This window comes from Phoca vitulina, unplaced genomic scaffold (assembly GCF_004348235.1).
Source record: "Phoca vitulina isolate PV1807 unplaced genomic scaffold, GSC_HSeal_1.0 scaffold38, whole genome shotgun sequence".
Lineage (NCBI taxonomy): Eukaryota > Metazoa > Chordata > Mammalia > Carnivora > Phocidae > Phoca > Phoca vitulina.
Genome location: NW_022589741.1, coordinates 10,839,526 through 10,911,614, shown reverse-complemented (window position 1 = coordinate 10,911,614; position 72,089 = coordinate 10,839,526). Strand labels below are relative to the sequence as shown.

At 38.4% G+C, this 72,089-nt stretch overlaps 1 protein-coding gene across 3 annotated transcripts; it reads right to left on the bottom strand.

Moving 5' to 3' along the window:
• Positions 1–42,115: 42,115 nt before the first annotated feature.
• REXO2 (RNA exonuclease 2) lies at positions 42,116–56,626 on the bottom strand. Of its 3 annotated transcripts, XM_032427971.1 has the most exons (7): positions 56,403–56,626; positions 55,345–55,428; positions 52,444–52,521; positions 51,738–51,849; positions 50,271–50,379; positions 48,845–48,898; positions 42,116–46,968 (listed from the first exon to the last, which is right to left on the bottom strand). In XM_032427971.1, the coding sequence occupies exons 1-7, from the start codon at positions 56,547–56,549 to the stop codon at positions 46,839–46,841; spliced, it is 714 nt and encodes a 237-aa protein (XP_032283862.1). In that variant the 5' UTR covers positions 56,550–56,626; the 3' UTR covers positions 42,116–46,838. The 3 variants fall into 3 exon arrangements, with proteins under 3 accessions (XP_032283862.1, XP_032283863.1, XP_032283864.1); XM_032427972.1 differs by lacking the exon at positions 52,444–52,521; XM_032427973.1 differs by lacking the exon at positions 55,345–55,428.
• Positions 56,627–72,089: the final 15,463 nt, after the last annotated feature.

Sequence of the window (72,089 nt, the reverse complement as noted above, 5' to 3'; positions counted from 1 at the left end):
CGATACCATGATTTCACTTATATGTGGAATCTAAAAAGCAAAACAAACAAAAAACAGGCTCTTAAATACAGAGAACAAACTGGTGGTTGCCAGAGGGGAGGTGGGTGGAGGGATGAGCAAATAGATAAAGGGGATTAAGAGGTACAAATTTCCAATTATAAAATAAGTCAGGGAGATAAAATGTACAGGATAGGGAATATAATCAATAATATTTTAATAACATTGCGTGGTGACTACACCTATTATGGTGAGCACCCTGAGTAATGTATAGAATTGTTGAATCACTATGTTGTACACCTGAAACTTATATAACATGGTATGCCCATTTCAATAATAAAAAAATTAAAAATAAAAAGGTATTTGTCCTCTTAATGTGTTCTAATAAAAAGTTCTGTTGTTGCAGTTTTTAGACAACAATGATTTAATTTGATTACCTTAGCATGCGTTTTATTTTATTTACTTATTTTTTTAAAGATTTTATTTATTTGTTTGAGAGAGAGAGAATGAGAGAGACAGCACATGAGAGGGGGGAGGGTCAGAGGGAGAAGCAGACTCCCTGCCGAGCAGGGAGCCCGATGTGGGACTCGATCCAGGGACTCCAGGATCATGACCTGAGCCGAAGGCAGTCGCTTAACCGATTGAGCCACTCAGGCACCCTTAGCATGCGTTTTAAACCCTTACCAAAATTTGGGATGAGTTCCTTTTCTGTGAAATTTGTTAAGAAATAAGATGGAAATTTCAGGACACCAATCAAAGATCTCTGTCCTCTTCTCAAAGGCAACACTAAGCAATATTCAAATATTTCATCACAGTTTTCAACCTCCTGCCACAGTGTGATGCCTTCACCCCACCCCCACACTAAGCTAGAAACTCACTTGATACCAAGGGCTAGACACCCAAGTTCTGTGGACACAACAGAGCAAGGGCTCTGACTCCTTTTGCTCATCTGTGAGGAGAGAAATAAATAGTCTTTAGTGACTCGAATCATAACTCCAGAATATCATTTCAGGCAAGTTCAATGGGCAGAGTTTCTGTATGCTAATTAAACATCAAAACAGCAAGCAAGCATAACTTCTAGAGATAGATTTCTCAAAGGAATCTAGCAAATGTTATGTATTCTCTTCCCCTGTTGTAATAAATATCATCTATTTCCCTGAAAAAGAGCATACTGTTAAGTGACCTAAAATTAAAACGTCACAATTTGATGATCCCTTTTCTATTTCATCATGATAAGTACAGAGGGATACAGTAGTGGGACCTCAGGCCTATTAAGGATGTTTAATAAATATCTCCTAGAACATTAGAGTGAATACTTTGACCACTGGATAACTGGATTAATTAGAACTTTTCCAGTTGCTATTGACAAAAATCCACCTCCAGTCAGGTTTAGTGAGAAGGGGCATTATTACCTAACTGGTAAATACAGTTCAAATTCAAAATGACAGTGTCCCCAGAGCTCATCTCTCAACTTCTGGTCACGAGCCAGCTTTCTTTATCAAAGAAGCCCTCAGCATGTAGCATGAAAGGCAGCTGCCCACAGACCCACGTTCACATCCTTCCAGCTGAGCAACCACAATAGGGGAAAGAAATTTTCCTCCCGACATTCATGTATCTATCCCAGGAAGGGATCTCTGGGCCATGTGCCCATCCCTAAATCAATCACTTAGCCTGAGCACAGGGTCATGTGTCCACAATCCATACAGCAGAAAGGCAGGGCGCCAGGCCAGAAAGGTTTACAGCCCAACAGCTTGCTGGGTGGAATAAGGGGGGACTGATTGCCTGAGAGGGATAGCTTTGGCAGATAGATCGCTACTGCAGTCAAACATTTCAAAGTGACAAATATTTTTTTTCCAAACAAAAAAACCTCTATAAAAATGCTGTACAATCTTACTTATATGTGGAATCTTTAAAAAAAAAAACCCATGCCCATAAGTAAAGAGCACAAACCGGTGGCTGCCAGAGGTGGGTGGTAGAGAGTAGGCAAATGGGTGAAGGGGGTCGAAAGGTACCAACTTTCAGTTATAAAATAAGTCTTGGGGATGTAATGTACAGCATGGTGACTATAGTTAATACTTTGTTGCATATTTGAAAGTTGCTAAGAGCAGATCTTAAAAGTTCTCAGCATAAGAAAACAATTTATAGGGCGCCTGGGTGGCTCAGTTGGTTAAGCGACTGCCTTCGGCTCAGGTCATGATCCTGGAGTCCCTGGATCGAGTCCCACATCGGGCTCCCTGCTCTGCAGGGAGTCTGCTTCTCCCTCTGACCCTCCCCCCTCTCATGTGCTCTCTCTCTCCTCTCATCTCTCTCTCAAATAAATAAATAAAATCTTAAAAAAAAAAAAAAAAAGAAAACAATTTATAACTATGTATGCGGACGAGTGTTAACTAAACTTATTGCAAGACATCAGACAAGTGTTAACTAAACTTATTACAGACATCAAGTCACAATACACACAAATATCAAATCATTACATTGTCCACTGACACTAATATAATGTTGTATGTCAAATATAACAATTTTAAAAATGAATTCAAGAAAAAAAAGAAATGCCACTTCTCTGGTCCTACCCCAGACACCGGGGGTGGGGCCCAGCAATCCATAGGGAAACCCTGCAGGGGATTCTAACCCATGCCAGAGTTTGAGAACACTGGCCTAGCTGACACTCCCACTTGAGTGAACAGATTTCTTTTCAGCCTTAGTTAAAGAATAATATGCCAGGATTGCAAAGTGTTTCCATAAAAAGCTAAATAGTAAACACCTTAGGCTTTGTGGGCCAAGAGGCAAACTCAAGGTTGTATAAATATGTAATCCCTTAAAATGCAACCATTTAAAAATGTAAAAACCATTCCTGGCTGGTGGGCTGTACAAAAGCAGGTGGCAGGTTACATTTGCTGACCCCTGGTCAGTAGCTTAGGGTTAGGAAGACTTATTTTAAAAAGAAACAAAGAGAAAAGAACAGGAGAAAAAAAGAGAGAAGATGTACTTCTAGATGCAGAAAAAGACATTCACTTTCAGTGGAAAAGACATGGACTCCCATGTAACACTCTGAAGCATTTCTCAACGAAGGATAAATGTACCACCCGAATACTGCAAAGGCGGTCCTAAGGGCGAAACACATAGCCATCCAAGCCTCACTCAAAAAAAATAGAAAAATCCTGAATTCACCAACTCTACACCTTAAAGAACTAGAGAAAAAGCAACAAACGATGCTTAAGCCACGCATTAGAAGAGAAATAATTAAAATTAGAGCAGAAATCAATGAATTAGAAACCAGAAACACAGATCAGATCAACAAAACTAGAAGTTGGTTCTTTGAAAGAATTAATAAGATCGATAAACCACTGGCCAGACTTATCCAAAAGAAAAGAGAAAGGACCCAAATTAATAAAATTATGAATGAAAGGGGAGAGATCATGACTAACACCAAGGAAATAGAAACAATTATTAGAAATTATTATCAACAACTATATGCCAATAAACTGAGCAATCTGGATGAAATGGAGGCCTCCCTGGAAACCTATAAGCTGCCAAGACTGAAACTGGAAGAAACTGACAGCCTGAATAGGCCAATAACCAGTAACGAGAGTGAAGCAGTGATCAAAAACCTCCCAAAAAACAAGAGTCCAGGGCCTGATGGATTCCCTGGGGAATTCTACCAAACATTCAAAGACGACATAATACCTGTTCTACTGAAGCTGTTTCAAAAAATAGAAACAGAAGGAAAGCTTCCAAACTCATTCTTTTTTTAATGTTTTATTTATTTATTCATGAGAGTCAGAGGGAGAGAGAGAGAGAGAGGCAGAGGGAGAAGCAGGCTTCCCGCCTAGCAGGGAACCCCATGCAGGACTCGATCCCAGAACCCTGGGATCATGACCTGAGCCAAAGGCAGATGCTTAACCATCTGAGCCACCCAGGCGCCCCCCAAACTCATTCTATGAGGCCAGCATTACCTTAATCCCCAAACCAGGCAAAGACCCCATCAAAAAGGAGAATTTCAAACGGATATCCCTGATGAATATGGATTCCAAAATCCTCAACAAAATCCTAGCTACTAGGATCCAACAATACATTAAAAGGATCATCCACCACGACCAAGTGGGATTTATCCCCGGGATGCAAGGTGGTTCAACATTCGCAAATCAATCAATGTGATAGAACACATTAATAAGAGGAGGGAAAAGAACCATATGGTCCTCTCAATTGATGCAGAAAAAGCATTGATAAATACAACATCCTTTCCTGATTAAAACTCTTCAGAGTATAGGGATAGAGGGAACATTCCTCAAGCTCATAAAATCCATCTATGAAAAACCCACAGCGAATATCATCCTCAATGGGGAAAAGCTGAGAGCCTTTCGCTTAAGATTAAGAACACGTCAAGGATGCCCACTCTTGCCACTATTGTTCAACATAGTATTAGAAGTCCTAGCAACAGCAATCAGACAACAAAAAGAAATAAAAGGTATTCAAATTGGCAAAGAAGAAGTCAAACTCTTTCTTTTCGCAGGCGATATGATACTTTATGTGGAAAACCCAAAAGACTCCACCCCCAAATTACTAGAACTCATCCAGCAATTCAGTAATGTGGCAGGATACAAAATCAATGCACAGAAATCAGTTGCTTTCTTATACACTAACAACGCAACTGTAGAAAGAGAAATTAGAGAAACGACTCCATTTACAATAGCACCAAAAACCGTAAGATACCTCAGAATAAACCTAACCAAAGAGGTAAAGGATCTATACTCTAGGAACTACAGAACACTCGTGAAAGAAATTGAAGAAGACACAAAAAGATGGAAAAACATTCCATGCTCATGGATCAGAAGAATAAACATTGTTAAAATGTCTATGCTACCCAGAGCAATCTATACCTTCAATGCCATCCCGATCAAAATTCCAATGACATTTTTCAAAGTGCTGGAACACACAATCCTAAAATTTGTATGGAATCAGAAAAGACCCCGAATCACCAAGGAAATGTTGAAAAAGAAAAACAAAGCTGGGGGCATCACGTTGCCCGATTTCAAGCTATATTACAAAGCTGTGATCACCAAGACAGCATGGTACTGGCACAAAAACAGACATATAGACCAATGGAACAGAATAGAGAACCCAGATATGGACCCTCAACTCTATGGTCAAATAATCTTTGACAAAGCAGGAAAAAACATGCAATGGAAAAAAGACAGTCTCTTCAATAAATGGTGCTGGGAAAATTGGACAGCCACATGCAGAAGAATGAAACTCGACCATTCTCTAACGCCATTCACAAAGATAAACTCAAAGTGGATCAAAGACCTCAACGTGAGACAGGAATCCATCAAAATCCTAGAGGAGAACATAGGCAATAACTTCTTTGACATCACCCACAGCAACTTCTTTCAAGATACATCTCCAAAAGCTAGTGAAACAAAAGCAAAAATGAACTTTTGGGACTTCATCAAGATAAAAAGCTTCTGCACAGCAAAGGAAACAGTCAACAAAACAAAGAGGCAACCCACAGAATGGGAGAAGATATTTGCAAATGACACTACAGATAAAGGGCTGGTATCCAAGATCTATAAAGAACTTCTCAAACTCAACACCCAAAAAACAAATAATCAAGTCAAAAAGTGGCCAGAAGATATGAAAAGACACTTCTCTGAAGAGGACATACAAATGGCTAACAGACACATGAAAAAATGTTCATCATCATTAGCCATCAGGGAAATTCAAATCAAAACCACATTGAGATACCACCTTACACCAGTTAGAATGGCAAAAATGGACAGGGAAAGAAACAACAAATGTTGGAGAGGTTGTGGAGAAAGGGGAACCCTCTTACACTGTTGGTGGGAATGCAAGTTGGTACAGCCACTTTGGAAAACAGTGTGGAGGTTCTTCAAAAATTTAAAAATAGAGCTACCCTATGACCCAGCAATTGCACTACTGGGTATTTATCGCAAGGAAACAGATGTAGTGAAAAGAAGGGCCATATGCTCCCCAATGTTCATAGCAGCAATGTCTGCAATAGCCAAACTGTGGAAAGAGCCGAGATGCCCTTCAACAGATGAATGGATAAAGAAGATGTGGTCCAGGGGCGCCTGGGTGGCTCGGTCATTAAGCGTCTGCCTTCGGCTCAGGTCATGATCCCAGGGTCCTGGGATTGAGCCCCGCATCGGGCTCCCTGCTCGGCCAGGAGCCTGCTTCTCCCTCTCCCACTCCCCCTGCTTGTGTTCCCTCTCTAGCTGTCTCTCTCTCTCTGTCAAATAAATAAATAAAATCTTTAAAAAAAAAAAAGAAGAAGAAGAAGATGTGGTCCATATATACAATGGAATATTACTCAGCCATCAGAAAGGATGAATACCCAACTTTTACATCAACATGGATGGGACTGGAGGAGATTATGCTAAGTGAAGTAAGTCAAGCAGAGAAAGTCAATTATCACATGGTTTCACCTATTTGTGGAACATAAGAAATATAATGGAGGACATTAGGAGAAGGAAGGGAAAAATGGGGGCGGGGGAATTGGAGGGAGAGATGAACCATGAGAGACTATGGACTCTGAGAAACAAACAGGGTTTTAGAGAGGGGGGGGAGGGGGGATGGGCTAGCCCAGTGATGCATATTAAGGAGGGCACGTACTGCATGGAGCACTGGGTGTTATATGAAAACAATGGATCATGGATCACCACATCAAAAACTAATGATGTATTGTATGGTGACTAACATAACATAATAAAATTTTAAAAAAATAATAAAAATAAAAATAATAAATTTAAAATTAAAAAAAAAAAGTATCACCCGAGAAACCGATCCCGTAGTGGCAAATGACAGTCACTGCCATCACCCTTGGCCAGGACTTGAGACCCCTTCCTGTCAATGCTTTCATTCATGGGGACAAAGAGCCACTGAATGTCTGCCCCTGAGAAGTCCAGATACCAAAGAGAGATGGAAAACATTAACAATGTGCATATGGAAGGAGAGAGGTTGGGTGATTTCCGTGGCTCTATTAACTCACTTACCCCTCAAGGGGATGTTTTAAGATTCTCAGTGTGTGATTGATGCCTGGGATAAAACCACTGCATGTGACACTAAGAAAATCCACCCTCCAGATGGTGTGATTGGAAATGACATTGAAATGTTAACCTGATTTTGCTCAATTATAGGTACAGAAAACCACCAGGGGCCACTCTCCATAGATACCCACGTGGATAGTCCACTCTCCTACCTTTCCATCCATCTCTCTAGCCATTCCCTTTCGATATCTACTGCTGACTCTTCTTCCTCTTCCCACCAAAATACATCCTGACATTGCTCATGTTTTGCTCTAGGCCTCTTTCCCTTCTCAACTATAGCCTCCCTTTGGGTGGTCTGTTCCCATTCAATTACCATCTTTCAAGTCCACAACTCTAGCGTAGATCAGTCCAGCGCTACTGAGCTTTAAAGTGCTGTGTCTCACTGCCTACTGAACAGTTACATGTGGTTGTGTCTGTGTCTAAAAATTAACTCTTCGGGCGCCTGGGTGGCTCAGATGGTTAAGCATCTGCCTTCGGCTCAGGTCATGATCTCAGGGTCCTGGGATCGAGTCCCGCGTCGGGCTCCCTGCTCCTTGGGAGCCTGCTTCTCCCTCTGCCTCTCTCTCTCTCTCTCTGTCTCTCATGAATAAATAAATAAAATCTTTAAGAAAAATTAAAAAAAAAAATAAAAATTAACTCTGCACTCCTACCCCTCAACCCCCATGTGCTCTTCCTCCACTGTGTATTATCTCAGGAAAGGATACCACCATCCAGCCTGTTATTCAAATTTGAAACCTGGGATTCATCCTTGGTACCTCCCTGTCCTTCAACAGCTTTCACATTCAAGCAATCACAAAATCCTATTTTACCTCCTCACTATCTCAAAACTGGCCACTTCTCTATATGCCTCCTAGTCCAAACTACCTTCATTCTGTCCTTAAATACTACCGTAGCCACCTACCCTATGACCATTCTTAGTCCCTCCCTCCACCAGTCCATTTAAATCCAAATATAATTAATCTCTGCCTTTACAATTTTTTCAAACGCTTTAAAAAGCCCAGAGTGTCTCAAGGGGATGTGTTGGGACTAACTGCACCAGAGTCCTGGAGTGGATCTTGTTAAAATGTTGCCTCTTGAGTTATATCAAATCCAAAGAATCAAAATCTCTAGGGATTGGCCCAAGGTACTAATTTTTAATCCCAAATCCTTACTATGGTTTACAGGACCTTCACAATCTGACCTCCTGCAGTTCCAGGCAAGGTTAGGGCATCTTATTCATGATTCCGTCCCAAAGCGCCCCGTACCCCACCAGGAGTACTCATGTATTCGATGTCAGATTCCCTGCCAGAGAGTAAGTCCCAGGAGCGACGACACCATGCCTGCCATGGTTCCCATTTATCCCTCATGCCCAGGACAGTGGGGCACAACATCTGTTTAATATTCATCACCATTCAGAACCAAAGAGAATTTAATATAGATTTTCCTCACAGCATGGTTGGTTTAACATGACTGAAAATGTCTTCATTTGTTGATAAAGTGTACACACCAAGAAAAGAAAGGGCTCAGATAACATTCATTGGAGTAATTAATTAGTGGCCTGAAGGAGAAAGTTTAATCTTCAAAATCAAAGTAATTATTTAGAGGTTGATAACAAGCTCTCCTCCAGTCTCCAGTGAGATCAAATGAACAGAAATAAGCTTTGGACTACATTCAAAGAGTTTCTGATCATACATACTGTGTGGGTAAATACAAATCTAAAAAAAAAAGAAAAGTTGAATTTTCTCTGGTGTAAGAAAGAGACCTCTCCCCTCGTCCCACTTTTGTTTGAGCGTCTCCTTTAGAAAACTTGCAATCACATTCTTTCTCTGCCCTTTTGAAGTGTATGTAGATCTTTTCAAAAGCTAAATAAGCGTCTTGACAGTTTTACAACCCAAGAATGTCTTTCTCAAGGACCTAGCAACCATCTCTTTAAAATGTAAACATAAAGGAAGATAGCACCTCTATTTCAGCCTCCATGAGAGTTTAACTTGGACATGTGACCCCAAATTGTAACTACCTACCTGTCACAGAGATTTGAGTTTTATTCTTCTTCTGAATAAAGAGAATTAGCAAACACAGATGGTCAACCCAATTACCAAGTGAATCTAGGATGAGCTATGTGTGACAAACGGTGCTGTCATGTCCTCTGACCTGAGGACTAGTTATAATTTATCTTGAGTACATGGAGGTGAGAAGTTGGATCTGCCTGGCTATATGCAAGGGTGAGATTCCTTTCTGTCTCTTCTCTTTAGCTGATTGTCTGGGATGCACATCAATTTTGGTTATATGCTTATACAATAATAAAACTGTTTGTTCTTCCATCTTTGCAGAGAGGTTTTCTGGGTTGGCAGATTTTGTTTTCAATTTTATTTCCCCAACAATACCAATCACAAGCCAGACTGACCAAGTAAAGGTGGTGAATTCGTATCTGAAAAATTGTTTACCAGTAGGAAAGACAAGCTGAAGCCGCTGTGCATTTCATCAGGGCCCATACAATTGGAGGGCGCTACACAGCTGGGTTGGGAGTTGGAATACCCTGCCCTGGAAATACAGTCTTTCCCCTCGTAGGTTACTTCTGCCCACTGCAGTCCTGTCTCCCCTGACTCCTCCATGTAAAACAAAAACAAAAACAAAAACAAACCCTCTGGCATATTTGGCAAATTAGCAATGGAAAGTTCAGGCAGGACACACTCATACCCAGACCACAAAGGGGCATGCATGCAGCCTGAGGAACTTAGTGAAGGCAAATTTACAAACATAAATGAGGAAGTGGTTGAGATAAAAAGAATGAGATGTCCTAGAGGAAGTGACACTGGCAAAAACTTCCCATTAGATGAACTCTCTGCACATTAAAGAGGAAGGGATAAAATGTTGGAAACTGATCTAAACACAGAAAGGAGAATGACAAACAGAAAAGATGCTTATCCTAAGTTTATGATGAGAAGGTGAGCACTGCTGAAACTAATCTTTGTAAGTTTTTTACAATGAAATAACACTTTAATTTACAATGTTTCTAATGTTTTAAGTTACAGTGTACCATAAGTAAATATTAGTTTTACCATTTTTTCACTTCCCAATACATTAATAACCAACAGTAAGAGCTGGTTAAAATGTTGAATGTTTTCACAAACAATTTTAAAGTTCACAGAACATTTGTAATCTTTCCCACTGATGTTTAAGATTGCTTTGCATGGTTTTAGCTTGTGTGGTCTTGCACTATTGTGCAAAGCAAGGACTGCCTATATTTCTTATTCCTCATTAAACAAGTTAATACAAGTGCCTAAGACAGTGTCTTGTCACACAGTAAATGCTCAGTGTCACCTATTATTGCAAAGATATTACTTGCTGTTTTTCAGCTTTAATGCAAAAGTTTTGTTTGTTTGTTTGTTTTTGTCTATACTTGCTGCTCCTGTTTCTCTCCTTCCACTCTCTCTTGAAACTATTCCTGTCAGGCTTTCGTCCACACCCCTCCACCGCAACTACTCTTCTCAAAGTCACCAATCACTTTTGAAGAGCTAAATCCAATGGTAAGCTGTAAACCTTACTTCATGTACTTCACAGCAGCATTTAATTCAATTAATCATAAAAGACCTTGGTTTCTAAACACCACACTCTCCTTGCTGGTTTCCTCCTGCCCTATAAAGGGATACTTTTCGATCTCTTTTACTAGTAACCCTTCCCCACCTCCCCCACCCCCCCACCCCACTTATCCAAATATTAGAGTGCCACAGGGCAAAACCTTTGGATCTTACCTCCCTCTCTCTCTCCTCTACCACCACACTGTTCTCACACACACACATATATCCTTTATCAAAGCCATCAGCATATTCTGTCAACCTAGTACCTTCTAGTCATTAGAATTATCCCCATTTTAGAGATGAGAAAACTGAGCCACAGAAAAATTATGTGACTTTTCAAAGGTCACACAAATGATTTGGGACAGAACTGGGATCTGTGCCTAGGTAGGCTAACTTTAGAGATTTAAAGTGGCAAATTTCCTCAATTCTGGTCAAGGTTTCCAAAAAATAGTTAGGTTTAATTTCAAGACTACTTTTCATAAAGACAAAAAATAAACAATTTCTAAGTATCTTCCAAATAGACAATTCAATTAAGTAAAGGTACACCTAATATAAAACATAACATTATAAACCAAAACATAGTTTTTTTAAGTTTTATTTTTTTGAGAGAGAGTGCATATGCGTTTGCACACACACACATGGGGGGTGATTTCCAGAGGGAGAAGGAAGAGAAGCAGACTCCCCGCTGAGCGTAGAGCCCCATGAGGGAGAGCTCAATCTCAATACCCTGAGATCACCACCTGAGCTGAAATCAAATCACACGCTTAACTGAGCCAACCAGGTGTCCCCCAAAACATAACTTTAACAGTTTATAAGAAAATTTCCCACTCAGTTTTATAATCTTTGTGTTTCTATGTATAATTTTTTTTTAATTGGGATACTTTTTTCTGTTTGTCTTTTTTTTTTTTTTAACCTAACGTGTATCCTAACATTTTATCCATTATAATAGAGTACCCTTATTAAAATTACACTTCAATTTTTTGGAAAACTTGAGGACTAGAAGGAAATTTGCCATTTTAAAACTGAAAGCAATTTTCCTATTTCTTTAGAAATAGAGGGTTGAATTCACTGTGGGGAAAGAGAAATAATTTTCCAGGCACCCGGGTGGCTCAGTTGCTTAAGCATCTGCCTTCAGTTCAGGTCATGATCCCAAGGTCCTAAGATCGAGTCCCACATCAGGTTCCCTATTCAGCGGGGATTCGGCTTCTTCCTCTGCTCCCCCCCACCCCACTCGTGCGTGCTCTCTCTCTCTTTTGCGCGCGTGCAAAAATAAATAAAATCTTAAAAAAGAAAAAGAATTTCCCTCTACCCTTCTAGGTTCTTGGCTGAGATAACCACTCCCCACACAATAAAAAGAAAGAATAACAAGAGAAAAAAAATTATTTTAATTAGGTATGTGTGAGAGCCCCACAAAGGTAAGAGGTACAAAAGGCAACCAAGCAATTGTGGTTTATATACCATCCTGAGCTAAGAATAGGGATAAGCATCTGAGACTTCAAAGGCAAGGGAAGGTAACTCATAAGAAGGTGAAAAGAGGAAATGCATAGTAAACAAAATTAGCCCTACCAGGCAGGTAAATCTCTCAGATTAAAGAGTGATCTCCAGCGATAGTCCCCCCCTCCTGGTACAGGTCCCCCTTTCTAATGCCAATTTCCCTTACAAAAGAGAAACTTCTCTCTGTTATCAGAGTTACTTGGGTGTCTGCAGTTTCTCAAAATAATCAGCTCAAAATATTCCTTATACCAAAGACACATGTTTTGGTGTGTCTGCTACCCATCATCACCTTTAACACACCAACTGGGCAAAAATACCCTTTGGTTCTGCAAAGAGGCAAAGATCCTATTCTGAAAAAAGAATAGATCAGGATGGAGGCAAGAAAACTGGATATACTATATCTAATCTAACTCAACCACCATCCCCAGATTGACATGAGGAAACCAGTATTTTGAGAGACCTTGAGAAAAATCATGACGCCCTTCATCATTAAATAGTATTTCTTTTCTAAGAGAAAGAGATCATATTAACGGATGATTATTGCACATTGTTCTTCCATTATAGCAATGCCTGTGTGCCTCTTTCCCAAATGATATTCTACACTTAAGTATGAGGAAAAATACCACCTCAAAATCACTTACTCAAAAATTTCTTTGAAGACGGTACTGGAGTTTTTTAGAAAAGTTGTTTTGTTTTGAAGTTTTTCCTCATTTCCCAAGAAAGGAAAACCAATTATGATAAGATGACACCTTGGACCCATTATGTCTGTCTTAAGAGTACAAAAAAGTTTTTATTTGCTTCACTTGAGTGGGCCGCCCTTAGAAACTTGCTTCTAGCCAATTCCTGTATATCAAGTGCCACGACTATTTAGAAGGCCCAGAACAATTAAGAAGTTCCAAAGAGTTCCAAAAGTGAAGGGATAGAAAAAGGTATTCCATGCAAATGGAAAAGAAAAAAAAAAAGCCAGGATTGCAATATCTATATCAGACAAAATAGACTTTAAAACAAAGACTGTAATAAGAGACAAAAGAAAAGGCATTACATAATGATGAAGAAATCAATCCAACAAGAGAATATAATGATTGTAAATAACTATGCACACAAAACTGGAGCACTTAAATACATAAAGCAAATATTAACAGAGAGGGAGAAACTGACAGTAATACAATACCACCAGATAACCTTAACACACCACTTAAATCAATGAATAGATCATCCAGGCAGATAATCAATAAAGAAACAGTGTCTTTGAAGGACAAATTAGACCAAATGAACTTAACCAGATATATACAGAATATTCCATCCAAAGCAGCAGAATCCATATTCTTTTCAGGTGTGCATGGAACATTCTCCAGGATAGAGCATGTTAGACTATAAAAAAAGTTTCAATAAATTTAAGAAGATTGAAATCATATCAAGCATTTTCCTGCCAAAATAATATGAAGCTAGAAATCAATTATATGAATAAAACTGGAAAAAACACAAACACATGGAGGCTGAACAACATGTTACTAAACAACCAATGGGTCAATGAAGAAATCAATGAGGAAATCAAAAAATACCAAGAAACAAATGAAAATGAAGACACAATGTCTAAAATATTTGGGAAGAAGCAAAAGCAGTGCTAAGAGGTTTTATAGCAATACCTGCCTACCTCAAGAAACAAGAAAAGTCTCAAAAAAAAAATCTAACTTTACACCTAAAGGAACAAGAAAAAGAACTTCTACCCAAAGTTGGTAGAAGGAAGGAAATAACAAAGATCAAAGTGAAAAAAAAAATGAAATAGAGACAAAAACAATAGAAAAGATCAATAAAATCAAGAGCTGGTTCTTTCAAAAGAGAAACAAAATTGAGAAACCATTAGCCAAATGCATCAAGGAAAAAAAGAGAGAAGGAGCACCTGGGTGGCTCAGCAGGCTGAGTGTCCAACTCTTGGTTTCAGCTCAGTTCATGATCTCATGAGTTGTGGGATCAAGCCGCAAGTGGGGCTCCACACTTGGCAGGGAGTCTGCTTGAGATTCTCTCCCTCTCCCCTTGTTCCTCCCCCACATCATGCATGCATGCACTCTCTCTAAAATAAATAAATCTTAAAAAAAAAAAGAAAAGAAAAAAATGAAAGAAGACCTAAATAAATAACATCAGAGAGGGGAAAGAAGAAGTAACAACCAACATCATAGAAATACAAATACAAGGATTATAAGCCACTACCTCAAAAAATTATATACCAAAAAATTGGGCAAAATAGAGGAAATGGACTAATTTCTATAAACATAAAATCTTCCAAAACTGAATCAGGAAGAAATAGAAAATCTGAACAGACCAAGTACTGGTAATGAAATTGAATGAGTAATCACAAACTCCCAAGAAACAAAAGTCCAGAACAAGATTAATTCCCAGGTAAATACTACCAAACATTTAAAGAAGAGTTAATACCTACTCTCCCAAATTATCTCAAAAAACTAAACAGAAAGGAGAGCTTCCAAATACATTGTACAAGACCAACATTACCCTAACACCAAAACCAAAAACACAAGGGGGGGAGGGGGGGAAGAAGCTACAAGCCAATATCCCCAATGAGCACATATGCAAAAATCCTCACCAAAATATCAGCAAACCGTATTCAAAAATACATGAAAAGGATCATTCACCATGATAAAGTGGAATGCAGGATGGCTCAGATCCTGCAAATCAATCAATGTGATACACCACATTAACAAAATGAAGGATAGGGGTGCCTGGGTGGCTCAGTCAGTTGAGTGTCTGACTCTAAATTTCAGTTCAGGTCATAATCTCAGAGTCATGAGATTGAGCCCCACGTTGGGCTCTGTGCTCAGCAGGGAGCTTGCTTGAGATTCTCTCTCTCCCCCCTCCCCCTTCCCCCCAACTCACATGCTCTTTCTCTCCCTTTTGCTCTCTAAAAAAATAAAATGAGCAAAGAATCTGAATAGATATTTTTCCAAAGAAGACATCCAGATAGCCAAGAGACACATGAAAACATGCTGAACATCACTAATCATCAAGGAAATGCAAATCAAAACCACCATGGGTTATCACCTTATACCTGTTAGAATGGCTAGTATCAAAAAGAAACAACAAGGGTTGGCTAGGATGCAGAGAAAAGAGAATCTTCATACAGTGTTGGTGGGAATGTAAATTGGTACAGTCACTCTGTAAAACAGTATGGAGGTTCCTCAAAAATTAAAAATAGAAATATCATACAATCCAATAATTCCACTACTGGTTATTTACCCAAAGAAAATGAAAATGCCAATTTGAAAAGATATATGCACCTCTGTGTTTATTGAAGCAGTATTTCTAATAGTGAAGATATGTATGTAACCCAAGTATCTATCGATAGATGAATGGATAAAGATGTGGTGTGTATGTGTGTGTGTGTGTGTGTGTGTGTATATATATATACACACACACACACACACATATGTATATATATAAACAGTTCAAGGCATGTGGAAAAGCCTGTACTGAGGCTTACATATTTCCTAGACTTTTCTTCTACATAGATAATCCTTAAAAATAGACTGCTTTTTAGAAAAGATTTACCTTTTTTGAGTCAAAAATATGGAACAGATTGGATTTTAGTACAAAAACAATGTGCTTAGAAATTCTTGGTAGGAACTAAAACATGTTTTTTAAAAAAGAAAAAACCTATTTTTTTTTTTTTACTACCACGATATAAAAATACTAGCAGTTCACAGATTTATTAATGTTAAATTTCTGAAGCCCTGACCTTTGACAAATGTCAATGTTATTCTCTCACTATAGACAGAAGAGATGTTTTACCTTGCATTGCTTAAATGTGCACAGTATATTTATGAAGTCACTTAAAAGATAAAATTTTGACAAGGAGTCAGAAGGTTATATTATCTTGACATGCTTAAATGTGGGGTCACTATATGGCAAAGTTATCTATTATCTGGAAGCTGTCTGAATAGATGTGATATTCACTGACTTATGGAACTGGCAAAAATCAGAGCTCACATACTTCAACCTCCAACTCGATTCTGCACGTCCAGGCTATATTCATGATCTGCCAAATGATCATCTTCTCTCTGCAATAAAAGAAGACCAAACACTCTAGATGAAAGAAGGAAAAGGTGGGGATATTTGTTCCTTAAAGAGATGAAGAAAAGAAGAGTAAGTTGAAATTAAAATACCAAATTGAGGGGGAAATTTTCAACAAGGGATAATATCACCCTAAATATATAAACAGGTCTTAAAATTTTTAAAAAACATTGTTTCCACAGTACAAAATTAGTAGACAACATGAACAACTCACATAGAATGACAACTGGATAAAACAGGATAAAAAAGTTAAATTTTACTTATAGAACTAGAAACACACACACCCTAAGGGACAAGGAAATGGGCTGAGCGTGTTCTAAATTAACACTAGGGGCACCTGGGTGGCTCAGTCGTTAAGCGTCTGCCTTCGGCTCAAGTCGTGATCCCAGAGTCCTGGGGTCGAGCCCCGCATCAGGCTCCCTGATCTGCAGGGGGCCTGCTTCTCCCTCTCCCACTCCCCCTGCTTGTGTTCCCTCTCTCGCTGTATCTCTGTCAAATAAATAAATAAAATCTTCAAAAGAAAAAATTAACACTAAACAATACATATAAACAGAGAAAATCACAGCCTATCCTGCAATATTATTGTGGCTACAGGACTAAGAAACTTCAGATTATCAAAAATAGAAATATTAAAGTCAAGGCCATTATGGGGAAAGAGAGAATGGTGTAGAGAGTTTCAGGATTGCAATACCAAGATTATTTTCACTGCAGGAATTTCAGTAAAGGTATTTTTATTCATCTAAGTACATATTGTTATTTCAAGCTACAAATAACAAACTTATTCAATGTCTCAAAAAAAATAAATTAAAAAAACACTACCTCCACAGAGACTATGTTTTCTGAGTATAATGCAGCACTATTATAAACCAGAGGAAGGGTGACTGAGCAATCTTATGTACCTGAAAACTATAATATAGTCTACTAAATAATATTTGTTTTAAGGAGAAAATTATGAGGGAATTTTAAAAAAAACTTCAACCTAAATAAAAGCACTACATGAAAAACTTGAGATACACCTACAACTGTATTTAGAAGGAAACATTTTAATAATAATAAAACAAAAAATATATGCCATGCATTTGTTAAAAAGTTTTCATACGTGATCACATTTAAATTTTTATTGTAGTTCTACTGTAAAATACTGCTAAACAACCAAAATTCAACTGAGTAAATTTGACGGTCTAATTGCCATTATCAAGGGATGCATGAACCTGGCAGCTTCCCATCTAGCAAGTAGAGGGGAGCTCCGGAGTTGTATAAAATGGAAGGTTTTCATAGGAAGGAGGGTGGGACAAGAAAGTTTCAGCAAAACAAAGGATTGTTTTAGGCAAGGTCACTTTCCCTTAGAGGGAAGAGCAGGGGGTCTTATTAGGTGGATTACCTCATCTTCCTTTGGGGGACAGAGAGGACCCCTGTGACAGATTACCTCATTGGTGCTGACCAGAAAATGCCTGACTGACAGGTTAAGGCTACATTTCTGGGGAAGGTTGAAACTGCAATCAGGTTAAGTATTAAGCCCTGGCTTGGTGACTTTGCCTAAGTGACACCATTCTGGGATTGTGGTTTTCTTTTTAATAATATATATTCGTGAAGGTAAAATATACATTTTCCAAAGAATCATCATTTTTAAAAAAGCAAGCACCTAGGTAAACACCACACTTTTTTATAAAGAAAATATTGCCAAAACCCTAGAAGCTTCCTGGCTGCTCCTCTCCCAAGGGTCACATCCTCTCCCCTCCCCTGCGAGAGTAACCCACTGCCCTGATTCCGACTTCGTAACTGTTCCAACTATGTATACATTTTTAAAAATACTGCCTGATTTGGGCCTCTCCTTTACTTAAGTGGAATCATATTACATGTATCCTTTTGTAGCCTCATAATTTTGTTTCACATTCATGTTGCATGCAACTGTAGATCTCGTTTTTGTTGTAGTATCATCTAGACATACCACAGTGATACATTCTACCAATACTTGGGTCATTTTCATTTTAGGGCTGCTATAAATACACTTACACTTGTCCTCTAGTGCATATGTGCAAGATTTTCTCTGGTTAAAACTGAGAAGTAGAACCACTGTATCTTAGGATATGCACATATTTAAATTTACTAAGTAATGCCAAATTAGTCTCCAAAGTAGTTGAGCCAATTTACATTCTCATCAGTAGTGCTCAAGAGTTCCAACTGCACCAAATTCTTAATACTAGGAATTATTAGACTTTGTAATATCACCAGTCTAATAGGAATGTTTATTATAGTTTAAATTTGATTTCCCTAATTAATAATTAAGTTGACCATGCTTTCATGTTTATTGACATTCAGATTTTCTCTTTTGTGAAGTACCTTTTCTCATGTTTTCCCCATTTTTTATAAAATTCCTTCTTTTTATTTTGGGTTATTTGGTAGGAATTTTCTTTCTATACTGGATATCAGTTTTTGTCAACTATATGATTTGCAATTATCTTCACTCAGTTTGTGACTTTTGTCTTTATTGTCTTTACGGTAGCTTTTAAGAAAAGAAACTCTTCATCCTAAAGTAAATGAATTTAACAATCTTTTCTGTTATGCTATGCATGTGTGTCTTTATGCATGCATGCACTTTATTTTGCTTTTGGCAAGCATATGTGAGTGTAGTCTTGTTTAGGAAATTCTTCCCTACGTGGAAAACACAAAGATATTTTCCTGGAATTTGTATATGGTGTTAAGTAGGGGTCTCATTTCATTTTTTTAAAGATTTTAGAGAAAGAGAGCATGCGAGTGAGGGGGGGTGGCGGAGAGGGAGAGGGAGAGACATCCTCAAGCTGACTCTCTGCACAATGCAGAGCCTGATGTTGGGCTTGATCCCACAACCCTAAGATCATGACCTGAGCCAAAACCAAGAGCCGGATTCTTAACCTACTGCACAACCCAGGCGCCCCCCACCATTTCGTTTTTTAAAATATGGGCACCCAATTGTCCCATTTGCTGAATAATATTTAATATTGTAGTATTTATTGAAAAAAGCTATCCTTTCTCCACTTATTTGAAAACCACCTTGTTATATATCAGGAGTCCTATAACATGTGGTTCTCTTTCTCAATTCTCTGTTCTGCTCCATTGATCTATTGCTCTACCCCTGTAACAAAAACACACTCACCTCAGTTCTTTAGAAGTCATTATATTCAAGAGGGCCCACCTTATCATTCTTCTTCACAAGTGGGCCAATACTTAGGTCTTGAAATTCAATACAAATTTGAGAATCATTTTTATCAAAGGTCCACAAAATAGTAAGGTTGGGATTTTTACTAGGGTTACAATGACTCTATTTTTGGGAAAACTGACATTCACATTATGAATCTTAATCCCCTGTCTCTCTCCATTCGTTTAAGTGCTCCTTAATTTCTTTCAATATAGTTTTATCATTTTCTTAGTTTCTTGTAAATTTTTGTTAAATTTATCTCAATGTTTCATATTTTTCTATACTATTATAAATGGTATGTTTTTAAATTTTCATTTTCTAACTGATGTTTGCTGGCATATAAAAATGCAACTTGTTTTAGTATAGTGGTATTTTATCTGGACAGCTTGCTCAATTCTATTAATTCTAAAAACATTTTCTACCTCCTTTTGGGCCTCCCATACAGACATTCAAGTCATCTATGGATAGTAAGTTTTATTACTTACCTCCCAACCCTAACATGGTTTTTGTGGGTTTTTTTTTTTTTTTTGCTGACTATTGGCTAGCTCCAGTACAATGATCAATAGCATTGGTAGTGAGCGTCATTGACAAGCTCCCATTCTCAATGGGAATTCTTGAACTTTCAAGTAATATTAAGAATAAGGTTTTGGAAGCAACCAAGATGTCCTTTAGTATGTGAATGGCTAAATAAACTGTGGTACATGCAGACAATGAACTGTTATTCTGTGCTAAAAATAAATGAGCTATCAAGGCATCAAAAGACATGAAGGAAACTCAAATGCCTGTTACTAAGTGGAAGGAAACTCAAATGCCTGTAACTAAGTGAAAGAAGCAAATCTGAAAAGGTTATCTACTATATCATTCCAACTACATGACATTCTGAAAAAGGCAACATTACAGCGGCAGTACAAAGATCAGTGGTTGCCACAAGCTCGGGGAGGGGAGGAAGGGAAGGATGAGTAGGTGGAATACAGATTTTTAGGAGAGTGTCACTATTCAGTATGATACTGTAATGGTGGATATATATCATACATATGCCAGTAACATACAATGTATAACACAGTGAACCCTAATGTAAACCATAGGCTTTGGTCAATAATATATCAGTATTGGCTCATCAATTGTAACAAATATACTACATTAATGCTAGTAATTAGATGCCAGTAATAAGCATGGAGGGGGGATGTTTGGTGTTTGTAGTAGTATTTTCTATAGATACCATATGCCAGATTAAGTAAATTCTCTTGTATGCCTAGTTTAAGGGTTTTTTTTTTCCTTTTAAATGGATTTTGACTCTAACAAATGATTTTGTGTACCTACTAAGATTATCAGATGATTTTTCTCCCTTAGTATGTCATTATGCTAAATTATTTGATATTTTAATGTGTGTTAATCTCATAACCCTTGCATAAAGACATAAATCTTTATACACCTATGTGATCCTTCTCCACTCCATAACCCCAACCCAGAGTATTTCCTGAATCTTATAATATACATATGGATTATATATACATACACATATATATGTATGCTCATACACACACACACACACACACACAATACAGTTGACTATTGAACAATGTGGGGTTAGGGGCACCTACCTCATCCCAGGCAGGTTGAAAATCCTTGTATAACATTTGACTCTCCTAAAACTCAACTACTAGTAGCCTACTGTGGACCAGAAGACTTAACCAATAATATAAACAGTTAATTAACACATATTTTGTATATGTATTATATGCTGTATTCTACAATAAAGTAAGCTAGAGGGGAAAAAAAGAAAATCATTTTAAAAAAACCATTTACATGGCCAACAGATACTTGAAAAAGTGCTCAACATCACTCGGCGTCAGGGAAATACAAATCAAAACCGCAATGAGATACCACTTCACACCAGTCAGAATGGATAAAATTAACAAGTCAGGAAGCAAAAAAAATTGGTGAGAATGCAGAGAAAGGGGAACCCTCCTACACTGTTGGTGGGAATGCAAGCTGGTGCAGCCACTCTGGAAAACAGTATAGAGGTTCCTCAAAAAGTTAAAAATAGAGCTATCCTATGACCGAGCAATTGCACTACTGGGTATTTACCCCAAAGATACAAATGCAGTGACCCGAAGGGCACCTGCACCCCAATGTTTATAGCAGCAATGTCCACAATAGCCATGCTATAGAAAGAGCCCAGATGTCCATCAATGGATGAATGGATAAAGAAGATGTGGTATATATATACAGTGGATTATTATGCAGCCATCAAAAAATGAAATCTTGCCATTTGCAATGACGTGGATGGAACTAGAGGGTATTATGCTAAGTGAAATAAGTCAATCAGAGAAAGACAATTGTCATAGGATCTCACTGATACGTGGAATTTAAGGAACAAGGCAGAGGATCATAGAGGAAGAGAGAAAAAAAATGAAACAAGATGAAACCAGAGAGGGAGACAAACCATAAGAGACTCTTAATCTCAGGAAACAAACAGGGTTGCTGGAGGGGAGGGGGGTAGAGGGATAGGGTGGCTGGGTGATGGACACTAGGGAGGGTATGTGTTGTGGTGAGCGCTGTGTATGGTATAAGACTGATGAATCACAGACCTGTAACCCTGAAACAAATAAATTGAAGCAGCAAAAAAAAAAAAAAAAAATTTACATTATGCTTTAAGTTTATGTCAACTGTTTACAAGAGGAATCATCAGCATCTCTATCAATACTGTCTTATATGATGCAAAACACTGTAGATGTTATACATATTACTAACAGTAGATATCAAAAATGAAAAGATAATGTGAAATTCATAGTTATTTACAAGTATAATGATTCATGTACTGATAAGAAGCAACAATATGATTGTTTTATGGTAGACTAATAATTGATAAAATCACTTCACAGTAGCCTTACCTATATGCAAATGAATGAATCCTTATAAAATTTTTATGGCATACAGTATTACATATTCATGAAACAGTATTGGAAATACTGTTACGTTTTTTAAAAAACCCACTTACCTGTGATGATAGGCTGAAACACAATTTCTCCAATTATGAGATAGAGATATACTGTATGGTGATGTAATTCTTTGAAAGTCAAGTTATAAAACAGTAAGAAAACTAACACACTAGTAATTTTATATTAAATATCACTCACCTGATGCCTATGTAAGGTTAAGCTATCCATTTCCATGCAAGTCTTGCACATGACGTTCTACATGATGAATACTTAGGCGATGATGATGATGATGATGACCCAAAAACATCTACAGTTCTTGCTTTCACACAAAGACACACACACACCAGATAGGTTTATTAACAAATCAGTGTATTAACAGCATGAGGATTTACTATTCATTAAGTGGAAATGGATCATCATCAAAGTCTTCATCCTTATCATCTTCACATTTGGTGTAGACTGAAGAGGAAGAGGAGGGGTTGGTCTTGGGTGTCTCGGGGTGGCAAAGGTGAACAGGTGGAGGAGATGAAAGGGGAGGCAGGCACACTTGATGTAACTTTACATAAATATAATTTCTGACTTTTTTAAAAAAAGATTTATTTATTATTTGAGAGAGCAAGTGTGTGGGGAGGGGCAAAGGGAGAGAGAGAATCTTGACTCCCCGCTGAGCACAGAGCCCAATGTGGGGCTTGATCTCACGACCCTGAGATCATGACCTAATTTGAAATCAAGAGTCAGACGCTCAATTGACTGAGCCACCCAGGAGCCCCTGTCTCTTTTGCTTTTTCATTTCTCTAAAAATGTTTCTCTCAGTACCAATCCTTCTTCCACCATTTGCTTTAGTTTCAGTACCCATGTCAAAGAAGGGTCCATAGTATAAAAGAAGTCAAAAGCGATCCTAGTGATCAGAACCCTTCTGCCAGATTGTCTAATACCAATTTGTTTTCTGGCACTGTTTCTGCTACGTCTTCTTCCTTAGTCTGGCGCTGGCTCAGAAACACTCATTTCCATCCAGTCCTCTTCTGTTAATTCCTCTGGTGTGCTGTCTGTTAGCTCTTGAATGTCTCCAAGATCCATTATCTTGAAACCCTTCACACACACACACACACACACATTTTTTTTTTTTTGTCATATCCACAATTTCTTTTATGATTTCCTTGAGTGGCTCTGTCTTAAATCCTGTGAAGTCATGCACAACATCTAAACAGTTTTCTCCAGCAGGAATGTATAGTTTTGGGCTTGATGGCTTTCACGGTTTTCTCTATAACAACGATGGCATCTTCAATGGTATAATCCTTCCAGACTTTCATGATGTTCTATCAGGTTGACAATCCTTTCCATAGAGTACCATGTGTAATGAGCCTTAAAGGTCCTTATGATCTCCTGATCTAGAGGCTGAATTAGAGACACTGTATTTGCAGGCAAGTAGACCACTCCAATGCCTCCACTGTTAAACTCATGGGGTTCTGGGTGACCCAAGGCATTGTCCAATATTGAAAGGATTTTAAAAGGCAGTGTCTTACTGGCAAGGTACCTCCTGACTTCAGGGACAATGAATTGAAGGAACCAATCCGGAATAAATGTTGAATGCTGTTATTGTTCAGACCTTCTTATTGTGTAACTAGAAGACTAGCAGCTGGTATTTACCTCTTTCCTTTAAGGCTCGGGGGTTAGCAGCTTTATAGATAAGCACAATCCTGATCACAAACCCAACTGCATTTGCACAAAATTGTAAAGTTAACCTGTCCCTTCTTGCCTTAAATCCTGGTGCTCAATTCTCTTCCTTACTCATAAATGTTCTTTGTGGCACTTTTTCCCCAGAACAAGGTATTTTCATCTGCATTAAAAACAAAAAACAAAAACACACAAAAAAAACCCAAAAACAAAAAACACACCTGTTCAGGCAGATATCCTTTCTCCTTAGTGATTTTCTTACAAGTGTCTGGAAACCCATCTGCTGCCTCTTGGTTGGGTAAAAGTTGCTTCTCCTGTTAGTGTGACATTTTTTAAGCCAAACCTCTACTATTATCAAACCATCCTTTGCTGGTATTAAATTCTTCTGCTTTAGATCCTTCATCTTCCTTTTATGTTGTCATATAATGGGGGTACCTGGCTGGCTCAGTCGGTGGAGCATCCGACTCTTGATCTCAGGGTCGTGAGTTCAAGCCCCACGTTGGGCATGGAGCCTACTTAAAAAATAAATAAATAAATGAAGTTGTCATATAATGACTTCCCTTTTTCTCGAATCCTATTAGAATTGACAGGTATGATTTTCTTACAGTGATCCTGCACCCACATAAAAGCTGTGCTTGCAATGAGACAAAGAGTATTTCACAAAAAGTGAAATATTTTTGTGCCTGCTGGTGTAGCTGGCCAAGATGGCTTCAGAAATTCCCCTTTCCTTTTTTTTTTTTTTGCAATGGTCTTTATAGTGTCCTCATTTATCTTGAAATGGCAGGAAACCCCAGCTGCAGATGTCAATCTACGGTACATATCAAGCAAGTCAACTTTTCCTTATGTCACGACTATGCCCTGCTTCTTGGGAGCACTTCAAGCATCACTGGTGGCACTCTGTATGAGCCCCATGTGTTATTCAAGGTTTACAGTATCGCGCTAAACATGAAGAAAAATACGTAAGAACCAAGAAAGGTCACTTTTTATTGTGAGATGCAATTTAATGGAAAGACTGCTTACAGAGAGGTGATTAGTGTTATGTGGCATTTTAAGCAGATGCTTGCAACCCTTGAGCTTACCCCAATAGCAACAGGAGGTGGTCACAAAATTACTACAGTAGGACAGTATGTACGACAGTTAATTTTCTGTAGTTACGATTTAATACTGCATCTTTTCATTTAACATTTCTCAACTGAGAATGGCACCATGCACAGTCTCTAAATGTGTGCAGATTCTGATAAATTTTAACTTTTCATAATAGATTTGTGCATATTTTGTGGTAGTAAATGATAGAACAGACTAATATCAACATATATTTTATACATTCGTGACCTACCTTTTTCTTAATTTTTTCTATATTTCTAGGCTACATGGTTCCTATACAGGTTTTTTCAAATTGTCATAAATCTCCAAAATAACTTCCAATATATTTATTGGAAAAAAAATCCACATGAAGTGGACCCACGCAGTTCAAACTCATATTGTTCAAGGGTCTTGGGTACATATGTTGTAAGATGGAGCAGCTTTTACTATATTTACACCCAACAAAATTTCATGAAGTCTAATCCCTATTGCACAGGGCGGGTGTGTGTGTGTGTGTGTGTGTGTGTGTGTGTGTCTTCCAAGAGAGTATATTTTTTGTTTACACTGAGCATCACAGTACATTTAACCTTTTGGGAACTTATTCACTCAATTTTATGTAACAGAAGTTTTGCATATACATTTAGCTCAATCATTTTGATAGCTAACATAATCATTTGGGAACAGACTTTCTTTATCCACCCCCTTTTTTGTGGGTATCTGGATTGCTTCCATGTTTTTGCTTTAACAAATAAAGCTGCTAAGAGCTACTTTTGCAAGTTTCTTCTGCATCTAGGCCTGGGAGCGCTGGTAAAGCATATAAATGTTTAACCGTTAATATAATGCCAAACTGTTTTGTAAAATGGCTCCCGTTCCCAGCACAAAGCTTTACATGATACTGTTGATCCAGATCTTCTCCATTCAATACGTGCTGCTGTCATACATTTGATTTTTACCATTTGAATGGGTATAAGGTGATGTTTAGACTATAGCCTTTACATGGAGTCCACAGTATTTTCTTGTCTTTTCACTGTTTACAGCAGCTCTGGTTGTGTCCTCTTTCTCCCCACCATTTATATGTGCCTCCTGTTAACAAACAGGTGTCAGTGTTAGTATTTCTTTGAGCTTACTTGATATTCAGTACTCAATATGCATTTCTATTTCATTAATTTCTGCTCATAACTTTATTACTCCTTTTGTTAAAATAAGGATTTACAGCTATACTTTTCCCTCAAAGTACCATTTAGCTAGAAGTTTTTATCTGCAGTGCTTCCACGAACTTTTAGTTCCAAATGTTTTCTAATTTCTATTTAAAATTTTCTGTGACCTAAGTTGTTGGAATTATATTAAATTTTTCTAATTACCCTATAGTTATTGATTTATAGCTTAATTGCATTGTTACCAGAGAACATTCTTTGAAGAATTTCCATCTTCTAATATTTGTTTAAACTATAGGGTGCTTGCAAAGAAAGTTGATCCTGAAGTTGTTGGGGGCAGTGTTCTATACGGATGCTCATTAAGAGAAGTTTGTTAGAGGAAAATCCAGGGCTCCAAATACAAACAAGTAAAATTGAAAAATGACTGAGCAGAACTGAAAATGTAAGCAAAAAATAAACCCAAAGAAACTAAAAGTGAGAAAATAATAAAGGGTAGGACCCAATATAAAACAATAAAATTGTACAGAAAAAGAAAGTAATGGTGCCAGAAGCTCCCCCCCCCCTTTTTTTTTTCATGTAGTGTTCAACGATTCATTAGTTGCATATAACACCCAGAGTGCTCCCTCTTTAAGAAGACTATTACAGACTTCAGGAAAGTCTGTTCAACAAAACAATAATAAAATGCAAGTAAACAGAATATACTTAAATCCAGGGACAAATTATACTGATCATAAAGATTTAAAAAGCTGTACTGTAAGAAAAACTATATGCAAATATACTCCAATTGAAAACTTACAAGACAGATTAGGCAAAATATGGTAATGACAACGTTAGTACTATATGAAGTAAAAAACCTGAATACACCAATAACATAAAGGAAACTGAAATAGTAATCTGAAAAACAATCTCTTGGAGAAACTTTTCCCAGAAAGTCTTACAGGGGAGTTCTGTTGCACTGAAACAGATAAGCTCTAGTTTATCCAAAATTAGAAAAATTGCGAAAGATGTCCATTTTTCAGGGTAGTAAAACCTTAAAAAAAAAAAAAAAAACTGATGAAGACAATATAAAAAATTATGGGCCAATTTCACTAACAAAGATAGAAGCAAACTTGCACAAAATATCAGCTAACAGAATCTAGCTAGGAGTTTGAAAAATAACCCTAATAATACTTTCATTAAGTATTTATTTTATTAAGACTTTATTCTATAAATACAAAGATGATTTAATATCAGAAAATCTATAAATGGATTTTACCAGAGCAATGGAGTCAAGAAGAAAATACATGATTACTGCAGAAGATGTAGGAAAGACATTTGATAGAGTTCAATATTTAACTATCATTTTTTTCCTAAAAAAAAAAAAAAAAAAAGGATAGAACTGAATTTCTTTAACTTGTTGATGGCTATGTATTAATGCCCTGCTTATAGCAAACATCATAATTAATGGAACAAAATTTGATGCATTTATTTTAAGGTCAATAACAAGACAAAAATACCACCATCACAGGTACAGTTCAACATGGTATGGAACATTCTGGCAATGTAATAAGAAAAAGAAATAACAGGCAAGAGATTGTTATTATTTGAAGCTGACTTTATAATCCACATGAAAAACCCAGGATAATCACTATCCCATTAAAAGACCTTATAAGAAATTAAGACCTAGTATAAAACCAGGGTAAAAACAAAGCAAAACAAAAAACAGTGACATAGAATCAGACAAGACTAATGTAATGGAATAAAAAGCCCAGAAACAAATCCTTCTGTATGTAAAAAGTTGGTGTGTGAAAGAAGTCATATCACAAATCGGTGAGATATGATGGATTATTTAGCAAATAATGATGGAAAACTGGTGCACTCCATGGAAAAAATACGGTTGAATTCTTACCTCACTTAGTCTTCATATGTGGACTCCAGGTTTATTAGAAACCAAAACATGAAAAGCAAAATTAAGGTATAAAGTTAATAAAAGGATACATTCATAGGAGAATATCTTCACGATCTTGAGGTAGAGAACTATTCCCTATACAATATTCTCAAAGAACGAACCTTAAAGAAGAAAAGTAACAGACATTCCAATAACAAAATTACAAGTCTCCGTTTAAAGAAAGTCAACACACACGAAGTCAACACATGGATAGAAAATGGGGAGGAAATAATTGAAATGAAAATCATTAAGAGAAAGAAAATCTCACAGAAAAGTGGAAAAAAGATATAAATAAAACAACTTACAAAAGAAACAATACTGCAAGAAACATGAAGACATGCTCAAACTCATATTCAGAGAAATGCAAATTTTATCAGTACATACTATTATGTACATAAAATGGCAAAAATTATAAACTCATATAAACCCAAGTACTGACAAAGACCTCAGAAAATGGTAATACTGTATTTCTGGTCATAGCTAAAACTGTTGCAGCCATTATAAGAAACTGGTGTCAGTACTTGAAAAAATTAAATACAGGGATAGCCAATGACCCAGAAATCCTACTCCTGAATACATACTTCAGAGAAAATTCTAAAGAAAGCCACTCACACACAAAGTCCAAATACCATTTATATCAAGTTAAAACACACACGAAGCATCATACACATTAAGAATTAAAAAGACAGAATGGAGGAACATATAGTCATTATAACAGAGATTAAGGAATTGGACAGTAGAGATGGGAAATGGCAGTAGAAATGGGGAATGCATTAATATAAAACAAAAGAGGGTTTTGCATTAATCAATAATAATGTGCCATGAATGAATCAAGAGTTACACTTAATTCAGTAAATGTGGAAACTGAAAAGAAAGATATTTTCATAAGAACCTGAGAAAAAACAAACCTCATAGTCTTTGAATGTATACACTTATGAGCTTATTAAAATTCTATTACTGTTGGCCTTGAACTAGCAATCTTGGTAGCAGTTCACTACTGCTAAAAATAAACAAAATAACAATAAAAAATTTAAAAAACCTAAGCAGCCAGCCATTCAAATAAAGAGTTATGTGTTCTTCCATGCTCATGGATTGGAAGAACAAATATTGTTAAAATGTGTATAGTACCCAAAGCAATCTACAGATTTAATGCAAACCCTCTCAAAGTTATCAACAGCATTTTTCACAGAACTAGAACAAACAATCCTAAAATTTACACGTAGCCACAAAAGACCCCAAATACCAAAGCAATCTTGGGGGGAGGGGGGGCAGTACACAAAGCCGGAGGCATCACAATTCCAGATTCAAGTTATATTACAAAGTTGTAGTGATCAAAACAGTATGGTACAGGCACAAAAAATAGACACATAGGTCAATGGAACAGAACAGAAAACCCAGAAATGGACCTACAACTATATGGTCAACTAATCTTCAACAGAGGAAAGAACATGCAATGGGAAAAGGACAGCAGCTTTATTTACAATAGCCAAATTATGGAAGCAGCCCAAGTGTCCATCGACTGATGAGTGGATAAAGAAGTGGTGTATATATATAAAACGAAATCTTATTCAGCCATAAAAAAGAATGAAATATTGCTATTTGCAACAACATGGATGGAGCTAGAGTATAATGCTAAGTGAAATTCAGTCAGTCAGAGAAAGACAAATACCGTATGATTTCACTCATATGGAGTTTAAGAAACAAAACAAGCAAAGGGGGAAAAAAAAAAGAGACAAAACAAGAAACAGACTCTTAATTATAGAGAACAGACTGATGGTTGCCAAGGGGAGGTAGGTGGGGGCATGGGGGAATCGGCTAAATAGGTGATGGGGAATAAGGAGGGCACCTGCCGTGATGAGCACCTGGTGATGTATGGAAGTGTTGAATCACTACATGTATAGCTAAAACTAATATAATACTGTATGTTAACTAAAATTAAAAACTTAAAAAGTTATGTGTTCCTACTATTTTCCTATTGGAGTCTATGTTGTAGCAAACATGTTAATAATTGTAGCAAATGGAAGTCCATGTAATAAATCTGTTTCACACTGTAATCCCTAATAGATTCATCTCCTTGTATCCACTGGTTTATGAAAATTCGGATGCATCACAAGTAACTCCAGAACCACAGCCTTCTGGAATTATCTTTTTCCTGAAGATCTAATGAAAAGAAATCAAACCTCTTCTTTTACTATAAGGAAATTCAAGTCCCTCCTGAATGTCTGAGGATTCCTGTAAGGGGCTTAGATGTCTTGGTTGTCACTCATGACTGCTATTCTCTGGCTTCTCTCTGAGAACCACTGAGTTTATTTACTGCAATTTATGTGCTCTACTTCTCTCAACTTTGCTTTGCTAACTAATTGTTGATGCTAGATAGTAGGCACCTAATAAATGCCATTAAAGTTACAAAATAAAAAGATAAAAGTTTCGGGGCGCCTGGGTGGCTCAGTCGTTAAGCGTCTGCCTTCGGCTCAGGTCATGATCCCAGGGTCCTGGGATTGAGCCCCACATCGGGCTCCCTGCTCGGCGGGAAGCCTGCTTCTTCCTCTCCCACTCCCCCTGCTTGTGTTCCCTCTCTCGCGTTCTGTCAAATAAATAAAATAAAATCTTAAAAAAAAACAAAAAATAAAAATAAAAAAACAAAGTTACACATAAAAGGAAAACCTAAAACTGTAGTCATTACAGCTCAGTTCCGGCAGCCCAGGATACCTATTCAGCTCTGAGTTCTTCCTTCCTTCTTCCACTCCTTACCAGCCTCAAGGAGACAACCAGTGGGAAAAAAAAATTACTTGACATCACATAGCTGTCTGGATTCCCTCCCTTTCCCCAGAAGGAAGAGCTAAACACCCCCTTCCCTCCAATGTGGGATGCACTCAGTTACTGGGCTCCAGTGAACTTTGAAGTATGGAACAGGAAGTATAGTAAAATCAAACCTAAATCTCATCATTCCACTAGCTATAACTGCAAACTGTATATGTAAAATACAGATTAGGGAAATGTATATACTTACTGTATATTAAGAAATCATTGTCCATTTTTTGCAGATAAAAATCATATCATGTTTTTTGTTTTTACAGTCCTGATCTTATGGAGATCATACTGAAATATTCACAGAAGAAATGATATGCTCCTTGGGGACAGCTACAAAATAATGGGGGAGACTAGTTGGGGTATAAACGACATAGAGTCAACTTCAAGCTGGGTGAAGGTCTTTGGGGGCTCATTATTCTAGTCTCTTAACTTTTGCATATGTCTTTGCAAAGTCTTAAACACTCTATTAAACATTTTTAAAATAAATTTCTGTTGAGATGCACTTTCCCTCAAGAGAAACACTTATGATTATTAAGCAGATTACTTAGTATCTCCATCTCATTCATTTGTAGTCTTTTTTTTTTTTAATTTAAATTTTGTTAACATACAGTGCAATATTGGTTTCTGGAGTAGAATTCAGTGATTCAACACTTACATACAACACCCAGTGCTCGTCACAACAGCGCCCTCCTTAACCCATCACCCACCTAGCCCATCCCCCACCCACCTCCCTCCATCAACCCTGTTCGTTCTCTATCATTAAGATATTTGCAATGACATGGATGGAGCTAGAGTTTATTATGTTAAATGAAATAGGTCAGTCAGAGAAAGACAAATACCATATGATATCACTCATGGGTGAAATTTAAGAAAAAAAATAGATAAACGTATGGGAAGGGGGAAAAGAAAAAAAAAAGGAGAGGGAAACAAGCCAAAAGTGACTATCATTTATTTGTATTCTGATTGCTTTGTCCACATTAAAAAAATACAAGAATATTTGTATTATAATCATAACCCAAGAGGCACTTTGACGACCTTACTAAGGCAGAAGTCTGTTCAAAGATGATCGGGTGTCACCTCTGACTCACCTGCTTTAAATATTTTATGGTAACAGAACTACATTTTGAAGTCGGCCTCACTGGGCAGCCTTCTGTATACACAAATTCATATAGAAAAAAAAAGAATAGGCATCAATGTATTAACAGTGGTCTTCTCTGTACAGTGAATTTCTAAAATATTCGCCTGTTATTTTAAAATCAGGAAAAAACTGACATACAAAATACATACAAAACAAAGACTCTGTCAAAATATAAGGGAAAAGGCAGCCTAGTGAAAGCAAACCAGTGACCTAGAAGTACACATAAATCTAGTCCTATCCTAAAAAGATAGTAAATCCAGAGAACACTTATAACATTAAAGTTTTCTTCTCCGTAAATTTATTTAGGGGAGCTTCCAACTACAAACCCACGTTCCCAAAGCCCTGATGCTGGAAAAAGCGATGCCCCATACAGCACACATTACTGTGGTATCTTGCTTACTAGAGAAAAAGATCCCAATGTAAACCAGCATTCAGAATTACACATCAGACCCTTGTGTGTTTGCCTGGAATAAGTTCCTTCTTAAGGGACTGGTCTACTGTTGGTGTACTGATGAAACCAGATTTCTGGGCCTGTAACCCAGAGGAACCTAAATTTGTGCACCCAACTGAGCTATTGCTCTCAAATCTGAGTTGACCAGTTGACCATCAGCCACAGTGATACCCACCTCATTCATGATCACCTTTTACTCTGCAATAAGGGATTTTAGTATGCAATAATGATTTGCCAGAATTAAGGCTACCAAAATCTTACACTCATTCACTCATTCATTAAGCAAATACTTAGTAGGGCCCTATTCAAAGAGCCTGGGGTGTCCCCTTCTCCTTCAGCTCACTAAGCTCCATCCAAGCTTTGACAGTTCCAAGAATACACTAAACTCTTGCTACTCCAAGTCCACAGTTTTCTATGCCTCCTACAGCCTCCTTCACAACTTTCTGGGCCAGACTAAAATGTTGCCTAATCATGGCAACCTACACTAGTCATCTTATTGAAAGTAGCCCTGCCTCCACCCTCAACACCACCCCCCTTGGTCTTCACCACAGCACCTTTTTATTTAATAGCACAATTACTGTTTTATTTATATAGTGTTTGTCTTGCTCACTAGAACATAAACTCCATGAGAAGACGAAACTGTGTAAGTCTTGGCTAGATGTTCAATTTTTAAAAAATACTCAGCACAGAGGAAGCTGGGGGAAGATGGTGGAAAACCAGACTCATGTCACCCCACAGACACAACTACATCCAAAAATGATTTGGGGATTGGCAAACAGATCTTCCACAGCTAGATGTAGAGAGAAGGCCAGATGCAACAGTGTAGAAGGGCTGAAGACACAGTTAGAAAGCAAACCCCTGGTGCAACTAGAGGGGACAGACTCCACACAGGACACCTCCAGCCCTGGGGACATGCACTGAGAAGCAGAGTCTCCCTTATGTCTGCTTTAGAACACCAGCAGGGCTTAACTTCAGAAGCTTTAAAAATCAGGGGGCGGGGCGCCTGGGTGGCTCAGTCATTGGGCGTCTGCCTTCGGCTCAGGTCATGATCCCAGGGTCCTGGGATCGAGCCCCGCGTCGGGCTCTCCACTGGCGGGAAGCCTGCTTCTCCCTCTCCCACTCCCCCTGCTTGTGTTCCCTCTCTCACTGTGTCTCTCTCTGTCAAATAAATAAATAAAATCTTTAAAAAATAAAAAAATAAATAAAAATCAGGGGGCTTAACTTGCGAGAGCCGGCAGGTGAGAGAAACGGACCCTCCACCCTTAAAGAGGCAGCATACTAAATAACTCAGCCCTGGACACAGTACAGATGCAGCAGTTTGAAAGGCGCCTGGGGTATATGTGAAGATTTATTACCCAATCTTAGAACGTGTGCCAGATGGGCAGGGATCCACCGGGGATTTCTCTGGGAACAAAAGCGCCAGTGGGTGTCATTTTTCCTGCCCTCACCCAGCCTGTTCCCCTGCAGACCTGCCCCACCCAACCCACCCACCTCAGCAGGCGCCCCTCCAAAGCAGCTCCTGCCCTGCCACACTCTACAGGCAGCCCTGGCTAGGACCAGCACCATTCCAAAGTGACTCCTGCCCTGGGGATGGGGGAGAGATAACCCAGCATGCTCACAGTCATGGCAGCTGTGCCTTTTAGTTGGCTCGGAGGGGGCAAGGCCTGTCATTTGTGTGCCTGAACTGGGCAGAGGTGAACTGCAGGCTGCTAGGCTGAGTACCAGCCCCAGCAACCAATGAGCCCACAGCAGCTTTAGTTGGGCTTCTCTACAGCATGAGGAGCAAACCTTGCACTGTGCACCCAGAGGAGGTGAAGTGGGTCATTATAATCAGCTGGGCTAAAAGGCCAGCCCACCAACAAACATGCCCACAGCAATAGTATCTCAGTCAAAACAGAACTTACACATGCAACCCACACAGGGGACACCACTGGAGTGTGTGGTTCTGATGACCAGGGAGGGGATTATGCTATAGGGCAACACAGGACCTCTTTACCCAAGGCCACTACTTTCAAAAGCAGGAGACGGAGCTAACCTACCTAATACACAGAAACAAACAGAGCACTGGACAAAATGAAGAGACGGAGGAGTATGTCCCAAATGAAAAAAAAACAGGACAAAAATCAGAGATAAAACAGAGATAAGCAATATGCCTGATAAACAGTTCAAAGTAATGGTCATAAAGATAACAGATTTGAGAAAGGAGCAGGTGAGCTCAGTAAGAACTTCAACCAAGAGATAGAAAATATAAAAAACAACCAGTCAGAATTGAAGAATACAGTAACTAAAAAGAAAAATGCACTAAAGGGAATCAAAAGTAGATTAGAAGCAGAAAAACAGATCAGCAATCTGGGAGACAGGGTAAAGAAGAGCAACCCAACTGAAGAGCAAAAAGAAGAAAGAATGATTTTAAAAACTGAGAACAGGTTAAGGGAACTCTGTGACACCATCAAGCATAATAATATTTGCATTATAGGGATCCCAGAAAGAGGAGAGAGAAGGGGGCAAACAACTTATGTGAAGATGTAATAACTTAAAACTTCCCTAATCTGGGGAAGAAAACAGACATCCAGATCCAGGAAGCACAGAGAGCCCCTAACAAGATGAACCCAAGGAGGACCACACTAAGACACATAATAATTAAAATGGTAAAAATTAAAGAGAGAATCTTAAAAGCAGCAAAAGTAGCAAAACAGCTACATACAAGGGAATTTCCATAGCTTTATCAGCTGATCTTTCAGGAAAAACTTTGCAGGCCAAAACAGAGTAGCATGATATATTTTCAGTGTTGGGAGAAAAAAAAAAACCCTACAACCAAGAATACTCTGCATGGCAAGATTACCATTCAGAAGTGAAAGAGAGATACAGAGTTTCCCAAACAAAACTTAAAGGAGTTCATCACCACTAAACCAGCCTTACAAGAAAAGTCAAAGGGAAGTCTAAATGGTAAACAAACAAAAAAAGGCTATACGTAGAAGAAATTATGAAGAAAAAAATTTCACAGGTAAAAGCAAACATATAATAAAGATAGTACCTCAATCACTAATAAAGCCAGGTTAAAAAAGAAAAGTAGTAAAAGCCATTATATCTACAAAAATCCAATGAAGGGATACACAAAATAGAAAGATATAAAACATAACATGATACACATAAAACATGGAGGGGAAGTAAAAATTCAGTGTTGTTAGAATGTGTATGAACTTAACCAACCAACAACCTAACATGGGATGCCATATATGAACCCAATGGTAACCACAAATCAAAAACCTATAAAGATACACAAAAATAAAGTGAAAGGAATCCAAGCACAACACTAATGACAGGCATCAAACCAGAAAGGAAGAGAGCAAAAGAAGAAAGGAGCAGAGAAGAACTACAAAAACAACCAAAAAATAACAAAATGGCAGGAAGTTCACACCCCTGTCAATAATTACTTTAACAAAAACAACCAAAAAATAACAAAATGGCAGGAAGTTCACACCCCTGTCAATAATTACTTTAAATGCAAATGGACTAAATGCTACCATCAAAAGACATAGAATGACTGAATGGATTTTTAAAAAACCAACTCATTTGGGCGCCTGGGTGGCTCAGTTGGTTAAGCAACTGCCTTCGGCTCAGGTCATGATCCTGGAGTCCTGGGATCGAGTCCCGCATCGGGCTCCCTGCTCAGCAGGGAGTCTGCTTCTCCCTCTGACCCTCCCCCCTCTCATGCTCTCTCTATCTCATTCTTTCTCTCAAATAAATAAATAAAATCTTTAAAAAAATAAAAAATAAAAAAATAAAAATAAAAAACCAACTCATTTATAAGCTGCGTAAGAGACTCACTTCAGTCCTATAGACACATACAGACTTAAAGTAAATGAATGGAAAAAGATATCCCATGCAAATGGGAGGGAAAAAAAGACCAGAGTAGTAATAATTATACCAGACAAAACAGACTTTATTATTTTTTTAAAGATTTATTTTAGAGACAAAGAGAGCACAAGTGGGAGGGGCAGAGGGAGAGAGAATTTCAAGCAGACTCCGCACTGAGGGCACGGCCTGATGCAGAGCTCAATCTCATGACCCTGAGATCACAACCTGAGCCAAAACCAAAAATCAGACACTCACCCAACTGCACCACCCACGCATCCCAGACAAACTAGACCTTAAAACAAAGGCTGTAACGAGACAAAGAAGGGCATTACATGATGTTAAAGGGATCAATCAAACAAGAAAATAGCAATTATAAATATCTATGCACCCAACACAGGACACCTAAATACATAAAGCAGATATTAACAGACATAAAGGGAGAAACTGAGAGTAATACAACTATAGTATGGAACTTTAACACCCCACCCACATTAGCGTACATATCATCCACACAGAAAATCAACAAGAAAACGGTGGCTTTGAACAACACATCAGACTAGATAGCCTTAAGAGATATATACAGAAAATTCCATCCAAAACAGCAGAATACACACTCTTTTCAAGTGCACATGAAACACTCTCCAGAAAAGATCATATGTTAGGCCACAAAACAAGTCTCAAAAAATTTAAGACTAAAATCATATCAAGCATCTTTTTCAATGAAAATACTATGAAATTAGAAATTGATTACCAGGGAAAAAACTGGAAAAAAAAAAAAGATGGAGGCTAACCATGATACTAAACAACCAGTGGGTCAATGAAGCCATGAAAAAAGCAATGGTCCAAAATCTTTGGGATACAAGGAGAGTTCTAAAAGGGAAATATATAGGGATACAAGCCCACCTCAAGAAACAAGAAAAAGCTCAAATTACAAGTTAACCTTACACCTAAAGGAACTAGAAAATGAAGAAACAGCCCAAAGTTAATAAACAGAAGGAAATAATATGGAGCAGAAATAAATGAAAGAGACAATAAAATTTTTTTAAAAAAAATCAGTGAAACCACGAGCTAGTTCTTTGAAAGAGAAAAAAATTTGATAAACCTTTAGCCAGCCTCATCAAGAAAAAAAGAGGACTCAAAATCAGAAACAAAAGGAGAAAAACAACTCACAGTACAGAAATACAAAGAATTATAAGAGACTACAACAAAAATATTCTGTGCCAACCAACTGGACAACCTAGAAGAAATCAATCAATTTCTAGAAACATACAATCTTCCAAAACTCAATCAGGAAGAAATAGAAAATCTGCACAGACTGATTACTAGTAACAAAAATAAAACTTCCAACAAACATGTTGGGACCAGGACCAGATGGCTTCACAGGTGAATTCTACCAAACATTTAAGGAAGACTTAATACTTATTCTTCTCAAACTATCCCAAAAAATAGAAAAGGAAGGAAAACGTCCACATTCATTTCATGAGGCCAGCATTACCCTGATACCAAAACCACACAAAGACACTATAAAAAAAAAAAGAGACTACAGGCCGATATCCCTGATGAACATGGACACAAAAATCCTCAACAAAATATCAGCAAACCACATTCAACAATATATTAAAAGGATCATTCACCACGACCAAGCTGGATTTATTCCAGGGATGCATGGGTGGTTCCAATTTTGCAAATCAATATGATATATCACATTAACGAGGACAAAAACCACAGGATCATCTCAACAGATGCAGAAAAAGCTTTTGACAAAATACAACATCCATTCATGATAAACACCCAACAAAGTGGGTTTAGAGGGAACATAACAACATAATAAAGGCCACATATGAAAAACCCAGAGCTAACATCATACTCAATGGTGAAAAAGTGAAAGACTTTCCTCTAAGATCAGGAACAAGACAAGGATGTCCACTCTCACCACTTTTATTCAACATAGTACTGTAAAGATCTAGCTGCAGCAATTATACAAGAAAAAAGAAGTAAAAGACATCCAACTTGGTAAGGAAGAAGTAAAACTGCCACTATTGAGTAAAACATGTCACTATCATGGATTGGAAGAATGTCATTAAAATGTCCATACCAGGTGTGCCTGGGTGGCTAAGAAGTTAACCGTCTGCCTTCAGCTCAGGTCATGATCCCAGGGTCCTGGGATCGAGCCCCACATCGGGCTCCCTGCTTGGCGGGAAGCCTGCTTCTCCCTCTCCCACTCCCCCTGCTTGTGTTCCTGCTCTCGCTGTCAAATAAATAAATAAAAATCTTTAAAAAATAAAATAAAATAAAATAAAATGTCCATACCACTCAAAGCAATCTACAGATGCAATGCAATCCCTACCAAAATATCAACAGCATTTTTTCACAGAACTAGAATAATCCTATAATTTGTTTGAAACCACAAAAGACCTCGAACAGCCAAAGCAATCTTGAAAAGAACAAAGCTGAAGACAGCACAATCCCAGATTTAAAGATATACTACAAAGCTGTAGTAATCAAAACAGTACAGTACTGGCACAAAAAATAAACAGATCAATGGAATAGGACAGAGAACCTAGAAATAAACTCACAATCATATAGTTAAATGAGGCAAGAATATACAACAGGAAAAAGACAGTCTTCAAAAACTGGTGTTGGGAAAATCGGACAGCTACATGCAAAAGAATGAAACTAGACCACTTTCTTACACCATGTACAAAAGTAAATTCAAAATGAATTAAATACCTAAATGTGAGATGTGAAACCATAAAACTCCTAAAAGAAAACATAGGCAGTAACTATCGGCCTTGCAACATATTTAAGAATATGTCTCCTCAGCACATGAAACAAAAGCAAAAATATTAGGACTACACCAAAATAAAAAGCTTTTGCATAGCAAAGAAAACCAACAACAAAACAAAAAGGCAAACTACTGAATGGGAGACGGTATCTGCAAATGATATATCCAATTATGGGTTACCATCCAAAATACATAAAGAATTTTATATACATGTACGGCTCAACACCAAAAAAAGACACAATCCAATTAAAACATGAACAGAGCACCTCAACAGACATTTTTCCAAAGACATCCTGGTAGCCAACAGACATGAAAAGATGCTCAACATCACTAATAAAGGAAATGCAAACCAAAACTATAATGAGACATCACCCATCTGTTAGAATGGGTAGCATCAAAAAGACAAGAAATAACAAGTATGGGCAAGGATGTAGAGAAAAGGAAACCTTCGTGTAGTGTCGGTGGGAATGAGAATTGGTACAACCACTGTGGAAAACAGAACAGAGGTTCCTCAAAAAATTACAAATAAAAATACCACATGATCCAGTAATTCTACTGGATCCCAAAGAAAATACCCCCAAAAAAGAAAATGCTAATTTGAAAAGATACATGCACTCCTATGTTTACTGCAACATTATTTACAATAGCCAAGATATGGAAGCAGCCCAAGTGTTCACTGACTGACGAATGGATAAAGAGGTGGTATATTTATACAATGTAATATTACTCAACCATAAAAAAGAATGAGATCTTGCCATCTGCAAAAACACGGATAGACCTAGAGGGCATTATGCTAAGTGAAATAAGTTAGAGAAAGACAAATACCGTGTGACTTCACGTATATATGCAATCTAAACAACAAAATAAACCAAAAAACAGACTCTTAAATACAGAGAACAAAGTGATGGTTGTCAGAGATGAGTTGGGTGGGGGGATGGGCAAAATAGATAAAGGGGATTAAGAGGTACAAACTTCCAGTTATATAGTAAGTCCGGTAGATGAAATGTACAGCATAGGGAATATAGTCAATAATATTGTAATAACACTACGTGGTGACAGATCGTGACTACACTCGTGGTGAGCACTGAGTGATGTATTGTGGAATCGCTATGTTGTACACCTGAAACTAACATAACATTGTATGTCAACTATACTTCATAAGCAAACAAACAGCACATCAGAATCTTCAAAAAATTTATCAAAATAAGTGAAAATAAATTTTTAGTCATAAAACTGTTATTTTCTATCAACTAAATACTATCTAATTTAATTCTCCAGGACTATGGAGATCTGCTATCACATTTATGTAATTTATCTATTTTCAAAGAAGAAAATCCCAAGCATGGACCATTCTCCCACTTAATTTTAGAACCATTTTTATCATGATCTCTATCACTGCATTTCCAAGGGTCTTTCAGGAGCTCTGTACTTAAAAGGATTTGTCATTCTTTTCTCAAAAACCAGTATTATTCGTAGGAAACACTTACCTATATTCTTCAAACATAAACTAGATTTGGGATTTAATTCGGGTGATTTTTTTTTTTTTTTTAATTTTCAGGCTTTATCTGAAACTCAAAAATAATTTTAAAACTCGTACCTGCCCCCTCTCCCCACCCATCCTCAGAAAGCCAGTGTTCATGCAAAAACAGTTTCAGAATGTCAAAACTGGAAAAACAAAGTTTCAAATAACCAAGGAATCCACAGCATTCTTAGAATCACCTGGAAAGACTGCACAGGGTCAACAATGGTGTAAAACACATGGACAAGCATCTTGCTTTGATGCTCTGACCATTAACACATCACACAATTTCATCTCAACTAGACCACTGCAAGGTTTTTTTTGCGTATCTTCCAACTCCTCTCATTTAATAATTGTCAAAAAAGATTTATTTCGGTAGGATAGAATGTACCTTCTTTCTCTCCTCTCCCAGGAGTGTTTTGGAGAGATGTCCCATCCCAAGCATAAATATACCAGTGATTCCCAAACTCCAGTCTAGTAACTGATAGAGGCCCAGGATTAAGATGGTATGTTTTTTAAATCAACCTGAAATGCAATGAAAATAAGGACACAACTGGATTTTTCACAAAACTAAATGTATTCCACTTAAAGTACCTGTTCCTCATTCTGAAATTATGTTCCGTTATTTTTTAAGACTTTATTTGAGAGTGCGAGAGAGAAATCACAGAGAGGGAGAAGCGGGCTCCCACACAGGGCCAGACCCCAGGACTCTGGGATCTTGACCTGAGCCAAAGGCAGACACTTAACCGACTAAGCCACCTAGGCGCCCCCTTTGTTATGTTTTAAAATGCCTTTTCTCTTCTGAAATGGTGATAGAAGATGGTATTTTTAACATCCTTATCTGGCAAAATAAACATTGGCAATCTCTAGAGAGTATCCAAATACTTAACGTTTTTATTATTTATAAAACCCAAAGCTGTGGAAAACTAATACTGATAGAGGAAGAAACAAGTTTTTCTATAAAAGCAGGCCCTGGAGCATGTCAGGCCAACCCCCACATTTCTGGAAGCTTATGTTGAACATGTAGTTCAAACAAGAGCTCCTTTCCTCCTATTCCACTCTAGGAACGGCTAGGAATTCCCTTCACGGTGTCCCTCGTATCTGTCCTGCTTTTCTTCTGACTTGGCTTTCTGCTAGTTATCAAATGTGAATATAAAAATGATGGGGCTATCATGTTGACATATTTCGCAAAGCACTGTAACGACAGAATAAGAAGGTACAAGGCAGAATGAAATACTTTAGAACCCTTGAATAGTAAAGATGAATGTATAAAAAAATTAACGGGGGAGGGGCGCCTGGGTGACTCAGTCAGTTAGGCATCTGCCTTCAGCTCAGGTCATGATCCTGGAGTCCTGGGATTGAGCGGGGAACCTGCTTCTCCCTCTGCTCCTCCTCCTCCCCGCTCATGTTCTCTCTCTCTCTAATAAATAAAATTTAAAAAAAACAAACAAACAAATGACATGGACAGAGGAAGTATAACCAAGAAGAGTCAAAATATTTACTACATAAGGTCTCTAACTTAACAGTGGATTCTATTACCTACTAGAGAGAGCTGGTGAAGTAGAATGGAAAATGGAGAGGTTTTCCCACAGAAGCAAACCAGGCCTGGATGCCAGGGCAGCCTTCATGAGCCAGTTAACCTAGATGGTGCAGGAAGTACACCTAATGCAGAAATCAGAAGCATCTCTCATGGGACTAAATTTAAAGGCAGGAAGAAGGCTGGATGCTCCCAAAGGATATTTGTTAAATTTCCTTTGTCTGTAAGTAAAACCAGTCATTCCTTATACCACTTTGATGCCGACATAAGAGAAAGCAGCTCCCTAAATTCTCCACCTCCTCCTATTCCAAATTGGGAAACAGAAGATCTTCTTCCCAAGGGCACAAGCAAGCATCCACAAGTTCAGCTCCTCCAGGCCGGCTTTCATTTACACATTCGTCCTAAGACAGGATCATTCTGAAAATGGGCTGTGTCAAATTATGCATCCTTTTTTTGTGTGTGGTAAAATATACCTAAAATTTACCATTTTTGCCATTTTAAGTGTAGTGAGTTCAGTGGCACTAAGTACAGCTGACCCCTTGAACACACATGCTTGAACCGCATGGGTCCACGCGTATGTGGATTTTTTTTCAATAAACATGTGGGAAAAATTTTGGAGATTTGCGACAATTTGAAGTAACTCACAGACGAGCTGCATAGCCTGGAAATATGGAAAAAACTAAGAAAAGGTTAGGTATGTCACAAATGCACAAAATATATGTAGATACTTCTTTAACATTTACTACCATAAACTATATACAAATCGATTATAAGAAGTTACAATTTACCAAAACTTACACTAACAGATCATACCCTGCACCATTCATAGTTGAGAGAAATGTAAGCGAATACGAAGATGCAGTATTAAATCACAGCTGCATAAACTGTACTACCGTGATAATTTCACAGCCACCACCTGTTGCTGCTGCAGTGAGCTCAAGTGTTGCGAATACCCACTTAGAATGCTGGGTGGCACTAATCATCCCCGCGTGAGCACTGCGCGGGAAAGTGATCTCTAGAGATTCTATTAGGAAAGTTTCGGGGCAGAAAAGTTACATGTGCAGATTTTGCACGGGGGGATCGGTGCCCTGTACAAGTCACACAGCTGTGTACCCCAAAGTATGCAAACTCTCGTCGGTCCCCAAAGATTCTGCAGGCCGTTTATGGTAGGTTTTCATTTGCACAAGAGCATATTTTTGCTCCACATTCCCTGAATCTTTCCATTTTCTAGGGCTTATTCCTGAATGAGAGACTCCTGTTTTCTGTACCGTAGAATACCAGTGGTATTACAACCCAGGTGCAAAACGATACTGGTTAAATTCCCCCGGACACCAAGTTAAAGCTCGGGTCAGATGCACTCGACTTGACAAGTCAGTTATGAAAGCAACTATTACATCTGTCTACATTTTAGTGAAATGAAGACTTATAATCCCTTCTTTTTAGCAGCCTTTAATTGAGATAGCGGACATACAGAAATTATATATTTAAGGGGCACAACTTAATGTTTTTATATATATGTATACATTGTGGGGAAAAGAAACATCAAGCTAAATAAATATCCATACATAGTTACCCTTGGGTGTGTGTGTGTGTAGTAGATTTAAGACCTCTTAGAAAATTTCAAGTACTCTTCTACTCAGCAGAAAACTAAGGAGAAACTCTTCATTTCCATGAGCACTGTGGCTATGGTATAATTGGGAGCCGCATAAAATTAAAAGGCTTTGGTCAAATAACCCAAACTCAATACTCACAACAGATAGCATGTAGCGAAGTTTAGAGCATTGTAGCGAAGTCCAGAGCATTAACAGCTTTTGCCTCATCAGAAGATACAGAACATAAGAGCTTTTGCTTTCATCAATCTGCTACAGATGCCTTATCCTAACAGCCAATTTTCCACTGTCCTGCTGCTTATTAATTTTTCAAGATGTAAACGCCTGAGTGTACCTAGGACTGTCATGCACTATCACAAGGCAATCAATATGTCAAAATTTATTTAATGACAAAATTGCACTTGAACATTACAACTAGCTATTCTTACCTTTTTTCTTTAAGGCTTACATATATAATACCACCACTTCTGTCAAAGGAAACTATCGATTTCCCTTTGAATTTGTTGGCTGGTTTATTAATAAAGAGATCTATTGTTTTGTAAACGAAAAAACACAGGGGTCTCAGGCTCCATCCTTATCTGCTATGGCTAAGCTACTGAAAAAAAGGGGTCTTTCTTGCCCATACACACTCACTGTCATGGCAAGATAACCATGAGCACTCAAGGAATGCTGACTGGAGACTATCATCACTGTACTAATTCATTCACCTTATGAGTTTAATTCAGGGGAAATATACCTGGATAATCCTATGAATATAGCTTGCAGGATAATTACAGCACAGCCAGAAGAACCACCAAATGAAAAGCTCTCGGGAGTGCTGGAACAGCAAGCTCTGCTAAACAAACATACTGATCATTCTTAAGGCTGTAGTTATATTTAAACCAATTTGTATGGCAGTTCATTTCACAGAAATTACTTCATGGCTTCAGGAATCCCCCGTGAAATCAGTTACCAGCACTACCAATTTAAATTTTTCTTTTTTTTTTTTTAAAGCAGACTAATAAATAATGAACTGATCACTGAACCATCATGTCTTCATACAGACCTGCATCAGACCAGATCTGCTTATTTCACAGGTTGCCAATTATCTTGCTAAAAATTAACACGTACTCCATCAGGGGATATTGCTCCATTAGGAAGATAAGGAATAGAGGATTAAATCAGTGAGCAGGTCATTCATGGGACGGGAGATTTAAAATGAACACCAGGAGCTAAAATTCTTAAGAAAACTAAACAGTGGGGCTCAAACCATTAACCTGATGAATACACAGGCCAGCTGTAGGGAGAACCCCTGCAGCATTAACAGTAGCATCCGCTTCCTTGGAACCTTTCTTAAGCCCTGTGTTTTCCTATCTATTCTCGCATTAGAATTTATGACATTCCTGAGAGCCGAGCAAGGACGAAGACTATCTTGCCAAATTTTAGTTGGAAGCACTAAGTCAGGTCAAAGTCACACTGGCAGTGAAACAATCTTCAGCAACATACAGTCAGTCACAGGCCATTAAGTGAACACAGATTTAAAATAATGCCCCAGCCACCATAGCGAATCAATCATAGCACCATTTCCCAGAGATCCTGGACTGAACGAATCCACTCTCACTGCGCATTAGTTATCACAACAGGGTGCTCACTGTGTACCAAGCACTGAGCTCAGAACTACATGGGAAGCATTTCATTCTAACATTATTCTTTAAGTCAGGTACCATCATCCTCGTTTTATAAATAAGAAACTCAAGGCTTAGAGAAGTGAACTTGGCAGAGCAACTCAGGTCTCAAAGCTCAGATTTGAAGCCAGAGTTTGATTCAAGAGCCCTGTCCTCGACTAGGATACAATCCTGTCTTCCAAACCACTGAAGATGGCACATGAGCTAAAATCCATGCAACTCCAGACAGCAGAAAGAACACTGGTCAGAAAACTCAGCAGACTTATGTTTCTTCAGCTTACACTTAACTGTACTTACGAATTTGAGCCTTAATTGACTCATCTGGAAAAAGTTCAAGTCTTTCTCTACTCACATGGTTGTTGCAAAGCTAAAACAACTTAGTACATAAACTTATGATAATTCTGATCTACAGTCTAGTGATTTCTGTATCTGCAACTCTCGCACATTAGGATCACACTGCTATGTTCATATAATGGCCATAATGGGCTGAGGAATGCAATTTGAGATCCAGTGGTTCTCTAGGACAGGCAGAAGCCCCCATGGGCCTTCCCAATTCTGACTTCTTGTCTTAAGAGGACATTTGTCAGAATGAGTTGTGTTCCACAGACAGATTATTCTAATACACCCTCTGCATTACACCTTGGGCAGCCAACGTTTTATAAAACGAGCACAGTGATAGCATAACACATAATATCTCTTCAAGAAACCTTACTTACAGAATCCCTCTCAAGTCCAATCCCTCGGACTTGAATTTCTTGGGTGCAGTGAAAAGTAGCCATTCCAGAGCTCGGTGAGTTTGGTAACTGTAACAATGAGCCCAGATTTGCCCCAGTTATTCTATTCTTGATGTATAAAGCAAAACAGAGCAAGTTCACCTGCTGTTTAACATACGAAAAGTTAACCCATCCCTGATGTCATCATGAGAATTTAAACATTAGCCATACCACTGAGAAAAAAGCCACCATTTCAAACTACTAAATAATAGATGGTACAAAAACGTTTGCATTTCAATAGAACTAGCTTTATTATTATTATTATTTTTAAACAAAAGAAATGGTCTAAAAGCAAATGCAGATATGTACCAAGGGATGGACATGACCTGGTACTTACAGAAGAGCTGCTGTGCCATAAATGAAAACAGAATGTTAGGAGAAAAATGGTATTTCAGGTGCTGTCTGCTTGAATAATCTGGAGACGCAAGTTAACTGAAAGAAGGTGCTGTGCCAAGCAATCAGCAGGAACAAAAAACAAAACCAAACACAACCACCAGCAGCTGCTTCCCAAGAACTATGTGCTGACAGCATGAGAACTGCCATCAACTCACAGTCTTCTCATTTTCCCCGTTTTCTATAATTTTCCTCTTCTTTTCATCTGTTTTCTTCTTGAAGATGTTATTTCGGTAAAACTGAAGTTCTTTGATGCTTTCGCTAATGTCGTCAAGCGCCCTACAAGCAAACACATCATACTGAATTGAAATGTCCACGGAGGAAGGAAGCGATCGACAACGTAACTTCTTACAAGTAACAACAGGTGCGACTACAAATGCCACCAACACCACCAAGAAGAGGAACATTCCAATAAAGCAAATTTAGGTACTTTGTTAAAAAAAAAAAAAGTCGGATTAAAAAAAATTTCCTAAAATATATCAGATTATAAAGTCTCCTAAACTGTCCTATAAGATGGTGAAGTGTTCCACGGAAAAAAAGAATTCTAGGGTTAAGTGAGTTTAGGAAAAACTAGATCAAGCATTCCTTTCCTGAACTTATTTACTAATGTGTACTGTGAATTTCCAAGGGGAGGCTGTACTAGGCACACAGGATTTCTAAAACTTAACCACATGTGTGGAATAATCATTAACAGCTCATGGAACAGAGTTTGGGAAACACTGTGCAATACTTAGAGACATCCCTATATAAAATATACTGACCTGCTCAAACATGACTCGTGACTCAGACATAATAAACACTGATCATCAGACAGTACCTAACCATAACAGAGGATCTACCTCCTCTCTGGTAGAGATTTGTGCTACCATCAGCTACAACACCCTCTCTTCTCCAAAATGCTCTCATCTGTTGTAGTCTGAGAAATCAAGTAACCGAGATTACGAGACCTGTCTGCAGGTCAATCAGTAAGCTCTGAATGATAAGCCAAGGGCTTCTTCTAGAGAATAAACCGCACAGATGTTCATGCGAGAATTTTACGATGGTTATTGTTGTGGCTAAAACGACAGTTTTGCTTTCTTCCCTGGTATTGGATATGTGGTGGAGAGCAGACTAAATCAAGGTACACAACATCTTACCTACAACACTTCAATCCAAAAACATCTGAAAATCCAAAGTACTTTTGTGACTCGCTCTGTGGCAAAACCTGATCAATCTTGACATGGGGCTGTTTATACTCATCAGTTATGCCATTTGGTGTGCATGTCTGTACATTTCGCTGCAGAAACATCCATGTGTTTGCCCATGGGATGCTTCTTCAGACCTTCTAAGGCATGTTATATAATGGTAAATACCACAAATACACTACTACCTTTCTAAAGCTTGAAAATTTCCGAAATCCGAAAGACATCAAACCCTAATTATTTCAGATAAGGTATTCTAAACCTGTATTGTGCTGTGGTCCATGCAATCCCCCCGTAAAGAAACACTAGCATGCCAGGCTCCTTATAGCAGGGATTCGGTCTTTCTGTTTGCCTAGAACTGTGCACGTAGGCACTCAGCAAAGGGATGAACTCAAGGCTGCCCTTAGAAGTCAGCTGCTAAATCCCCAACCGAGTTTTATGTTCCTCCTGAACGATGATAAAATTAAAAAAAAAAAAAAAAAAAAAAAGTAAAAGAGCCAGTACAGGACACTGGATAAACAAAATCTTCAAATTTCTTGTGTACCTGTGCCTAAGTCTGCAGACTTAATAGAAAGGATCTGAAACACTCGAAAGTGTCAAAGTTAGGCTATGTTATATAACTGTCCACAAAGTGTTCTAATTAATTTTAAGTGGCTACAAGTATTCGTATCCTTGCTGGGAAGAATATCAATACTGCTCATTACTAGAAAGATTACAGACTGTTTCATCATACCTACAAACTAAGCTATCTTTTAGTGTTAAAAGATGCTATCCATCTCAGAAAGGACTACTAGAATCCTGACGAGAATTTCTAATAATCTTAGCAAAAAAAAAAAAAATATCTTTATGCTAGTTGACCTTTGTTTTTCCCCCCAAGAAAAAAGAGTAGAGAACAGACAGTATTTTAAGCAGTCAGGAATTTGGGGGTTGTATGTGTGTCAGATTGCCAAGCGCTTGGAAGGACCCAAACTTACCTGTGAGAAGCAGCCTTCTTTGGCGCAAATTCATATTCTTCTGGATACCAGCGTCTATACACAGCAAAAATGGAACTCTCAAAGGAAACTGTCTCAAATATACTGGATAATTACCTCCTTCCAGTCATTTATTAACACTGAAAAAGGCATTTGGGTTGTGACTATCAAGATGCTTCCTTGCCTGGGACTCTCTTTTCCACCCTCTCTTCACCCTAGATATTCTCTTTAGGCAAGCTCACCCATGTCTACGATTCCTAGATTCACTCCATTCCAGCCGTCTCCTAATTTGTCATGGATAGCCAACCACCTGCTGGACATCTCCACCTACAAATCCATTAGACACTTCTAATCAACATATATAAAACTACACTTATCCTCAAGACCTCCCTTCTCCCATCCACCAAATCTGCTTTTGCTCCTATTTTCCCCTTTATCTTTGAACAATTCCATCATCTGCCTACCTGCCCAAACCAGGAACACTAGAATTGCTTTAGAGATCTTCCTTTCCCTCACTCCCCCATTCAAGCATTCCATACCATGCCAAGAGATGTCGCAGATGGGACATTCTCTGCACCCTTCTCTGCCACCCAAATGCCATGTCCCTAGCTCATTCTTCCCTCAAGATAAGGCAAAAATCTCCTTTCTTATCTCCCTCTTTTCTTGCCACCTTATAATCAGAATGACCTAATCGTATCACTCATTGCTCTACTTACACTTTTTGAAAGGAACCCCATCCCTTATGTTAACCAACTCAGCCCACCATACAAGCCCTTCACGATTTGGCCTCACCTCCCACCTTTTGCAAACTGCATGCTTGGCACTCCGGCATTGATGAACTATTTGTAATTCCCTTATCTTCCTGAGCCCTCATTTCTTCATACTTCTGACCATTCTCTGGAATCCTCCTGCCTCATTTAAATGCCAGGAAAACATCCAACTCCTCTTTACATCTCAACTTAAATTTCCTAGGTAAAGCTTTCCCCGACTTCCCATTCTTCACTCCAACAGCTAGGGGCTCCTTCCCCCGGTGCCCTCAATATTCAATATGCACATTTCCATTACAGAAGTCATCATACAGTATATGAGTCAGGTGTGTTTTTTACACATCTCTCAACCCACTAGATTCTATGCTATTTCAAGGCTTTTCATCTGTTACGTTCCCAGCACATAGGCCAATGCCTGGCACATAATGGTGTTCAATAAATTTTCTGGACTAATGAAATTTATACAGAAGATTTTCAACATTGTTTCCCCCATTTCTCACCAGTCCAGAATCAACTAAGGACCTGTCCAAGTGAGAAAGGGATGAAGTTATGCACCCACCTGGCACCCGCAATTCTATCGTTCTATTCAATTACTTTCCACAAATTCTCAATTAAAACATGCTAAATGAGGCAATTTAATGGATCCTAAATATAGCCCTTACCTGCACAGTTCTTTAACAGTGCTCACATCAATTATTCTATAATGAAGATGTTTCATGAACTGGGGCATGTATTTGTCAAGAAACTTCTTATCTGCATGAACTGAATTTCCTAGAAAGACACGAAGCATACTGCATCTGTGTATTTCTAGCAATATACAACAGGATATAAAAATTCATTAACTGGTATTGAAATGGAGAGGATTTTTTTTTTTTTTAAGTCAAACAATTCCTAAAAGCATCTCGGAATTTCTAAATCAGGTTTGAGTGCATTTGATTATGTTACAAGTATAGACTTCTGAGTAGTCAGTCTAGCTCATAATAAATTTATAAACAGCCTCTCTATGGACAAAAGGATAAATCTACCATTCCACATACTTAAAATAATGCACAAATCTATTTGTTACTTTTTCAGATCATATCAGATGTGCAAATTTTCTCCCAGTGTCATGAAAGCCACACTATTAACACTAAAAACTTAACTGAACCACATTAAGTAAATAAAGCTTTATTCACATTCCAATTTTAACAAATCATATCCATATTCATGTTTCCATACAGTAATTTATATTAAAAACACTAAATTTTAAATAAGTACTTTAAAACAGACAGCAGCCACACTAACTAGAGGGAAAATATATATACAACATATACTCTAATACTTAATGTCAAAACTTTTTTTTAATGAAATTTAAGGAAAGTGTAGGTTATCATATCAATTTACATATACAAATGCAAATACACCTCCACAGACCATTAACTTTCCTCTGACAATGGCAGGACTTTCAAAATCCTAGTAGAACTGGCCCGGTTTCTTTAAGAAGTCAATGTCACACAGGAAAAAAGGAAAAAAAAAAAAAAAAGGTGGACATTTTAGATTAAGAGACTAAAGAGACAATAATAACCAAATGAAATGCATGAGTCTTGACTGAGTGCTGGTTCAAAAACAATTAGACATTTTGCACGTGGACTAGATGTCAAATGATATTACTGAATTATTTTTAATTACCTTAAATGTGATAATGATACTGTGGCTACATAAGAAAATGTCCTTATTCTTAGGAAATGCTTGATGAAGTATTTAGAAATGAGGTGTCAAAACGCCTACAATTTACTTTCAAATGTCCGACAAAAAAACAGACAGGTAAAACAAACATGGCGCAAGGTTAAACCATTCATTACCAAATCCAACTTTCCTGTACGTGTGAAATTTTTCCATAATAAAAGTATGAAGGAAAATTTTACTGAATGAGTCTATGTACCCCAGATCCCATGTTGGGTTTCAGGGCAGTTTCCCAATACTCATGTTATAAATTATACAAGGAAACTTGAACAGAAAATTAAGATGTATAATCCAAGTCAGGGTAAGTGGAAGGCATGATGGTCTTAGTTGATCTTTCTGGAACTGCAGTCTCTTGAACCACTACAATAGAAGACTATCTACAAGGTATACATAGGATTGGATTTTACCTGCAAGTGGACAGAGCCCCGGAGGAGTCTGCTGTCGTACAAAGGACAGAAATTCATACTCTGCCTGCTGCAATGTCATTGTACTCTCCTTCACTGCCTTGGTTAGACCAGACTGCAAGAGAGAATCCCCAGCCCCCACCAGAAACACATCAAGTCAGTTTTCAAAGGCATCCAGAAATGAAACTTCACTGCTAAAATGGGCAAATATAACCACAGATGGACCATTTATAAAGCTCAAGTTCACATTGAAACTGCCATCTTTGCTCTGATTTTTTCTTAAAGAATCCAGGTCAAATAAGCTATGTTCCTGATTGTTAATAGCATTTCCACACAGTCAAAAAAAGATGGTGCTCAAAGTCCAAGCTCTGGGAAGAAACAACTATTAACAGGAAAGCAGCATTCCCCCTTTTCTGAAAGTTGATGTCTAACCTTATCCAAAAGACTGATTTGAGCAATACTTGACAATCCGCAATGCGTTCGCGACAGACTGAATGCAGGAGAGGAAAAAAGAGAACATTCAGGAGATGATCTCGAGAGGTCCCAAAGATGACAGGTAAACAAGCAAGCAGTCTCCCAGGCTCGCCAAGCAATCTTCCTCTAACCCTTTTTAGAATCCCATCCAACAATGGTATAGGATTCAGATGTGGGAGCAACACGCTTGTTACTGATCCCCATAGCAGCACTCCTGTTATTTTGGTAATGTTACCTTCCCATGATGCTCCTTACACCAATCTGACATGCTGTCCAGTAACTCATCTGGCTGTTTTATAATCAGGTTAGGACCCTGTGGATGGGAAAAGCCATTAGTCATCCAGAATTGACAGGGATAACCGTGGTTTCTGAGGTAAAGTTTACGCTGCTGTCAGGATTCGATAGATAGCAGAGAAAGAGAGGAGGGCCCTTTGTTATCTCTGTAAGTGGTCCTTATTCATTCCAGCACTGTTTACAATGGCTAAAAGGAATGCATACATGCGCGTGCACGCACGCACGCACACACACCTCTGGAAAGTGAAATGCCTAACAGAGGACATTGGTTGTCTGTCAAGGATCAGCAAACTATAGCCCCAGCCTTTGGCTTTTTTTTTTTTTTTTTAATCCAGCAAGCTAAGAATGATTTTTACATTTGTAAAGAGTTATAAAACAAACATGTGACAGATATGTGGAACTCCAAGCGTAAAATATTTACTATTCGGTCTTCTTTCAGAAAGAGCCGCCAACCTCTAACTAGTGCATTTTGGAAAGTGTCTATACTGCCAAGTGAAAACAGCAAACTGCAGAACGGTATATATGTGCATGTGATTTCGTGTACACGTGTTTAAATAAAAAAACACACATTTATATATGCATACAAAATACCAAGAAAATATACAAACTTTGGGGAATAGGATGCAGCAGCAGAACAGGGCAAAAAAAACCAGCTTTCTACACATACATTTTGGATAAAGTTATACTGTTTAATTTTAACAATATTTTTGTATCAAAAGGTTAAAAAGGCAACTGGCAACATTTGGAAAAAGAAAAAAAAAAGTAACACGTGGCTCTCAAATCCTCACTCCATTTAACAGAACATTGAATTTCTGAGTGTCTCAGACGGAGTCCCAGCAGTCACAGAAGCCTGACTTGTGGCATTAAAATAAGCCTTCATGGGTATAGTTTCCCCTGTACGACGGCGATAACAAACTGCCCCCCCAACGGAATGTTTAACATAGGATAAAAGAAATTATAGATATCAAAGTTCTTTGAACTTTTGGAAGTATTCTATGAATCCAAGGTATTATTACTACTAAGGTGGTAAAAATAATTTGCGATCACTGAGAGGAATGACTAGAATTTGACTATTTGACATCTTAAAACTAACAGGGAGTTTCAGCCAAATAAGAAAACTGGTAAAGGCAATCCCCAAGAAGCAAAAAATTTGTTCTGATTAGTTTTTTAAAAAACCAAAAAACCTCATACTGTTAAAAAAACAAAAAACAATTTCAAAAAACCATGATGGGAAAAGCAAACTATTAATCTAAGGCTATCTAACTTACTTTAGGTCCCAGTTTGGCACACTAAGCTACCTACAGAAAAATTTTCAGGGTAGGATGTTTACTCTTCTACCAGCATAAAACATTTTCCTCAGACTCATATATAAGAATAAAACATATTTTCCACAGAAAGGACACTTAAGAGCCCTGAGCATATTTTTTTTTTTTTTTTTAACATTCTTATCCTCATCTGACTGAGTCTATTTACAAATGCCACACTCATCTGCAGCTGTGTGAATACAGACCCAAATTTCCTCCAGGGTACATATTAACTAACTGGTCCATTAAACTGTCAGTATTTCACATTATATCAACAGTCTAAAGGAAAAACTCTTCTTCAGCCAAGGGTAAGTAGGACTCACAAAATAAAGACACTTCTCTTCCCTATTCATCCGTACTAAATTCCAAGTGACAGGAAAAAACAACCAAACCTAAAACGCAGAACTTTATTTATACAATGTTTAAAAAAAAAAAAAAAAAGAAAGAAAGAAAAGGAGCTAGTTGTTATGATGCGAAATACAAAGTCTCATGATTCTCCTCCAGCTGATGTATCAAGTGGTACTCCAGGATGTATGCCTGGTACTCTACAAAAGTCACAATTCATCTATAAATACCTTCTCCTGTCCCTTACCTACCAAGATAAGTCTTACTGTGCATTTATGAAGTCTATCCAGTGTCAGCAGCACATCACTCCTGCTCTCTGGGAATTGATTTTAACAGGACTACCTTTTCCACAAACATCCCCACTGTGTTCCTATTCTAGAGTTTCTTATGGCCTCTGAAAATCCTGACAATACGAGACCAGGGACCAATTCCAGACCAGACGCCCTCACACACTTCTCAAATGCTTCATAAGTGGCCAAAAGACAACAGGTGTGTTGTTTTGCTTAATGTTTCAGCTAAAAGCAGCATGTTAAAACCTTAATCATGCCCAATATATCAACAAGAGAGTATTCTGATTCTGCCTCAACAGGAATTCTAAAATCTTAATATAGATCTAGACAACCACACATCCTAGTTGAGAAGGCAGAAACTGGACATAGAGAATCGAGTTAAAATTAAGGTGATGACATACAGATATTTTGGCCTGAGTCACTAATCCTGATGACACAATAGCTGGTTGTCTTATTGGTTAGAAGTACTTTACTCAAACCACCTGGGTTAAATTCCTGACTCCCCCAGTAACAAGCCAGGTGGCCTTGGGAAAATTACCCAATATCTCCGTGCCAAAATGTCCTCTTCTATGAGTGCAACCACCTCCCTTATAGTTGTTGTAAGCACTAACAGTGTATACATGTAAAGCATTTAGAACTGTGGGAGGCACACAGTAAGGCCTCAGTAAACAAGGGCATGTAGGTTTCTGTAATTTTTGGCATGGATAACTGTAAAATAGCTAGACTGTGAGATAGACTACTTTGGTTCCAGAACCAACCCTACCATGACCTAGCATATTCCTTGGGAACTTAACCTATATGGACCTCAGTTTTCTTATTTTTTTAAATAAAGAGATGGGGAAAAATGATTTAGATTTCTAATACACTCTAAACAGTATGACTGTATTACGTGGCATCACCTACTTCAGCCAAAATGTTGAGATCAGAGTCAGTTATCAGACAGGCCATCTCAATAATCTGGTCCTTCTCAATGTCCAATCCTGTCATCTGCAACCAAAAATAAATATGTAACACACCAAACCATCTTTCTGGTCTATTTTACCCAATTTTATTGAACAGTAATTCCCTCAAGCATATTCCATTTATATCCCATAGCCAGGATAAAAGAGACAACAATGCTTCTCTGGCAAGCCCCCAAGACACTAAATATGAGTCACTTATTCAGTGAGTATTTACCAAGGGCCTGCTATATGTCAGACACCCCAGTTCTACTGTAGGACAGATGCAAAGTCAGCAAAATTGAGTGCTGACAGCATTCAATTTGGTAAGAGACTACTCACATCACTACATCTCTGCAGCTTACAAAGTTTTCATATTAATTACACCTCTTGATCTTCATCACAATCTAATGTAGAAAGCACTGTTACTACCCCCATTTCATATATAAGAAAACTGAAGTTCAACCGAGGGGGGAGTCTTCGGCATGGGTATGGAAAACCTCGAGGGATCAGAACTGGGTTCTAGTCCCAACTCAGAACCTAACAGCGTGACCTTGAATGAGCTCAATCCTCTCTCTGGGCCTCGGTTTTCTCGTTTATGGAATAAGAGGTAAGGCTGAGTCATCTCCGGAGTCCCGTCCAGCTATAACAACCTAGGGTCCTGTTAAGACTGCGGAAGGAGAGTCTGGAGTCTAGCAAAGTCGCTGTCCCAACCCCCCACCCCAGTGACCCTAAACCCAGAGGAACCAAAGCGTTAGGGAGCTTTACATCTGGGTGGAGGGGACTGGGGGGAGCCATATGGATGACTCTTCCCTTTGGAAAACAAACCCCACAGCCCAGCACAGTCCCCAACACCTACAGGACTCCAGCCTGCCGACCTGCCCCGCGCAGCACACAGCCCGGCGGCGCTCACATGCCACACCTGAGACCCAGGGACCCGCCGCTGTCCGCGGACAGGCTCAGCTACTCGGTCTACGCGCGGAACCTCACTCGCCTCCCCTCACCCCCGCCGACTGCACTCACCTCCAAGTCCACCCAAACCATCCGCTGAGCCATGCTCTCCCCTGCCGCCATGGCTGCGCCACCTTCGCGGGCACCCCGCGACCCGAACTGCCCGCGACTCCCACCCACACCTCGCAACAGCCTGGAGCCTAGGGAGCCGCCTAGCATCACCCGGCACGAGCCGCCACGGCCCCAGCCTCTCAGCCGGCGCTGGCGCAGGCGCGATGGTCGCTAAACGTCGCAAACCCGCGGGGAGGCGCAGGAGCGAAAACCACAAGTCCCAGCATCCTGTGCGCCAGCTGGCCCTGAACAGCCCGGCTTAGCTGCCGAATGGGATGATGGGAGTTGGAGTCTCGCCCGGTGCTCCCACCGGTTCCCCCACCCCCGCCACGTGTTTTCGGATGTTACTGGACGCGCATGTTTTTCAGAACTAAGTTTATTCGTTTCACAGTTATTTCCTGAGTTTGGATTAGTTGCAAAGCGCCTAGTTGAGAAAGAAGTCTTACTTTCTTTGGTCAAAAAAGACCTTATTATTTATTTATAATTTTTTACCTTTTTTGGTCCCCCCCCCCCTTTTTTTTTACTTACCTGCCCCTCCACTCCCCACTGGGTATTTTTCTCATCGACGTAAGGCAGCAGTGCGGTGTGCTTCTTTTTTAGGCCAGAAGGCCAATTCGGCTATCGTCAAATCCTTTAGAAATCCTTGAGGATCTCGTGTGAGCGATCTCTTAGCATGCATTAGGTGTTCAATAAGACTTTCCTTCCTTGGCAAAGGGCTGCTCTTTATTCCTTAGGGAGGGAGGGGGTCTGTTTCAGCTCAGCTGTGGGGGGTCAGTGGTAATGACTTCCTGCTCCACCCTTACAAGTCTTCAAAGTTTAAATCTTGTCCTTTTATAACGAATATATGCAGCAAATTAAAATGAACTAAAAACAGCTCTGCCTGCTCTGTAATCTGCTTTGGTTTTGATCGAGTAATCTCCGATGTAGCTATAGTTTCCGTCATTTCCAGGAGATGGCCATCAACAGAACCTGTTGACCCTGTAGTGTCAAATTGCACGACTCTCTTAAATCTTGGCTATTCAGTAGCAAACTCGTGTGCAGAGTGCAACTTTGTCACAAACATTGACTTCAGCCTGGAATTACACCCTCTATGTATTTTTTCTGAAAGCCGTATTGCCACTAATTACAGAGCTTGTGGTCCATCGCATAGTAATTCGTACCTGGTGAGCTGGTTTTGTGAGAGAGAAACTTGTTGCCTAATCAGAGCTGTAAGGATAGCATAGTGTACTGGATGTCACCTTCAACTCCTTTGGTGTACCCAACCCACCACCTGCCAGGGCACATAGAAACTCTTTGAAGGGTCATGAAATTGTGTGCACACATTGTATACTTATAAAGACTTTTATTGTGCACAATGTGTATCTATTATAACTGCATTGCCTGATGAGTCACATTGTTTTGCTATAGCTTTTTATTCACTGTAGCCTACTTTATAAGAAACAGTCTACATTTCTTCCTTTTTTCCCTTAGTTTTTAACTTGATTCATAGAAAGAATCAGTTGAAATACAGAAACTTTTATCAATTGGGCTTTTTATCATCCTTCTAAAGTATTATTTCTTTAAATTTTCACAAAACACCTTTTGTTTTCAAAGTTACTACTAAAACATTGTTCAGTTTTATTAGAAATTACAACTTAGAAAATGCTATTTACATTTAAGAACTTATATCCTGAAAATTTATGACCTTAATTTTAAAATACTATGTAGTTAAAAATTACGTGTGGACATTTTTGAAACTTCGGTTTTCATAGTAACTACTTTATAATGATAAAGACACATTTTAGGTGAATGGTGCTATAACGCAAGGAGACTTAGCAGTTGTTGGTTTTTGTTTGTAGTATCGTTACATTGGTGATCTTAAAGATTAATGTCCCAAAGCAGAGCACTGTATGCACCAAATTCACAAATCCCAACCATGTAAATGAGGACAGACACAAGAACATAGAACGCTAGAATCTGCAAGCAGCTTCATCCGGCGGTGGGCTCAATCATTTCTTTGTCTTTTCCACACCACTCTGGTCAGAGACTTTGCCTTTTCATTTCTGTTCAGATCCTATAAAAACTGCTTTTATTAATTAACAACAAGGTTATAGTGCTAAGAAATCTTGTTCTCTAGTATCATAGACGGATAAACTTTGCTGTTTGAAGTCATTTTAATGAGAATAGAATATCTCCTCTTACTTAAAGAATCTGAGCCTTGTGAGTCACTGACACAGAAAAGCTGCCTTAATTGTCACCCCAGGGGCAGAGATTCAGATAAAAGGTTTTCAGACACAGCATTCCACATTTATCTTGACTTTTTTGTTTCTAAATAAACAGGGCTCTGAGTCAGCTTCTCAACACTGGGGGTAGTCAGACTATGATGTTTCAAACAGAATCAATGACAATGTTTCTAACAGAACATGGCCAAAGCCGCACAAATACTCCCCTAATTAAGAGATCACTAGTTCTTTGTTACATGTTTTTTTACTTTTATTTTCTTAATTGTGGTAAAATAAATTTTCCCATTTTAACCATTTTTAAGTGTGCAGTTCAGTGGCATGAAGTACGTTGTTGTGCAACCATCAATGCCATCCATGTCCAGAACTTTCTCATCTTTCCAAACTGAAAATACATGTCCATTAAACACTAACTTCCCATTCCCACCCACCCAACCCCCTCACCCAGCCCTTGGCAATCACCATTCTACTTTGTCTCCCTGAATTTGACTACACTAAGTATCTCATATAGGTGGAATCATACAATATTTGTCCTTTTATGTCTGGCTTATTTCACTTAGCACAATGTCCTCAAATTTCATCCGTGTTATAGTATGCATCACAATTATCTTCCTTTTTAAGGCTGATATTTCATTATATATATATGGCACATGGCATCTTGTTTAGCCAGTCGTCAGTTGATGGACACTTGGGTTGCTTCCACCCTTAGGCTATTGTGAGCACTGACATGGTTTTTAATATTTTATATATATATATATATATATATATTTTTTTTTTTTTTTAATTGGGCTTTCTTACCAGAACTTCCCCAGACCTGCTTTGCTCTCTCACTTCCTAAGCAAAGACTACTGTGATAATCAATCCAGAGGTGATACCCACTCCCCCTGGTTCCTCTTTAGAACTATTCCAAACCCTACCTTTTAAAATGTCCTTCCCCACTACTCCCTCTTAAGAGAGGCCCCTGGTTCCTTCTGTTAATTTTGACAGCAAGTTCATAAAACTAACACTGTTAAAATTGTGTTCTAGTGAACTTTATCTGATATGCTTTATCTACATCCTATTAAACTAGACTTTAATTTCCAAACACATTTATTTTTGTACTTTCAGAAGACTCGCACGGAGCCATATAATAATGGTAGTAGTACTAGTTAGTAGTCACCAAAGTAATGAAACTATTTCACACCTGTAAACTGTCCTACAGTTTATAAAATATTTTTAAACAGGCAGTAGGTACCTCATGAACACTTACCAGTTGATGTTAATCTCTCTTCCTTTCAACGGCTTTGTGGAACTTAGTCTTGAGAAATGCTGACATCAGGTTTACTGCTGTTAATTACTGACCACTGCTATTTACTTCCATCTAGTGGTGTGGGGAATAAAGGATGATAAATCTTTTGCCTTTACCCTTTACCACTGTAAAAAAAAAAAAAAAAAGTGGTAAAAATAGAAGCCAAATATAATCTTCAAAATGTGCCTTGTATAGAATTGACACTCTATAAAGGCTTTCATGAAATTTGAATTGCATTTTAATCTCGATTCAGTTCAACAAACACCGAATCCTTGGAGTGTATCAAACACTGTGCTAGAATATCAAAGTAAAAATACACTTATTAAGATGATATTTATTATACCAGACACTGTAGGCATTTAAGATATTAAGATAGGCTTACCATCTAAGAATAAGATGGTTCATTCTGGGTTTAGAGTTCTTCCTTTGCAGATAAGGAAACAGCTTTTTTTCCATCTGTAAAATGGGTTGCATGATTAAGCAAAAACATATAAATATCTAATACATTACATAATAGGTGCTCATTTAATTTATTTCTGGAAGCAAATCAGAAGATACAAAATTTAATAAAGAGAGTTGTGCCAATGCTTTAAAGGATTAGAGAGTGCTATGGGAATATAGGGGAAAGGGATTCATTTTGTCTGAAGAGATACAGGAGGTTGGAAATTGAATTAGATCCTTAAAAAAGGTAACTTTGACAACAGATAGTATGGTAAGCCTATCCCAGATAGAAAGAATATCTTGAACCTAAGCAACTAGAATGATGAGTCTTTAAATAAGAGAGAAACCCAAAAGAGAGAACGAATGCAAGAAGTACAGGTAAGAGTTCTGGAAAGGTTGGAGTCACACTTCAAGAGGGACAACTACACAGAGGTATCCAGCAGGCAGCTAGGAAGAGGGCACGGATGGAGACATGAACTTGGAAGTCATGTACAGAGAGAGGATAGATGGAGCAATGGGAGAGAAGAAGGTTGCAAGTTGTCTAAAAAACACAGCTATAGGCTCAGGCCAACCTTAAGAACTTCATTTTTTTTTTGCAAAACTAATTTTTAAACCCAGTTCACACGTAAAGAAGATTCTCAGCTGGATTTATACATGTTGGCACATATTGAACCAAGCGGTGAAGCAAGCCCATGAGAAGCCAATTTCTTGGAAGAGTAAGGAGTATCCTTGGAGAGAAATCAGCTAAAGGAAGCAGCAGCCAGAAACAAAGAGCACAGTGCAGCACGGAAGCCGACTAAGTCAGAGGGAGGAAAAGGGTAATTCTGACAGCACGCAACTATCATGTAGTAGACTGTCTCCTGGCTTAGTCCCTACTGGATGTGTGTCTCAGGTCTACGGAGAACGGAGAGGTGTCCCAAGAGAGCTTTTTCAATAAAAAGCACATATAATAATGGTCTTACACAACGTCGCTTGAGTTCTCCACCAGCACAACAAAATACAAGACAAAACCAAAGCGAGGCAGCAGCAGGTGCGGGGAACAGAAAGGAGAATCTCTTCTCACTCCTCATCCTTGCCTTCCATGCAGAGGGACAGCCACCGGCTTACCAGTCCTGGCCCCTGGCACCTGGCCTCTCTAATTTCTCCATGAAAACACGGAGTAACATTTCAAGACTTGGAACAGGAAATCAGGCAAGGGCAACCGGTACAAAGGCAGTGTCCTAGGGGGTGGGTGTGTTTAGAAGTCCTACAAGTATTTGGGCAGGAGCCTTTGCAGAGCTGAGGTCCTGTATTACTCCGGTGGAGGGTCCCAGAGAATTAAGTGTGAGTCCTTTCTGTCACTGGCACCCACAGGTTGTTCAGATCGAACCACCTCCCTGTGCTACCAGGCTACCTTGGTGATTTCTGGATATCTTGATAACAGCCTTGAGTCAACTAGTAATTGTCACTGCAACCAAGTTTAGACAACTCTATAATATATTCTGAATAGTCCAAGGTGAATGCTACTGGAAATTATGACATCGGGCTAAAGCAGTCTAAGTAATTATTGGACAAAAGAAAATGTGCATGAATATTCAATGTGGGCCATGTATAATAAAAAAAAAATGGGCTTTGGATACAAACTAGCTAAATTCAAACCCTACCTCAGCTCATTTCTACCTATATTTCCTTAAACAAGTAGACTCTAGTCTCTGAGACTCTTTCCTCATCTTCAAAACACTGAGAGCACTATGGCATTTGAAAAATTATTGTAAGAGCTTCAGATACTATGCATAAAGGCAGGACAATACCTGGCATGTGGCAGGTGCTTAATAAATAGTATAAATAAATCATCATTATTATTTAACAGACCCAACCCATTCACCATTTATAAATACCCATCATTTCTGATCATGTAGCCAGCATCTGAGAAAACAGACTGTGGCAGAGAGTGAGCATTACCTATCAAATACGCCTCTTTCTTCATGCATGACATATTTCTCAGTTTTAGCAAGACACTTTGTCATCCTTGTGGCTGGCTGTGGTCGTGTGACTAAGTTCTAGCCAATCATTGGATTTCCAAAAGTTTTCTTGAAAGGAATTGATTTACCCTTCCTGATACTTAGAATTTTGGCACGGTGGCTAAAGCCTTAGTACCTATCCTGCACCATGATACCATCTTAAGCATAGAACTAGTGGTGAGGATGCTAAAGCAGAAAGGTAGGAATGATTTTGGTCTCTCTATGCATGGTGACTTAGGGAAGCTTCCATACTACCTAGAAACTTGCCAGAGGTGAAAGAAAACTCCTTACTTTGTGAAGCCACTATTTTTGAGCCTCTGTTTTTGATAACCTAACACAATTCCTAACCCCTACAGAACATGCTTTGGAGATTGCCTATATTTAAGTGGTGAGTGAAGAAAAAGGAAATCAGAAAGATAACTATTGGTCAAAGTGGTAGGAATAGGAAAAGTTTCAAGAAAAGGCAGCATTACAGAAAATAAAGGAAGAAAAAATTTGAAGGTGTGAGTGAAGTCTTTGGTATCAAACTCCGGATGAGTTCAGAAAGATGTCATTGTATTTGGTCATTAGAACATAAAATTTGGGGTGACTCAGTTGGCTGGGCGTCTGACTCTTGGTTTCGGCTCAGGTCATGATCTCAGGGTCCTGGGATTGAGCCCTGCGTGGAGTGTAGAGTCTGCTTGTCCCTCTCCCTCCCCCTCTGCTCCTCCCTCCCTTCCGTCTCACACACTGTCTCTCAAATAAATAAAGGAATAAAATCTTTAAAAAAACACACACACACAAAATTTCGCTGCAGCTTGAGAAACAAATCAGAGAACTACAAGTTGACAAAGCAAGTAACAAAGGTTCTTTCTTGGTGCCTTGGAGAGAATGGAAGAGAAGCAGCATAGGAGCGAACAAGTTTGTTAAAAGTAAGAACCACAATGCCACTGACAAGAAAAGCTCAAGAAATAAAGGAAAAGAGGTAGAGAAGAATGAAATTGAGAAAAAGGTATCTGCAAAAGATTCTGGGAGAACAAATCACAGAAGCACAGCTGCTGGGACAAGCCTTAGAATGATCACTTTCACAAATGAAATCTTCTCCTTTGAATGAACACTGGCTTTAAAATAATTATATCGTCCTGAAAAAATTTTTCAAAACGTTAAGTGCTGACAGCAGTAATTCTATTTCTACATGGTAAATTAAGTGCCACCTTCAAACACTTGCATTAAATTTTAAATGAGCATAACAGCACTCAGAATGTAATTCTGAAAGGGGAAAAATCTTGCAACACCAACAACAAAACACGCGGAAAAGTAATTGTTGGGAAAAGTACATAATTAGCTTTCCATTATTTTTAAAATTGTCATTAACAGCAAATAGACTAAGAGTAAACTAATACACCAGAAATATGTTCATGAAATTAGACCCTCTTCAGAGCTTATCATTTACCTTTGAATTTTAGTCATCTTGTGCCACAACCAAAATATTTCTTTTTCACCTCATTGTATAGATCTCATTTTATTTCACAAAACTTATTACTGATACAGCTCAATGTAAGCATTGCTCTAAAGGCAAACTCTACAAACTCCTTAGTACTATTCCATTCTTCGAATTTATCGTATCTAGTTTGCTTCCTGTAAAAGCAGTAAGAAATAGCTACTTCACTTTAGAGAATACTTTGATGACTAATCCTAACTATTCAAATAGGAAGAGATCCATTTCCTATCTTCTGATTCTGCACTGACCTCAAAGTAGCCTTTGAATTCCATTCTGAGAAGAAAAGGTATGGATTTAAAAATTACAGACATAAAAAAAGAACTAATAAATTATTTTCACTTTTTTTGCCCCATCTGTACAGTTATTCCCAAAGCAAAACACTTCATCTTGGGAGGGTCGGGGATGGGGGTAACATGTAGCACTAGGGTATTTGAGAGTGTGAGTTCAGGAGTCAGAAAGACCTACATTCAAATTCTGATGCTACCTGTGTGACCTTGGGCTAGTAATGAAAACTGTCTACATTTCTTGTTTTTCACTCATAAAATAATAGTAACAACCACTTCCTACAATTACTCCTTTCATTACGATAAATGAAATAAGCCAGACACAAAAGGCCAAATAATGCATGCTTTCACCTATAGAAAATATCCAGAAAAGGCAAATTCATCGAGGCTGAAATGTTGGGGGTGGGAAGGGCAGTAGAATAGGAAGTTACTACGTAACAGGTACAGAGTGTGTTTCGGGTGACAAGAAAATTTTGGAAATACAGAGTGATGGTTGCACAGTGTGAATGTACTAAATGCCACTGAACTGTACAATTTAAGATGGTTAAAATGCCAAATTTTATATATTTTACCACAATAAAATTTTAAATGGAATTATTTTTTCTTTATGAATAGGAATTAAAAGTTTTAATTTAAAACTTACAGATTGCCAAATTTGGAGGGAGGCCCGTCTTAAAATAGAAACTAGAGGACCTCCATCTGTGACTTGATGTGTTTATACTCCAGCCACAAGTCATTTCCCATTCAGGCCTGAATGCCTATTGTCTATGGGCGTCACACAATCACAGTCAAAATCATAACTGGATTTTTCTTCCAAGTTGAAAAATTACGTTTTCTTGATTATGTTTTGAATTCTGAAAAAACAGTTAAATAAAGGCATTTGTTTAATAGTGTTGGGAGAAACAGACAAGCAAAAAAACTGGTTCGATCAGAACTTCACACAATACACTAAAATAAATTTCAAATGGATTAAACACTTAAATATAAAAACAAGGTCATAAAAAATCCTGAAAATATGTGACTATTTATTTTGGGACAGGGAAAGAATGTATAAATCTCAAAATAGCAGAAGAAACCACCCAAGAAAAGATAGCTTTCATCCCCCACCCACTCATGTGCACACACACACATTTACTATTTATTTCAATACTTAAAAAAATATTAGAAGCAAAATTAACTACAGCAGTTCCCCCTTATCTGCAAGATAGTTCCAAGACCCCCAGTGGATGCAAGATAGTACCTAACCCCATATATACTACGTTTTTTTCTTATATATACATACCTATGATAAATTTTAATTTATAAATTAGGCACAGTAAGAGATTAACAATAATAATAAAATAGAACAATCGTAATAATATATACTGTAATAAAAGTTATGTGTACATGGTCTCTCTCTCTCTCAAAATATCTTATTGTAACTATATTCACCCTTCTTGTGATGATGTGAGATGATAAAAGGTCTAGTGCTGAGACGATGGGAGGGGAATGACGTAGACATTGTGACACAGACTGAGGCTACTACTGACAGATTGTCAGAAGGATCATCTGCTTTCTGAACACAGCTGACGGTGTGTAGCTGAAACCACAGAAAGTAAAACCACGGATGGGGGAGGATTCCTGTTAACTGGGGAAAATATTTACAAGAAACATTTCAAACAAAGCTCTGATAGCCCCAAATACAAAGAGTTTTCACAGATGAATAAGAAGAATCAAAACCCTAGTAGAAAAATGGTCAAAGATTATGAACAATTCATGAAAAAATGGAATTGGCTGAAACAAAGTAGCAAAACACCCAATTTCATTAATGATAAAAGTGATTTAAAATTAATAACCACTATTTTGATGGAAATACCAATAGAATGGTTTAAAAGTAGACAGGCTAAGTTGCCACAGAAAAATAAACATAGAAAAATCAACATGCAAGAATAGCCAGCAAAATTTTGAAGAAGAAGACCAATAGGGTGGGTGTGGAATAGTCCTGCAATAATTAGGTTCTAGGGCAGGAACAGCCAGACATTTATAGATTGTAAAGCCCAGAAATAGACAATACAAGGGGGGATTTAGACACCATTTCATATAAGTGATGAAAGATGGATTGATAAATTTTGTTAGCAACTAGGCAGTTATCTGGAGAAAAAATTAAATTGGCTCCTGACTTCAAAATTTACACCAAAATAAAATCTAAATGGATTAAGCATTTAAGTGGGAAAAATTAAAATTGCTAGAAGAAAACAACAGTAGTTGTTTTTAGTTGTGCTGTTTGCAGAATCTAGGTCCTGGAAGAATAGTATGGCAGACTTAATTTTTAAAGATGGTCACAACCGTAGCTCCTGTCCCACATTCATCTCTTGCAATATGATCTTAAAACTCCTCTCATTGATCTTTGGGCTCTGTGTCCCCTCTCCATGAACTAGGATGGACCACTGTGGCTTTTTTGACCAGAAGAATATAGCAGAAGTGACTTCTCAGGCTAGATTATAAAATTCTTCCACCTTGCTCTCTTGGAATGCTCACTCTTGGAATGCATTCACCATGCTGAAAGGAAGCCCAAGCAGGACCACATGGCGAGGAACCAAACCACTCAGCTCACAACCTTGGCTGAGCTCTCAGCCAATAGCCAGCACCAACGTGATAGTGATATGAGTGATCCATCTTGAAAGTGGATCATCCAGCCGCAAACTGAGTCACCCCAGTGATGCTAAGCAGAGAAGAGACATCCTTGTTGAGTCCCAGCCAAATAACTGTTTTTTTTAACACTGAGTTTTGGGGTAGTTTAGGGTTAGGGATTAGGGTTAGAGGTTAGGAGAGGGAGAGAGAGAGAATCTCAAGCAGGCTCCACATTCAGCACAGGAGCCCAACTCAGGGCTCGAGCTCATCACCTTGAGGATCATGATCTGAGCCAAAATCAAGAGTCAGACACTTAACCAACTGAGTCACCCAGGCACCCCAAGGAGATAAAATCTTTAAATATTAATGGCAATCTGAAACTAAAATCCAAGTAATTGTGATAAAGCACTGAAGGTGGTCTATATGCTTGTGGTGGGAGAAGCGGCAAGGAAAGTGAAGGCATGCTAGAGGCATTTCCTTGGTGGGGGGCAAGGGTGTCAGACACAGTACTGCTGTGGTGGTTTGCCACTGGATCGGCTTAGTTAGGGCGGAACTCTGGCTCCCAGAATCTCCCCCCACCCCCGTCCAGTTCCATGTAGAGTTGGTGTTCTATAGTAAAGATTTTGACTGGCCTTTGTTCCTGCTCTCTCTCTAAATCCTTGGAATTTCCCAAGGAAGAAGAGTATCTTTGAGATTCTTAGATATCCTAGATAGTTTCAGGACTGGATCTGGCCATGCTGGAAAGATCAGCCACGTGATTAGAGCTGAGGCTTTGAGCCACTTGATACCAGTCCAGACTCCTGGGAGAGTTCAATCTCATGGCCAAGGTTCAATCAATCATGCCTCTATAATGAAACCCCAGTAGAAACTCTGGACACAAAGCTTGGATAAGCTTCCTGCCTGGTACCACACATTGATGTGCCACGAGGGTGATGCACCCTGACTCCATGGGAAGAGGACACAGAAGCCTTGTATTTGAGACCCTCCCAGACCTCACCCCATGTGTCTCCTCTTTTGTCTCATTTGATTTGTATCCTTTTGCTATAATAAAATGTAATCATAAATATAGCTCTTAGCTGAGTTCTGTGAGTCATTCTAGTGAATTACCAAACCCGAGGGAGTAGTGGGAAACCCTGAATTTGTAGCCAACTGGTCAGAAGTGTGGGTGGCCCGGGAATCACTGACCTTGCAGCTGGTGTCTGAAGTGAGGGCAGTATCTACAGGAATAAGCCCTTAACCTGTGACATTTGGCCTAACTCCAGATAGTTAGTGTTAGGATTGCAATGCAGTTTTGACCACAAGAGAAATTCACTTGAGATTTGGACATCGTAAGGGAAAGAGCGGTCGTATTTTTTACACTGCAGGAGATCAGCAGTGGGTGCCAGGGTACCTCATGCACATTGCTGATCTCCTGGCTCACCTTGCTGGCGTGGGGCAGCACCCAGCCCATGGCTCCTCCAGGTCCTGCCACACGTCCTCCAACTTCTCTGAGTCCTGAGCCAAAGATACGTGCAGTTCTGTAGCCAAGCGTGCCAGTTACCCCTGCAGGCATCATCTGAGTCATCTAAGGCAGAGTGATGAGAGACAGATGCAAGCTCTGTGTTTGTTTTCTAGCAGTTTCCAGTTTGTTCCTGCTCCTGTTCTTGTTCAGCTTTTCTTCCCAGCTGTGGATCTGGCAAACTTATTATGACTTCAGGCCCAACACCAGAGGCAGGGCAGCAGATTTTTCCACCTGCAATTACAACTGTGTAAGGTTACATCCCCACAATAAGTCCCTTATACTTTATCACTCTGATTTTACCTTGACTGCTACAACTGTTTCAGTCTGTCTGATAAAAAACTATAAATTTAATATGATGGATGAGAATTTAAAGGAATACACTACAGGAATAGAAATAGTATGACACTAGGGTTTTCAATGCTGACTACATACCAGACCCTTTAAAAAATACTGATACCACTCTCCTCCCCTGAGATTCTGGGGTAAAATTTAGGCATTAAGTTGATTTTTTTTTTAATTTTATTTTATTATGTTATGTTAGTCACCATACATTACATCATTAGTTTTTGATGTGGTGTTCCACGATTCATTGGGCATTAAGTTGATTTTTGAAAGGGGATTCCAGTCTGTATCCAGGGTTATTAAATGCTGCCCTGGAAGGAAGGAAAAAAAAAAAGAAAAGGTGATCAATCCTATAAACCTATATATGTAAGTAGGTAAAGCAGGAATAAATTAAAATATACCTTACTATAAGAGGTATTCCTAAAATCAAGTGACATAAAGGTATTAAAAATTAACAAATAGACAAAGCAGGCCAATATTAACAAAAAATAAGATGTGAAACAGCAATATAAAACAGAATAGAGTCCAAAGTTAATAGCATGAAGATGGGTCAAGGATATTTCCATTAATAACCTATTATAGGGCACAGGGAAGGAACGTCATACCTCTTTTTGCATCTAGCACAGCTTCAGGATATACACTAACTGCAGGATGTATTTATTACTCAGAGAAAATGATAAATTAAAATCATCTGTTTCAGAACTAAGAGGTCAAGAAGAGAAAAACATATAGAACTTAAAACATGTAATTAATAGAACTTATATACCATATTAGCACATTTAACTCCTTGAATTCCACACAACCGATTTGCTGCGTTAACTGATGTTCTCTATTCTTTCTGTAATAAATGTCTTTGTCCTTGACATATTGCAAGCTAGGTGCTAGTCAACCCCTCCTCTATATTCACCTGTTCTTGCTCTCACTAGGTAAATGGTTCCAAACCTGCTTACGCTAGTTCTCATTAATATAACTTCTTAACCTGAATATTGTATAAGCCAGTAAATAAGAACATGAATGTGAAATATGAATATGAATTTGTAAAATAACAATTTCTAGAAAACTAGTTGAATACTTTGTAAAGATTCAGTAAGGATAAATCATTGTAAGAATTTGCTGTCAGATTAAATGTGTGCAAGACAACTGTAAAAAAAAAAATAGATATGAATCCTAGAAAACTTGAATCCTTCACAAGTTTCTCTGCATTTGTATTCCACTATAAAGAAACCCAAAATGGAAATTACAGGCAACGGAGTCTGGCAGTGATTTATACAAGAAAGGCCAACTAAACTCCAATTGATGTAGCTAGATGTAAGGAAAAGGCCTTGGCCCTACATCAAAAGATTGGCAAATGAATGTATATTTATGTGTATTAAATTAAAATGCATGCATTTTCATTTTTTAAATGACTCCTCATTCTGACATTTTTGATTTACAAATCTTGTCAGGTAAGAGATAATTTTGTAAAGACAGAATTTTGAGACAGAGAAAATAAATGTTTTTCAAACATGCATGGAACCATTATAAAAACTGGGAAAAGAAACCTTTAGGCAAATACCTTGCAGACATCACATAGTGCGGGATGGAACTCACAGGCAGAAGGGCCAGCCAAGGAGGATGGGTGTGGCTCCAGGTTCTCCTCAGCAACCCTGGGATAGGTGTGCGGGCCATGGGTCAGCACAGTTAGCTCACTGCCAGGAAACCTAGAGAAAGCCTGTGATCATCCAGCTAGTGATCTGGTTCGTATCTCTACAAGTTTATGTCACATTGGCCACATTCTCTGTCCACAGGCTATAAAATTAAAAGTCACAGTAGAAGAAAAAAAAAGTCACTTGGAAATTAAAAAAGAATCTCAACAACTCAATTTAAAGAGAAAAATCAAACATAAAAATACAGATCATGTAAAGGAAGGATGGTGAGTACATTACATGTCAAAACCCAGGAATTACCTTCCACCTCCAGTCAAGATGGAGTAACAAGGATTTACCCTCCTGCCCAAAACAACCAATACACACAAAAAAGCACAAAACAAGACAATGGACACCAGGTAGAAAGGACAGTGATCCTGAAAAGCTGGAGACAAATGAGGTGAGCTTTACGATTGCCTCAACTTGCTGCCTTGAGGGAATTTCCAAGCTGCAGTGTGGTTGGGGGCAGCGTGGGCAGAGCCTGGCAAATTCCATGGGTTGAGGAGCTAAGACTGAGAATCTAGGGAAACCAAGCCAGCTAGAATGTCCAGTACACAGGACTGAAGAGGGTTAAGTTGCCCAGGAGAAAATTCTCAGAGATCTGCAGGTTTCCTCCAGTATCCATGAGAGTAATGAACAGTATATAGGTTTGAAGAAATTATCTAAGGCTGAGAAGAAAATTGTCCCAAAAAGTCAGAGGGAATACGACTCAGCATTCACACAGGACCAGGAACAGTATCTGTTCCCACTAGTCAGACCGAAAGTCTTGGTAATTCATGAGGCACCTGTTACAGTATCCAAGAGTTTTGCCTCAGTCAGTAATGGGGTGAGTCAATCCTAAATAGTTCTCAAATTCTGCCTAACAAATCTTAAATCATGTCCTGGATACAATGGTTTACAAGTAACGTATGTGTGTCCCAGAACAAAGCTCAAGAATATTTATAGAAATACAAACTATCAAGTATCCAGTAAGGTAAAATTCATATTGCCTAGCATTCAATCAAAATGACAAGGCATGCAAAGAAGCAGGAAAGTACATCCGATAATGAGAGTGAACCAACAGAGACCAACTGAGAACTGACAAAAATATTAGAATTAGCAGGCAAGGACATTAGAAATTACTATAACTTTATTCCATTTGTTGAAAATTTAACTAAAGATAGTGAAGATATAAAAAGAAGATCCAAGTCATGTGCTAATTAACTGGGGCGGGGGGCGGAGAACCCTCTCACAATCATATATATCGAATCATGTTGTATACTTTAAATAGCTTACAGTTTTGTCAACTGTACCTCAACAGAGCTGAAGAAAAAGAGTAACAATCAGAAGTGATGTAAATCAAACTTCTAGAGAGAAAAACTATAATGTCTAAGATGAAGATTATACTGTAAGTAACTGCTGACTAGACACTTCAGGAAAAAAAAAAAAAAGACAAGTGGGCTTGCAGACCTAGTAATACAACTATCCAAAATGAAACAGAAAAAATAATTTAAAAAATAAACAGCATATCAGTGAGCTATGGGATAACATCAAGAGGTCTTATATAAGTGTAGTTGGAGTTTCCAAAGAGGAAATTGAGGACAAAACTTTTTTTTATTAATGGCCAAAATTTTTCCAATTTTGATGAAAATTATAAACCTGCAGATCCATGAAAGCTCAATGAACTCCAAGCAAAAGGAACATGAAAAAAACTGTATTAAGACACATTATCACCCAACTGCTCAAAATCAGCCAGAGAAAAATGACACATTATGTACCTGACAGCATATTTCTTACAGGAAAAAATAATAAGCAGGAG

Excerpts from the sequence above, each read along its gene's own strand:
- REXO2 (XM_032427971.1), bottom strand. The coding sequence starts at position 56,549 with ATGCTAGGCGGCTCCCTAGGCTCCAGGCTGTTGCGAGGTGTGGGTGGG. Across the intron at positions 51,850-52,443 it reads GTAAGGAGCATCATGGGAAG|TCTGGTCTAACCAAGGCAGT; the intron begins GTAACATTACCA and ends TCTCTCTTGCAG. Across the intron at positions 50,380-51,737 it reads GGGGCTCTGTCCACTTGCAG|GAAATTCAGTTCATGCAGAT; the intron begins GTAAAATCCAAT and ends GTGTCTTTCTAG.